This window comes from Fundulus heteroclitus, unplaced genomic scaffold, assembly GCF_011125445.2.
Source record: "Fundulus heteroclitus isolate FHET01 unplaced genomic scaffold, MU-UCD_Fhet_4.1 scaffold_473, whole genome shotgun sequence".
Taxonomy (NCBI): Eukaryota; Metazoa; Chordata; class Actinopteri; order Cyprinodontiformes; family Fundulidae; genus Fundulus; species Fundulus heteroclitus.
The window spans coordinates 1-59926 of record NW_023396894.1 but is presented as its reverse complement, the minus strand read 5'-3'; the positions used below and the strand labels follow the sequence as shown (position 1 = coordinate 59926).

At 41.0% G+C, this 59926-nt stretch overlaps 2 protein-coding genes across 2 annotated transcripts in view; both read right to left on the bottom strand.

Annotated features, from left to right (window-relative positions):
• LOC118560738 (mesoderm induction early response protein 2-like) overlaps positions 1-2761 on the bottom strand; it is a 19252-nt gene extending 16491 nt beyond the window's left edge. Inside the window, exon 1 of the mRNA XM_036132134.1 lies at positions 2723-2761. Within this exon, the coding sequence (XP_035988027.1) occupies positions 2723-2761 (39 nt within the window). The remainder of the gene's footprint in view (positions 1-2722) is intronic.
• Positions 2762-20651: 17890 nt separating this feature from the next.
• Positions 20652-49068, bottom strand: mier2 (mesoderm induction early response 1, family member 2). Its single transcript, XM_036132133.1, has 12 exons — positions 48983-49068; positions 40943-41107; positions 35911-36024; positions 35491-35593; positions 31900-31979; positions 29127-29196; positions 28271-28416; positions 27855-27936; positions 26659-26753; positions 26440-26570; positions 24179-24321; positions 20652-22369 (listed from the first exon to the last, which is right to left on the bottom strand). The coding sequence occupies exons 2-12, from the start codon at positions 40967-40969 to the stop codon at positions 21951-21953; spliced, it is 1410 nt and encodes a 469-aa protein (XP_035988026.1). The 5' UTR covers positions 40970-41107; positions 48983-49068; the 3' UTR covers positions 20652-21950.
• Positions 49069-59926: the final 10858 nt, after the last annotated feature.

The following is a 59926-nucleotide window of genomic DNA, read 5'->3' as shown; positions in this document are numbered from 1 at the left end:
CCTACTGTAGATGAGACAAACAAGTAATATGCTCATTCATCACCTATATCTATGTTTGATAGCTCCCTAATCTTTTAAATAGGCTTGCAGGCAGATTTGGAGCCTTGAGGAACATGCAAAGGAAGGTTTGCGGCGTCACTGATAACACCACTCCACCCTAAATAAAAAACATTTGCAAGCCATAAATTACTGCAAAAACCTACATTATACCTTGCGTACATGAGCCACTGTATTCACCCCAAGAAGCCAACATATACTCTTTTATTTCCCCCTACCAAACACGCGTTCTCTTGCAAAAGCCAGCTTGTTTGACAGCGTCGACCACCTACAACACGAGGGCTGGTACCCGGTTCGCACATTTACCAGCCATGCTGGGATGTGGAACTGAGGGGTAATAAACTTCACATATTTTCCTCCTGGAGCTAGTAAACGCTGTTTGCAACAACCACAGCCAAACGTTCAGTCAAGTCTGCAGTATTTAACTAACATCCTGTTTCAGGCACAGCAGGAGGGCCCCTTGATGTTAATGTGACTGATGTGGCTTTTGAAGGCAGCTCGTGCATCTGAGTCCTGCAGCTGGACGGGGCAGAGCAAGCTGAAGAGAAAAAAAAAAAAAATCACCCCAGTTCTCTGAAAAAGTGAGAAGATTTACATAAGATGTAGATGGGATGTAGTCCAAAAAATATGTTATGACAGGCTCTGTGCATGATGCAATTTTGTTTTAATATAATGGGCAGAGAATACAGCAGCCCCTACATTTGGCACTCTGGGTAAACAACCACCCTTAAAATAAATGGAGGTTTTATTGCAGTATAATGACATCACAGAGGAAAATACACTACAGGTCTTACAGTGAGCTCCAGAGATTGTTTCCTCTCCTTTACCATCTTTTTTTACTGTGGCTGATTGCAAAAATAAACCTGGGTCCTGTCTAGCCCCGATGCTTTAAACTTTGATATTGGCCCGGTCTTGGCTTATAGACCGGGGAAACCACAAATAATTGATCATTAATCCAAACTTCTTAGACATGCTGATCGCCCCAATAGAGTAAAAACGGTAAATAAAGAGTAACTAACTATAACAACTGTTCGCACCCATGAGATGCTTTGCTTTTTCACAGTAAAGTGTCATTAGCACTTATGTTTTAAAATAAATTTGAACTTAAAGTGAATAACATCTCATGCTTTTCCAAATAAAGTGACTTCTTTACACAAATAAATAACCAATTAAATAAACTCAACTTAAGGAGAAGCGAGACCCTAACATCCAAAGAGAAAGTTTGAATGAATCGCAAACCTAGTGCGGAAAATAGCCCCGTCTGCTTTCAATGAGCCGTATAAACCAGCGGAAACATAAAACTACTTTCATTTGTTACATTTCCCAGATTTCACCTTTCTTCTGTTAGAATTGCATGTATTACAATGGAAACGTTTCCTTTAAAACCTCTTGTCACCCATGATGCTGAAAATAGATTTAAAAAAAGAATACCTGCATTTAATTAGATGCTGTCCTTGAACCCTTTGGAGTAAATGAAAAAGCATTGTGTCTTTGTAAAGGTAACACTTTGAATTTTTTTATTTTTTTTACCAGAGCAGTCCAATTTGTTGTACTGGTATCCGGTTTTTAGTTATTGAAGTTGGAACACACATAAATTATGCATTGTTTGTGTTTTTTATTTTTTTTTCTTTGTCATGCAGCTGCAGACTGATGCAAGGAGGTGCTGGCTGAAAAAAAAGGATCCAAAGGAGACAAGTATTTTCTATTACAGGTTCAGAGTTTAAGTCAATACTCAATAGAATAAAAACATTAACATTCTAAACTTGTTTTGCTGTTGTAGGCGTTCTCCAAGAGTTATCCAAATGAATCCAAACTGTGGCAAACACATAGATGCCACCTTCAAACAGCTGTAACTCCTGTTTATGTCCACACAGAGACATCACAGAGGTGGGGAATCCAGGTCCAGGAACTAAAAAGCCAGGCCAGAGATTAGTTCCAACCATTTGCATTTCCAGCTCAACAGCATAGACAGAGACTAAAATCACCTGGTTAAGTGAGGAAAATCAGGCTGATTCCCCACCTCTGGACATCAGTGAGGGCTCTAATGGAAGGTAATTTTCGGAGGAATCATGTTCTACGCACAGATTCACCATCGACATGATTGAAATACAGCAGGGGAAGAATAAACGTCTAACAGAAAAATGGCTTTTACGCAGAAGGACACATGCCGGGCGCAGTGAACAGATTTGCTTTATGCATGCTGCTGCAGTGGGGATTGGAAGTGATACAGGCACACGACGGTCATCTTTTTTATTAGGGCTTATTGTGAAACTACATGGTTCAGAATAAGCGTCTGCACTGACTGGCCCGAGCAATGTGTGTGAAAACAGGAGGAGGGAGAAATGAGCTATGGTGAATAACATCGGCTCTGGACACAGTAGATGGTAACTGGCTTGTACTTGTATAGCGCTTTATCAAATCCAACGACCCCAAAGGTGCTCCACACCCTACAGTCAGTATTCACCCGCTCACTCACACATTCACACCCTGATGTTGATAAGCTACATTGTAGCCACAGCTGCCCTGGGGCAGACTGACAGAAGCGAGGCTGCCATACAACGGCGCCACTGGGCCCTCTGACCACGGCCAGCAGGGTGAAGTGTCTTGCTCAAGGACAAAACAAACAAGACGGTCGGGGCGGAGGACCCAGCTATCCGCTGGTTACAGGCAGGGGCACCACTAGGGGGTGGCCAGGGGTGGCCATGGCCCCCATGCCATGTCCTGGCCACCCTACTGGCCAGTGTAAATTGTAGGCAACCACTCTTCTATTGCGCTTTTATTTGTATCTGCCAGTATCTACTTTTCCCTAGTAACTGTTTTGTTCTCCAATAAATTCATAAATGTGCACCTTATTCTAAATATAATTACACAATAAAAAGGAATTGTTGTTCAACTCAAAATGTTAACTGTACTGTTATTAATCTATGCACATTAGATCATTGGGGACATTAAAATCCCCCCAAAAAACATTAAAAACCAAAAGATATTAGTTGACGTTTACTTAAGTCTTTCTGATAGTTTTCTACGGGCAGCTTTACTACAACAGTAGAATGAAATCCTGAAATTATGGCTTTTAGTTTCAGTGCCACCCCAAGAGTTTGAGGGGCCCCATCTGGCCCCCCCTGTGAAACATTTCTGGAGGCGCCATTGGTTACAGGAAAACTTCCTAACTCCTGCGCCACCGTCACCTGCTCCACTAGATCAATGCAGACGGTCAAAAAAGGGTCAATCAAAGGAGGAAGGCCTAGTGACAACCAGTTTGAGTCTTTAAAATTGAAGCGTCTGGTACAAACTACAGAAATACATTCAGTGGGGAAACCGGAGTCTCTGTGACAGTTAAGAGCTTTTAATCTTAAAAAGGATATGTAATTCACTCAGATCAACTAAAAAACGTCATACATAGGGTTTCATTAAATCCTGACAACCAAATTTTCCATTAATCTCCAAGTATTTTTTTTTTAACTAAAATATTTCAACTGGATTCAAACAAAAGAAATAAATATTCAGTAACAACTCTTCAGATGACGTCGAATTGTTGCATTGCATTTCTCGGTACTACATGACCCGCGTTAGATTTGTTGCCGTATAGACTAACAATCGTTCATTAAATTTTTTTGTCTTCTCTGCTGCAGCAAAGAGTCAACTGTCAACCGGCTATAAAACACACAGCTTATTCGTTTGTTCAATCATTTAACAATTAAGGGCTAAAACGGTAGCAGCATTCCCACAGAAGAAATATCAAATGCTAATTTCGGCTTTTAGGGGGTAGGGAGGGATAATCGGGAATGACGCCTCACCTTTTCTGACTCAGCCACAAAAAGTCTTCTCACTCCTTAGGATCTCTGGTGAGGAAAAAGTTTGCTTTTTCGCCCTCTTTTCTATTTTGATATGACTTGTTGATTTTTTAGCTCATAAATTAATTACCATTTTATTTGATATACTCGAAAAAAATTATAATACTGAGTTTCTTTATTCTATAGACATTGACTTGACGCCTACTGTAAGAACGCTCGGCCCACGCGGAAGCGTACCACAGGCCGATCTGACCCAAGACACCAAAAAAGTGGTGTAGCGGTGATAATGAAGCTCACAGCGTTAACGTGGGCTTGTGGTGAGTCCTTTTAACGGATCATGGCTGACAAAGAATCAACTTATGCAACCAGACGTTGTGAGAGATATATTCAGAACACATAGAACACAACAGAATTAGCATTAAGCATTACCCTTTAGTTTAACCACTAAGCACAAATACTAAGCAAAACTATGTTTTAACTACATTAACTATGTACAAAGGAACTGCTTTTGATTGATAGGCTGAATCACATCCGTTGTTAGGGTTGAGCAAGAAGTGAAACTGCTGATTTTCTTAAAATTAACAAATATAAAAAATAAAGATTACTTTAGTGTGGTATATTTTCACTAATGGATAAATGTACTTAGAAAAAAATGGTGTAAGATTATGCAGCTTCAATAAAAGGTCATTTTGTTTAAAAAGGCCTTTCCACATCTTTTGCAGGAGTACCAACAAAAACACCACAAAATCCTATTTGGGAAATATATTATCTGACAGGGGAGGAAAAAAAAGTTTCTGTTTCGACATACAGCAATACATCAGCCAAAATCAAATGTTTTTATAAAGTGTGGGATGTTTGCGGGGACTTAATAAAAAAAACAAGAAGCTGAAACTTGAAAACAAACCAAAAAGGAAATACCTGTTTGACCAGATATTAACTTACAAAGTTTTAAAGGTTTGTGTAAGAGTGGCCTTCCAAAGCAAATTCAAGATGAGTGTTTCATTAATTCACCACGGTAGATGCCACCACAAACTGAGAGAAAGACAGATATTTTAGGCAGCAAAAAGCAAGCTACTTCGAACTTTAAAAGTTTGCCAGTCCAAAGCCATTTATCACTTTAAGGCACATAAAAAAAGTATGAAGTGAACTGCCTCAAAGAAAAGGAACCCGACGTTACAAAAATAAGCTGCCTTTTCTCCAGAACACCATTACCAGGTTTTAATGAACTTTTGAGTATGTATTTTCCTAGTAAGTCATATGCTAATGCTTGTTATGGTCTCCTTAATGCTTATTAAATCTTCTTAACTAAACATAGATTTTGCCAGTTACCCACACCGTTTGCAGACTGAGTGAAGTCAAGACATCTGGCTTTTAAAAGAGCCTCCCCGGGCTTGTTAAAAAAAAAAAAAAAAAAAAAGATTCATTTTTCAAACTCGCGTTTGTACATTAGGCACCTCCACATCACACTTCGGCTTGTAAGTCATAAATTACAAGTTTGGCTGTAATGAAAAAGCCTGAGCTAAAATGTTGTAAAGGAGTCTGGGACTGCTGGCGTGGGGAGCCCCCCGAAAGGTGCGTATGTGTAGCGCGTCTCAAGACCGCCGGGCCCCTGTGGATAATATCTGCATAAGTACAAACAAGCCAGTCTCTTGAAACGCAGACACACACACAGATCGCAGTCCAAAATAGACCCACCGCCACACAACATAGGCCTCCATCCCACCACGAGACAATCCCACAGCCTGAACGGACATCTCTAAAAGGGCCGCCTCAACTTAAAGAGCAACTCTGTCTGAGTCAGACTAAACTCAGACACCTACTGCTGATTTTCCTGCAGCGCAGACATGGAGGTGCATAGGGTGGAGGCCTTCATCCGGGACACGGGAGAACCCGCTCTCTGAACACCTGCGTTGACAGACTGGACCGTGGCCAGAACGCTGAGCTACAGGATGCCAGTCTGAAAACTTCAGCGAGAGCCTGTTTGATGTGGCTGGACAAAACCTTCTCAGGTTTCTGAAGCCGCCACTTAAAGACTCTGGCTCCTTTTTTGAAAACACCGTGTCTTTTTGTTCAGATTGGCTGCAGATTACAATCCACCCAAAGTGGCCTACTGGCAATGCTTTAAGAGGAACTAGTCCTCCGTTTACCATGAGGATACAAAAAAGGTTCTGCAACTGTAGGCTAAGACGGGCTTAAATGGATAGTTTATGGAGGTTATTACAGGTCACCTGGGAGGTTATTGTCAGGAAAAGTTCCCTTACACGAACATTCAGGATAATATGTTGCCATGTCTGGGGGAAAAGTGAATCCTCATAGCAGTTGGTGGCTAAAATCTCATAAGAAGGGCCTCCTTTTTGCCTGATTAAAAAAAAAAAAACATTAAACTCAAACTGAACACGTTCACATCCATGGGATGCAGAATAGAATATTAGTGGATATTAAACATCTACATGTTACACTGTCCATGTTACTGCACAATGTTACAATGCCAGAGGCTGCCTGCTGTATCAGTCGTCCAGATCACCTGATCATCCCTCCACTGGGACGATTTCCAAACAGAGACGGTAACTGCAACTGCACAGGAACGTTTTGACACAAAGACTGGTCTGCCTGTTCGTTTGCACAGCCAGCAGTTTTCGGGTCGGGGAATAATATCTAACCGTGACATTTGTATGTCTTGTAACCCAGAGGTATCCTTTTTTTTTCTTTCAGCCAGCTAAACTGCAGTGCACAGCAATAGGTTGGGCCGGGGACACTTTGGCACCATCCCCGGCATTTCAACAAAATAAGTTCGAACCATTGAAATGGTATTACAGAAACGCTTCCCATTGTTCAAAAAGTAACTTCCTACCACCAAACGTATTTTCATATGCAATATAACTACAGGGAAGAGAAAAAAAAATTATTCATAACTTTACAGAACCGTGTCCAAACTACCCGTTTAGGATCCCAGTGAGCTGAGCCTCACAGCCGTAAACTGTGGCTGAAACTGACAAAACCTTTAGGAGCTGAAAGTGACCTTGCTTCCTCTCTCATACTTTCAGCAAATGTCAAATTGTGCTTTCTGCTTCTGTCGTCATAAATATAGCGGCCTCGCCGGGTGCTGCTTTATTTAGCAGTAAGATGTGCAATTATACAGGACCGCAGTCGTACGGTGAGCTGAACTTTGAGGCTTCTCGCATCCTCCTCTCTGTTTAGTCAGCCCGTCTTCATGTCTGTCCTTCTCATGTCTACTTTGCTGCCTCCTTGGCCTCTGTTGGAGAGCGCTGCAGAGCGTCCATCTGAAAGTTGCTCCAGCGGTTTATAGCAGCTCACACGTGCTCCTCCGACTTAAGCCAGCACACCTGCGCGGCAGCGTGGATGGACGGTTACTTAACGCATACGGTCTGGGTTTTCATTCTGGCTAGTTTCAATACGTGCATGTTTGTGAAAGGTCTGCTCCCATGCCCCTGGGTTGCCCTGCTTGGTCTAAGGCGTTCCTCCAGGGTCACAGCTGGAACTTTCCCCCCCCCCGATCTGATTCTTTCCCCTCTCATTTCCTGCCCTTCACCACATGAAGGTCACTGATGAGCTTCCTCTTTCTGGATTCTGTTCCCGTCAGCTACTTTTCTTTTGTGTCCCTTTTGTTGACGACCCTTACTTTTTCACACGTTATGAAGCATTTCTGCTGTCTTCACTTCCCTTTTGACCCCCCTCCCCACCCTCCCTCGGACTTGTCAGCATAACTTTTTTTTTTGCTCCCGCAGAGAAGGGACCGGGCGAGGCATTTCTATTCTCCTGCAGCCACATGAGTTTTCTATTTCACTTATTCGTCCGGCAACTTCCTCGCAACTCAAACAAACGGTGAACAGAGCATCGGGTGATGTCGCGGCTCTTTACGAGTCAACCGGCGGTCAGAAAACAACCAAACGCTCCCTCTCTCTATCCGTCCCACTCCAAGCTGGACTGACTCATGTGGAAGGTATGTGCCTGAGTCTAACCACCTCTGTCGGCGTTGGCCTCTGGAATTTGAACGAGGAACGCCCAGCTTCACCAGTCCACACCAAATCCTGCCGCCGCCATGGGCCCATTCTTTGTTTTAATCCCTGTGTGTTGTTTTTTTTTTTTTTTTTTTGCGGCTCCGTCCATCATTTACCGCGTGCTTTGGTGCAAGCCGAGCAGAAGGAGACGGAGCGCGACGGGAAAAGGCGGGGAGTCCGGTGTGAGAGCAGCTAAATCTGGGCCAGCAATCAAAGAGTCTGGCTTTGGAGGGGATCAAAGAAGTAGGCCACACAGGTTGAACCTTAACCAGAAAGGTCGGCAAGAGGAGTTTAGACTCACTCTGATGTGTGGGAGGTATCCTGAAAGGAAAATGACCTCATCTGAAGGTTTTCTGAAAAATACTGCTGACTATCGAGGGATACAGCAGCTTATGGATACGTTAAAGAAAATAACTCAGTTGACTTTTCCCCAGATTTCTGTCATTGTATGACAACATATTTACACCTTATTGAACACTGCCTACAAACTAAAGGGCTGAAGAGATCAACCGTGGACAGGGTTGTATTTTTTTTTTTGCCAAAAATGTTATTAAAAATAAGGGGGGGGGGGGAAATCTGATACTGTTTAGGGATAAGAACAGAAATCTGCTGACATTATTGTCATTAGCAATAAACGTCAACTTTTAGGCAAACTACTAACCCATGATTTTTTATATTCTACCATCATGTTAATCCACCTGAAATAGCAAAAATCTGACACTGCAAGCAACCAGACCCAGAATATTGTTTGCCTAAGCTGCCAGGATAGGAGGCTAAAGATCACACCGGGGCTTCACCAGAACACTAACTGGGTTTCATCTCAAAATGCTTTGAACCTTTTCAGAAACTTTTAGAAAAACAACAGCAAACAAAACAAAAAAAAAAAATCCCACCAGTTGTACACTTTTTGTTTTTTTAAATGGCGGTTTGCAGATTGATGAAGAGCTATTTGACTGAGGAGTAAATGGGGTAAGATAATCCAGCAGCTCTGCAGAAGGAGAGAGTTTAGAGACATTCTCCAGTCACAGCTCAAGGAGAAAGAAAATAAAGGGATAATAGAAAACTGAATCTTGAACAAACGGATGTCTCTCCCTGAATCCAAACACTGAGTGTAGGAAAACCATTTAGACGCAGCCACCACGGTGACACAAACTGACTTTCTGACTCCGGTTTCAAAAGCTTGAGTTCAGCACTTTGAGACTCTTAACCAAGAGCTGGATATAATTAAGAACTGCTGAATTTCTGCAGGCCTGTTTATCAGCTTGTAAACACATAACCCCACTCCTAAAGTATCTTACAGCTTTCAAGAGCACAAGGATCTGTTCCTCGGATAGACCGTGGGCAGACAGAGTCCCAGATAGAGACATTATTTTAGTAAGAAGGGGGAAAAAAAGAAATGGAGAACATAACAAAATAAAAATGAAAACTGGTAAAAACTGCTTTACAGTTTAACGAGCCTCGACAAACCACCCAATGTTTGCCTGCCTCCTGCAGTCAAACACAAACTACAGCAAAAAAAAAAAAAAAAAAAAAAAAACAGCCTTCTCTGTGGGGAAAATTGTGATGATTTTTGTGGTGTGGGGCCGTGAAGGAATGCGTTTCTTCAGGATCTGCAATACTCTTCGGATTTTATGGCTTTTTGCAAACATACTGGCCAGTGAATAATAATAATAGACTGACAGGGAGCTAATCCATGAGGCTGTCTGCTGTAAACGTCTGAGGTTCGCCTAAGTTTAGGTTTGACAAATTAATAACTAGGCGGATTTTGATGATTAGAAACCAAATTGTACACCATTCCAAAAAACGACCAAAAACAACAACAACTTGTCTCTTGATATTTTCCCTGTGACATTTCCTCATTTATGATTTCATTTCTACCCTTTGAGTCTAATAATTGCAATTATTTTGCATTTTGTTTAAATATTACGTGTGACGAGGAACTCTGACCCTTGTCCTTTTTTTTTTTAACCATAAGCAGTAACAAAAAAATACGGTTCTTTCTTTTCCCAGAAGCTCTGCTCGCTCGTCAGAGGTCCAGTTTCCATGACTGCTGCTCCCCCGAGGAAAACTATTCCATCACACAGCCTAGCTGCCTTTTTTTCTCTGAGAACGCAGGACAATCAGTCTTCACAACAAAGCCTCGCTTCCCGGGATATGCAGAAACACGATTTCATTCACCGTCAAACCCTTACCAACAACAACCACCCATACTTGTGCAAACCTGATAACGAAACCTTTAAGCCCAGCCGTTGAAAATTAGCATGCCTGCCTTTGACAAAGGGAAAAACAAGGTTTAGAATTGTTCGATTTTGTGTAAAGGAGGTGTCCAAATGAGAAAAAAAAGAAAAATGTTACCAATTAGTATTAGACGGGATCTCATACTAATTGGAGCGTCTTGTACGACGCTCTTCCCTGCTCTGCTTCTGAACGGCCGGCGAGGCTGAGTCACACAGCAATCAGGGCAGAGACCGCTCTAATTGCTGCGTGACTCCTCCACCTGCAGCGCTGCGCCTATAGGACGATGTGGGCAGGGAGAGGCCTTTAAAGCTCGTCTGTCTTCTCTGTGTGTCCAACGCCCTCTGTGTTTATGTGTGCGGTAGGAAGAAGGGAGGGGGAGAGAACAGGTGAATGACAACCTCGTAGCAAGCCTGTCAACAAAGGAGTCAGCAGGACTAAGCAGCAACATATCAGTGGGAGGGATTCTAGATCGATGTTCTACTTTAACCTTTCGCTGAGTGAGTTATCAGAAGATTAACAGGAAGGCATCAGATAACTTGGTCATGTGTCATCGCTTGTTGTTAGTTTGACCTGGGCAGGGAAGGGAAGGGCGTGAGCATCAAGAGAGCAAGGCAAGAAATCTCTGCTATCAAAGCTGCTGTAATTTGAACTTTAACAAAAAATTAAAAGAGGAGAAGAAAAAAAAAAGATGGAGGTAATGGAGGTCTGGTCAATCGTGGATCGCAGGAAAGTGGAAAAGTCTCCAAGCCCGTCTCAAAACTCGGCTTCTGTTTATGTTAATGGTCGGCCTAATTACAAGCCCTATAGTGCAGTTATTACACGGCAGGGACAACCTCACATGATCCTGAGGTCGACTTGGTGATTGCTTGGGAGGTGATGTGGGGTGGCAAGAGGGAAGCGGGATGAAAAAAAAAATGGGGGGGGGGGGGGGGGGTTGGGATACGATGAGACAGACCGGACCGTTCCGACCCAACCCAGGCGCCAATACCGGACATGTACTTAGAAAATATCTGTGTTCCCAACCACTTAACCTCACACCGGGAAGTTGTTTTAAAAAAGCTGCAGATGTGGAACATCTTCACCCAAAGAAACAGGGAGGGATGAACTCAAAGGAAGATGCAAAAACATTTCTCTGAAATGGGCCTGTGGCTTTAGAGGAATGGTTCAGATTTTCTGAAGTGGAAGTATGTGGAGTCATCAGCAGTCAGTTTAGGATTAGACCTGCAGAAGACAGCAGTCTGGATGGACACGTGTTGAAAGAACTGAGGTTGTTACGAGCCTTACTTGGCCAGGAAAGCTACCTGATGGAAAACTACTGCAGCATAAAGAAACCTTCCCACATGCACGTCAAGTTTAGTTTTTTACGCTGCTTTACTTTGGGTTCAAATAGTTTCTCTGCTACCTTGACCATAACAACCCCACTTTGCAGTAGATTGCAGAACAACACGGTCTTCAGCAAAATAATCAGACTTAAAACACCAAAACCAAACTTCATGTTGGTAACCGACCAAAGAGAAGTTGATGGTGGTGGAAATGGTTCTGGTATAGTGTTTACATGAGCTGCTAAAAATGTTTTGAGACTGAGATTGTTAGAGGATGGCAGAAATCCTCATCAGCAGAGGGATTCAGAGATCCCGGTGCGTTCAATTGGTCCTCGGATACTGGAATTTCCAAGTTTCCATCCAACAGAAAGTCCCAATAAGGCTGAGGTCTTAGAGAAGTGCCGCGTCCCATACTCAATTTGACTGTGATCCAGACAAAAAAAAGGTTAGGATTAGCTTTATTTTCACTCCTGATGGTTTGCATACTAATTGCAGACTAATTTTTCCAGATACATTTAAAAAAAAATGTGTTTCATCCTTTGATCCATTAACAATGAATGCTTGGTATAAATTTGCAGCAATTGCCAGGTCTGAAATATGCAAAATGTGAACGGAATGAATAACCAAACAATTAACTAAACAAATAAATCAACAAGGAACAACATAGCCCTCGCCGTAAGGAGTCTACTGTCTTAAAATCCCATGGCTCACTGTGGATAACCCATCTCAGTACCTGACAAAACTCTTTCCATAAAACATCTAAATCCACTATACCTAAAAGCCTAAGCTTCACCCCTTTGAACAAAACATAAACCCTGTGAGTTAAATGGAAGCCACTGCAGCGTGTGGATTGTCTGGTGAAATAAACGCTAAAATGATGCAAACGTGTGTCCAATGTAAGTTTTAAGTGCTGCCAGGCAAACACTTTACCTGAACGCTAGTCACTAATATGCAAAGTTTTAATGAAACCTGTCTAAAGAAAGGGGCCATCAATGGATACTTACTTTTTGCTTTAATTGCACCCCAGAAGTTGCACTGACTGCCATTTAAATCTGCTTTTGACCACCAAGAGGGGGCATGGATGTCGCACAACAGGCTATGTATAAAGTTGTTTCAATCCTTCCTTGTCCAAGGTGGAAATAAAAAAAACAGCAACCCAGAAGCAATGGGTCCAAAAACATGATTTCGAGCCCTCAGACTTTGAACACACAAATAAATTCCATATTTTTCTTAGACTTTCAAAACAACAAAAGGCACCCAGTCCCTGTATGAATTTCTCTTTCAGTGCTTGAAAAGATAAAATGGAGATAAAACACATTGCTCTCTGATGATATCAACTCCCCGTAGTTAGCACCACAACAACAACCCTGGAATCTGACTAGTGATTAGGACCTGCTCAACTCTGAGGTAATCTTTAGAGGTGCTCAAGAGAAATGAGGGTGTTAGCGACTGCCAAGTGAAAAACCAACACAACTGACCATTATGAGCTGAACTGTGATGTAAAGCTGAAGTCTTTTGTGTGTGGCTTTCTAAAAACAAGTGTCACCAAGGTGAAGTTCCCTGGTTTAGAGTGGCAACAAAAACAAAAACTGACTGCTAATCACAACTCTGGTTAAAACCCCCCAGCAAAAACAATACATCCCTCATCCTGAAATGATCACAGATGAGCAGCTGAGAAATGACTTGTGCCTAATCAGGCTGCTCAGGAATTCACCTTTTGTCCATTTTAAAATGTTTGTTTGTCTTGATCTGTCTGGGGGCTCTTGGGATTCATTTGTCTCAAAGTCACAAGTTAATTTACCTATTATGATTTATTTTCTGTTAATTTTAAAATTTTGCCTTATGTTTTTGGTTTTTTGGTTTATGCTTAGAACGTGGAAGTTATCATTTGAATAACCTGGGTCATTGCTTTAGAGCATTTTAGATCTTTTGGCATCGTTTCCCAAATCTTTAGTTTTGTTAAAAATGAAAAATAAATAAAATGGTAAAAAAAAAAGACATTTCCTGTTTCTATGAAATTGTTTGAAGACGTTTAGATTTTTAGTTATGTATACCTGTAAACCCTGAATTACTATTGGCATCATGTTAAAAATGACTTCTGTTGTTCTTGTCCTTTTAAAAACGACTTCTGCCTGTAGTTTGACCCAAAAACAAACAATCATGTGTGAAGCTCCAGTGTAAGCCAAAAACTCAACAATAATGGGCGCTGGGATTTTTTCTTCTTCTTAACGATTCTTGGCAGACAAAATATTTAGGGAAACAAAAAGGAATATGCGTTACGCGCACATGCATATCAAATTTCCATAAACAAACACTGTAGTTCCTGCGACTCTGTAAAGTCTGGCGGACGTTTTATTACAGCCTGAACAACATTTGCGCACAAATCTGCAAGAATTCCCCCCACATCGTTCATTCGAGTGTCTCCCTGTTCGTTTTTATTTGCCCATTTACCAACAACACCAGTTGGAAACGTTACACGCGTCTCTGCTGCTGCCATGAGGGCAGAACCCAAACACGCCGAGTTATTAGAAAGAATCTGCTGTCAAAGTAAAGGTCTGAGACGCGGCGGGACGCCAGCTGACTGGAACTGGAGAACAAGCTCGGATCAAACCAGTCAAACAGAGGAATGACGCGCTGTTTGTCTCCGTAAACTTACCAACCAGAACGCAGACCACGTCCATCGCCACGTACAGCCTCTTCATCAAATCCGACATCTTCTTTTTGTCAATTCAAAAAACAAAAATCTAAAAAAAAAAAAAAAAAAAAAAATGTCTGCTTGTTCAAAGGAGTAAACAACTAATCATCTGTGTCCTCTCACTTTGTAATAAAATCCATATAAAACAAACTAAACCTGTAGAACCGGTTCTTCCGGGGTCGTCGTCCACACGCACCACTACCTGCGCTGTGACTGGCTCCGGCTGCAGAGGTGCGTAATTCTTCCGAAACTCTCCCAGCGTGTTTGTGAGCGGCAGATACGCAGCGGGCTTTCTGAAATCCCAGCGCTCCAAAGTGCGCATTACTGCACTTTGGAGAGAACAACCAGAGGCAGCAGCCCGGAGTCTGCAAATTCCTCAGCGCTGGAAGCGTCCCGAGTGAAAACTCCAGCCTGGAGTCTGGACTCACACACCGCCAATCTGCTTCTGGTCCCTCCTCCTGACTTCCTCCTTCGGCTCCACTCTGACTGATGTACTGACGGCCACAAGCTTTTTACGCACAGTGACCCAGAGAGCGCATAGGAAACTTCCCAGCGTGTCTCTTCTCTGCGGTTGGGTACGTCGAGAGGGTTTAAAAGGAAAGGGCAAACATTTCTATTAACTATCCGGATTAAAGACGTTGTCAAGAGTGAAAAAGAGTAACTATATCCCGAGGCAAAGGTATGTAGCCTCTCCTGAACTACATTAACTGGATTGAAGTAATACCTTTCCCAGATTCTGACAGAACTAGACTCTCGCTTTAACTGAAGAGTCGCGTTTTATATCACATGCAAAGTTTTCCCAAAAAATTATACAATAAATAAATGTTTTTTTTTTGTGTGCATTTGTAAGCTTATTTACTCTGATCCCTATAAATAAAATTGAATTCAAAAACACCCCATCAGCAAACAGAGCCCACCTGTGTGTTGTGTAACCTCAGCATGAACCCAGAGATGTGGTGGAGAACATAAGTGATCCACCACCATCACGGAGACCAAGGAACACCGCCGGCAGGTAAAGCTTTGGAGACGTTGGATTGGGTTAAAAAAATAACATCCCAACTTTTTGACATCTCACGAAACTCGAAAAATGGAAAGGCTGTGAAACACATGCAGGCCTACCAAGACATCTCTGTCCACCTGACAGGCCAGGCGAGGAGAGCCTTATCTAGAGAGGCAGCCAATAGGGCAATAGTTACTGTGGAGGAGTTGCAGTGGTTCACATCTTAGGTGGATAAGTCTGTTGGCAGCAGGACACTGACTTTATTTTGTGAGGACCCCGATGGCGGCCGCAAGCGAAAACGTGCAGGTCTGTTAACAAAGTTGTATTTTCAGCGCCTGAAGTGTTGCTGGAGTCCTCACACAAACAAAGCTCCACAAATCTGGCCTGTATGGAAGAGTGGCAAGAGGAAAGCCTCTAGTATGTATAACTTTCTGTTTGCTACAAACCATGCAGCGAGTACAGCAGAGGCAGGTGTCCTGTTCAGATGAAAGCAGAACAGAACGTTTCGGACTTTGTGAAAAAACCCATTGTGCAGAAGGGAAATGAAATTTAATATACGTAACTTTAAGCAAATCAGATCGTCAATGAGAATCAGTTCTGCTAAAATGTTCTTACACTCAATGATATTTTCACACATAGACTACTGCATCACAACCTACTCACTCACTGGAGACACAACTTTAAAACAAAGAGAAATATTATAAAAAAAAAATCCTTAAAAATCTTAGATCAAAATCCCCTGTCATTTCATCAGTGTCACATTTTGGAAAAAATATTATATGCTCAAGTTTGAAAATTTTATTCATTTTAAAAATAGTTGTTTAATTTACAAAGTTCTGAATGGATTAGCCCCACCTCCACTTTCTACCTACTTTAGACCTGGCAGACGTATCTGCACCAGAGCCTCTTCCAGAGGAGACCTAGAGATCCCCCACAGAAGAACAACCTTTGGACAAACCGTTCTATCAGTCAGAGGGGGTCACTTCTGGAACAGCCCCCCAACAAACATCAGGGAATGTCCCACTTACTGCACATTTAAAAAGCGCCTTAAACAGTTTCTTAAAAGTTCTCAGTCATGCACTCTCTAATTTTATTTTTTGTAATGTCATTGTTTGAACGTGTGTCTATGTGTTTTGACTGATATTGTATTTTGTGATCCTGTGTTTTTTATTTTTTTATTTTCCCTGCCTTAGGATGACAGATGTTAATTAGCAACTGTGCTATAATCTGGCTCATTTACAATCTGTACAGGAGTATAAGATTGTTCATTAATGCGCACTGTCCTGATTAAATATATAAACACAGTCTATCACCCTGAACACAGCGACCCTACTGCAAAACATGGTGGTGGCAGCATTATGCTGATGGGACGTTTTTTCTTTAGCACACACAGGGAAGCTGGTAAGTTGATTTAAATACAGGTCATTCCTGGTTGGAAACCTGTTAGACCGATGTTACAAAAGACCTGAGACTGGGGACGGAGGTTCACCTTCCCGCAGAACAATGACCCTAAAACATACAGCCAGAACAATGGCCCGTTTTAGGGTGATTGTTCTGGTTGTATGTTTTGATACTGTCAGAGCAACAATGGCTCGACTCATGTGCACGTCTTTGGATGGGCCAAATAAAGACTAAACGCAGGTAAATACCATTGAGAGCCTGTTACAAGACGTGAGGCTGATTATTTCCAGACAACCGATCTGAGCATGAGTAATTTAGTAAGGCTGGGGTGGTGGGGGGGGGGGGGGTTCAATCAGTTATTGCTTGTCGCATAAAATCCTATGAAATACATTGTGAGTTAAGTTTATATCATGACCAAATCATGAGAAACCTCAAGGGGTGTAAATACTTCTGCAAAGCGTCGTAGTTGAGGTTTTGACAAATTAAGAGGGTTTGAAATTAAAAGAACATCTCCATCTCATTAAAAAGGGAATCTTAAAAAGCCTGTGGACCGAGCATCAACTATCTGGACGACTCCAGCCCTCTGTAACCTTTGACCCGGCAGGCATTGACCCCCCCCCCCCCCTCCCCGAACTATATTAGTTCAGCGCTGTGGAGGTAAGCAGATTAACGTCCGCACGCGTCTGCTAGGAATTGCTGCTTTTATTGACTTTTGCCCATATGCAAAGGGAGTGAAATCAGATGAGGTCAGACTGCGTGGAGCGTTGAGTGGCTGCAGGTAACAGGGGAACGGAGCCGGAAAAGATGAGTCTTCTCTGCCCTCTTCTGGTTGTTTCCATCATAGATGCCTGAAATCTACATCACCTTCCAGACGTTTCAACTTCCTTTATGATTAAATGCTACGGTAGCCCCCCGTTGACTGATTAGTATATTGTTCAATAATAGATTCTGATTAGGAATCTATTATTAAGGAAATATCTGTTTACCGTCTAAAGTGCTCAGCTGGGGAATACGTCCAAAACCAAAAGTGACAAACGACCAGATGAATCGAAAACATGAAAAATAAACGTTTCATTTAAATATGCGTTAAGCCCTTTGTTATGTCAGTTCAGGGGAAAATTAGCTTGTCTGCAAAAACACAACAGCAGGCGGGGTCTGTTGCTTTGCTTTCATCAAATCTTTTGAAAAGCAGCTGAACTTGTTGTGAATGCCCCTATGAAAGGTTTTGCTTATAGACTCCCATTTTTTGTGTATTTATAGCTCTTCTGTCGTTTTGTTTCAAATGTACTTGCTCCGCAGGGGATTTCTTTATTTATGTATTCATTTTTTTTACTTCTGTGAAACCTTTTGGGGTTTTTGTTCGTGCATTTAAACACAATTAGCTTAAAGTGCCATTAAAAAAAAAAGCAATAGCCCCTTAAAGGTTTTGTTCCGTTTCTGCTTTTTGTCACATTTAAATGCTTCGGATCATAAAACCAATTTTACTAATCAGATAAACATAGCCTGAGTAAATACAAAAAGTTGTCAAATGATGACCTTATTTATAGAAATAACCATCTAAACCAAACCGGTTAACCGTCACCCTCGGTGGCAACGTCTGCCATAAACACGCTGCAGCAACCGTTAATAAATCGTTGCTATCACTGTGGAAGAATATGACCAACTTTTGGATTTAAGATCTGACTTGGACTGGACCAAATGAGTCATTTAGAGTTGTACTTGTTTTGTATCATTACTTTGCTGCATAACCCAAGTGCGCATCAACTTAAGGTCATTGGCCCGATGGTCAGATATTCTTCAGGATTTTTTGCAGAATTCATGGCAAGTCATTTAGGTCCTAAAGCAGCATAGCATCCCCAGACCACTATACCGCCACCACCATGTTTGAGTGCTGATGTTCCTCCTGAAATGCTGTTAGTACTACAGGAAACAGTGGCTCTATGGGTGGAGTAGTTGTCCTGCAATCAGAAAATTGTGGGATTGATTCCGTCACATGGGCAAGGCACGTAACCCCAATTCGCCTACTGACCTGCATGTGAATGTGAGTGTAATAGGGTGAATGTGGCTATAGTGTGAAACGCCTTGAGTGGTCAGTATGACTGGAAAAGCACAAGTGCCGTACAGCTGTGCCAGGATGCAAACATTTCTAAATGTTCCACTTTTGCCTCGTCAAGCCACAGCATATTTATCCCAAGATTTCCAGGAGAGTCGTGATATTTTATTATAAATATGCGATGGGTCCATGTGGTCTTTTTGGTCAGCAGTGGTTTTGGAATGGGAACTGTCTCATTGATAGCCTTTGTGCCCTGTCTCTGTCCTATTCCTGAGTCATAAACCCTGAAATTGACTGAGGCGCTTAGTGCTTCAGATGATCTGAACTCCTGCATGAGTCGTCAGTTCATTATTTGGAATAAATTACCGTAGGTGGGCAGGTTCACTGCTGTTCAATGTTTTTGCATATGTGGATAATGACATACAAACACTGTTTCGCTAGAGTCCACAGCCTTAGAAAATGCTTTTAAACCTTTACCAGGATGACAGATGTCAATGATTTTGTCATTCATGTTCTTCATTTGATAGGAAGCATGAGGTGTTGCCTCCTTCATGCTGTCACACAGGTTCTATTTAACAGCATTTTGTTAAATATCAAAGTTCATTAAAAACACACATTTTTAAATTGTATACCAAATGTCTATACATTGTGGGTGCTTTAACCAAAGTCAAATTCCTTGAATGTGAAATCATGGCCAAATAAAGCTGATTGTTAATGGTTTAAACTCAGTTTTCCCACCCAAAAAAAATTTCATTTCATGAGCTGACAGCAAACTCTGGTTCACACAGGACCATGTTGGTTTTGATAACTTTTGTCTCCTAATGAGCTAAGGTACAGCAACAAAAACGAAAGGAGTTTATCTGTGTGGCAGCAAGTGCTGTATTTCTCATGTCTTCGCCTGATGAGCAAGAGAAACTTTCTAAAACGGCTTCCGGTTTTTATACCTTTAAAATCAGGTGCAACCTTTTTTAAGTGCCAGTCCTTTTAATCTTTTAGAGTTTACGCTGGTTTGGATATCCAACTGTCTGAGTCTCCCCCACAGGACTGGTTTTCCTTGTTCAGTCTGGTTGAATATCTGGTTTACCAAGAGAGCCGTGTCAGGAAGTGGAGGTGAGATAATCATTAGACGCATAGCCTCCTATTTACATTTTTGAGAAACAAAGCAGTTTTTGTGATAGCAGCCGGCGAGATAGTCTCAAGTATTTTAGCCCCCCCCCCCCCCCCCCCCGAAAAAACAAACAAAAAGTGCTATGAAAAAGGGGAGATTGAACATTCATGTTCAAATGTGGATTTTTAACGAACCCTAGAAATGAACTGTTTTTCTTTCTGTATTTGTGATTAAATAAAATTAAACAACAAACATTAAAAAGACTCAAAACCAGCCCAAATTTGACTAAAACCTTTGCAAAATTACTTAATTTTCAGTCTTTTTAACTTCTCTCTAAAACAATTTTTGACTTTAGGTAAAGGATCCAAATGTCACAAAGATCATTTCAGGTCGACAGGATTCACCACGACGCCCTCAAAGCAACTCAGCACTACAGTTTAATGTTTGCACTGGTGAGTTTAATTTCACATTTTTATTTACAAAATATATTCAAAAAGAAATATGATGAAAGCAATTTAGAATAATTTGAAAATATATATATATATATTTATAAGAACAAAAAGGAATAAACCAAAAGACAGATTTCAGCTAATTTTTTCTGCTTCCAACCATCTGTGTTTAAAAAGACAAAAAATAAAGAGACCGACTCCGATTTGAACAGGGATCACACGAACAGTTAGAACCAGAAACAAGAAATGAGCGAAGACAGACGGAAGCATGAAAGTGGATTGAACTCAGTTCATCTGTGGAACTTCTTAAAAATGCAGCGACATGTAAATACAAACAATACCGACATGACTAAAAGCTCAATTCAACTCTTATTACCATTATTACATAAATAAGCAAATAACGTGTACAGACATTGCTTGCCCCAGTCACACATGAACAACAATATTCATTTTTACTCTACTTTCCTGAGTGCTGCTGCTGCTTTGTTTATTTAAAATAACTGTTTCATTCAAGCTTTTTTTTTTTTTAAATCAAAAAGCAAACCATCTGCAGGGATTTAAAACATGGACTGTATTACTAAGTTATCCAACTAAGATCACGGAGCACTCACACACCTGAAACGTATTGTGATAGGAGACAAAAACACTCCAGATGTCGCTCAGCAAATGTGCATAACTCAGTTGCTTTTATTTTTTATTTTTTTTTAGGAAATAAAACATCAGAGTATCTGGCCAAAAATGAATAGAGCCCCGTTGGAAACAATAAGTAGTTTGGGGTGGGGGTAAAGGTTGGGCCATTCCTCGGCTCAAAGGTGTGACCCCCCCATGGAAACTGAGAAGAGAAGTGACTTTAGTTTCAGTCCACGACATTTGTTCATGGCCTTAGAGCAACAAGCTGCGACAAGGTGCTTCTCTCGCTGGATGTAAACAGAAGCCAGTGAACGGCTCTCATGACCCTCTAAGGTGCACCGCGATCCTGCAGCAGCTGACAAACTGAACAAGGAGACGGGGGAGTCGGTGACCCGCGTCCCTAACCCTTATCCGACCTTCGTTAACCTCAGGATATAGCATCGAAGTGCACGTTGTCAACTGATGCATTTAATGAATACAAGTAAAAAAGGGACAACTTGGCTCCGTTCTCTGGCCGATAGACTGGTGCATGTCAAGTAAAACATTATTCAACTTAGAGTTAGAATTCATTGTTGTGCTCCATGTGCTCCTATATGGCTTCGTGTTTAAAACAAATCTCTTTATAAACTTCAGTTTCAGTTCAGGTTTTAATGTAAATCCGAAAGATTTCTGCCCGAGAACCTTAAGAGGAAAACGGGCAGAAAGGAAGAAAAGGAGGCAGCCGTGAGAACGAAGGGGAACCTCAAATAAACATCGGAAAATAACAGCAGCCATAAAAGGGATAGAAGAGAAGATAATAAAGGTGCTGGCTCTTTTGTTATGTACCTGTCCAACCTTGCCTTTCTAATAGTAAAACAAACAAAAAAAAAAAAAAAACGGAATAAGTTACGGGTTGTGAGATAATGGATGTGATTTAGAAAAAACTGGCCTGCTGCACGCATCCCATACACTGTGCTCTTGTAAGTTTTGTAATTCTCAGATCTACACATCATCGATTCCTGGCAATCAGCAGTTAACAATGGACGGACGCCGTTGATGGCACGGTCTCCTCCGGAGCAAAAGGTCCATCTTTTCCTGACGTAAAGACTTAGATGACCAGTTAAATATCTCTAACGACACCTCATCCGAGATGATAATTTGCCACGTTCCCTACACTCCACCTGAGAGCGAGAACGTTAATAGGGCTAGGGGTGCAGCAGGCTGCCAAACGCCTGGAAGCTTGATGAGAGGACAGCGGACGAGGAAGCCGAGGTGGAAGGAACGCCCAGTTCCACCTGCAGCTTGTGGGAGGCGTGAGTCCCACCGCCCGCCGCGCCGCAGCCAGAGTCGTCAGAGACAAAAGGCCGGCCGTGCATGTGCAGCTGGTAGAAGCAGGAGTTCAGAAAGCCGTGGTCGTCGTCGTCACGGTGGTGTGGCGGGTTTCCACAGGCCCACTCGGAGCACTGATCAGAGGGTGGAGACTGGGGCTGGACCGGAGCCGAGGGACGGGCCGAGTCAGGGCGTCCGAGCTCGTCCATGGATGGGAAAGAGAACGGACAGTCGAAAAGCTGCTGAGGACATTCGTCGGCGCACAGCTCGGATAGACTCATCACCAGCTCACCGTCTGAGCACAGAGAGAGAGATACAGGTGATCAACGAAACAGCCCGGACCAACAGGCACTCAGTGTTTTCATATAATAATAATAATAATAATAATAATAATAATAATAATAATAATAATAATAATAATAATAATAATAATAATAATAATAATAATTATTATTATTATTTAAATAGTTTAATTGAGAAGAAAGTTAATTCCATAAATTCCAATATATTCCATCTAACGTAAATAATAATAAAAAAGTAAAATAATAAAGTGCAAATGTTCTTCAAGAAATGACTGGACCCCGTGTTACCAGTGACAAATGGAAGTCCTGAGTGGGATTAAAAAACTTGATTCGGTGTGCAACAAACAGTCTAATCTAATTTATATTGAGCCTTAATTCAAGTGACACAAACATGAAGGCCAAATTTTTTTCAATGTGTGGAATTAAAGTTACTTTTAGTTTACTAAAACTGTTTTTGCTGGACTTTGTCAGATAATTTCTAATCAGTTAAAAGAAAGGCAAATAGTCAGGCAGGTCATCAGTGTGAAGAAACTCAAGGACCCCAAGAAATAATGAGCAACGAGCAATTTTGGAAAAAAAAACCTTTCACCGAGAACCAACAGTGTTCAGACGGAGCTCTGAGCACAAGCTCATCTAAGATCAAAAATATTTTCTGTGAAAAGATTAGATCAATAAGCATTTCTCCTTATGGTATGAAAGGCATACCGAGCCTCTCGTGTATTCATACCTTTTCATTTTTACACATCTTAATTATTCAAAACCAATTTGAGTTTGGATAATAATAATAATTAAAAAAAACTACACAGATTATAGCATAGAAAAAAAACATAATTTCACACACTTTTGTACATTTATGATGAAAAAAGATCTAAAAATGGTTCAACCTGAGCTTAAAGCTTCAACACAATATTAACCCATGGGAAACTAATGAAATGGATTAACCAACTTTAAGAAATAAAATCATTTGCCGATCTTTCGACAAAGCCTTGAAGCGTTCTTCCCCCCAGTGTTGGAAAAAGTCTGTGATGCAACTAAACGAGTGATGGTGAAGGGTGTTATTACTATCTGGTGACATTGTATGTATCAAGGTAACACTGATGAAAATATTGTCATTTTCTCGTGACAATCTATCTCATAAAGATAAGATTGGAATCGCCTCCAACGGCCAAGTTATTGACTTTCAGTGACCACATTCTTTTACCCCGTTTTCTTTACCTGCAGGCCCAGCCTGCTTTCTGTGGCGTGTGTGGACGGAGGTCATGGGTTTAAGAGAAAGCGGGGAGTTCGTCTGCGCCTGGGGCGGCCTTCCTCTTCTGCAGCCCAACGCCGACGTGAACCGTGCGCAGACAGGCATGCACACCCACCAAACAGAGACATGCATTCGTGCATGCACCAACAGAACGGGACACGTGACAGAAAGGATGGGAGAAAACAAAGGTGGGGAGACATGACAAAACATAATGAAGATGAAGCAAAAACGATGTGATCTTGATGGCAAAAATAAAAACATAACAATTTTGCACAATAAAATCCTAGCAACAGCGTGTATGACTTCTTTAGAGAAGACTTCCAGCTTTAGTGGAAATTAAATTCTAACTTTTTACAAAATAGCTAAGAAAATATGTTTATTTTCCCTGCAGTTTTTTTCAGCATGTCATCACATTAATAGTTAAAAACACAACTGTAACTAATGCATCCATGTGACTTGCATGTTTTCATGACAATCTGTAAGAGAGACTAATTTTTACAGCAGCGTATATTCAGCTCAACAGCCGATTACTTGAACTTTTACTGATTCCTACCTTGTTTGCTCAGATCCAGACTGGTGTTTGCAGTAAACGGGGACTCCATCGGTTTGGAGCCCATGGAGATCTGCGACAGCAACCCCAAAGTGCTGTTGCTTCCCTCGAGATCTCCCGCCTCCCCGTCCTGGTCTCCGTCCTCACTGAAACACAAAAGACACACAATCACTAAAGATGTGAAACTCTAATCTGTTGACACAGATTCAATGTGGTACTGAAACTGTCGCGGTGCCCAGTGCACTCATGGTTAAATGGACTCAGAAGTAACAGGCTCCAGTGGAAAGCAGCAGGTAGGGTTATGCAATGCGTGGATTAGAGGAAACGGTTTAACTATCTCATGTCCTTGATGTAAGGCTTAATTATCAACGATTGTGCCACTAACGACCGGAGAGGTCAAAACAAGCGACACCTTGTGTTTAATCTCTTCAGGATTCGGAGAAGTTATTCAGGTCTTTACCAATCTTTTTCAATAAAGTCATACCGTAATAATCGAAAAAAAGCTTCTCACGTTTTGTTCTGTTTTCTCAACAGGAAAATATCTTTGTTACTTTTAGATTGAACTGGGCGGTGAGAACAGGAAGCTGATGTCTTTCTCTTCCTACTTTTGTGAGAAGCAAAACGTACATTTGCTTAATTTTTTGATCTACTGAACCATAATCCTAAAAGCAACGGACTCACACACTGATTTATGAGAACAGGTACACCCCTGATAAACAGATGTGAAGGAGCTTCAAAGCAGGAACTCAGAAGAGATTATTCTCAGAACAAGAAACTAGAAATAATAATACTTGAAATAATATTTGATAGTGCAAAGCCAGTAGAAGTATACAATTGTGAGACGACATCAACTGTTTTGGAAAGCTCTCAATAGCTCTCAATAGTCTGCTGGTATTTTGGTCCATTCCTCCTGACAGAACCGGGATAACTCATTCAGGTTAGCGGTGTTGTGTCGTTTCTGAGTGATTCTTTCAAAAGAACGACACAGTCGAGTGAATAAACTGAACCGAACCACTTCATTAACTGACTCGTTCGCCTCTCAGTGCAGTTGAGGAGAAGGTCAACGCGCGTCCCGGTCGGTACGAACCTGAACGAAGCACCGACTTCCCTGAGTGATTCCTTCTACCGTTTCCTCTTGCGGGGGATATGCTGTTGTGCCACAGGGAATGGTACCTCTTTCTCCAAGCTAGCTGCCAATCACGAGTCAAGCCACATGAAAACACACACACCTCCTTGTTTAAGATAAAAAGTGAGCTCTGTGCCTTTCTATGGCCTAACCCTGACCCTAGCCCTAACCTTTACCAGTATACACCTAAAGCCAAGCCCAACCTAAGCCTAACAGACACCACAGTCCTAAACCCATCCTAGCTCAGGGTGACGACCCCCTCCTGTCCAGTAGGTGTCTGCAGTCCACTATTTGCTTGTTTTGCTCTTTTCAGGAAGCAGGTAGATGGGCTGATAGATACTGAAATCCCGTCAGTCACCGGCCCAGCTTTGCTTGGCCTCCGGACCAGACCGGAGCAAGCAGCATTGGTCCACGCTTCTCTCTGACTGGCTGAGCAGTTCTCCCAGAGCATATTTTGGATAAAATAAATTATTGTTTCCATGGATCCGCTCGTCTGTCTCCCATTTTTGTCATCGCCTGCGAGTGGGGCGTGACAAACAAAGGGAGGACCAAAGAAAGGTCCTTACTCTCACACACACAGCAATGAAACTGAGGGCAGAGAAGAAGGGACAAGAACGATGAACAGCAGGGGAGACATTCAAGAGAGGTTATATACTCTATATCTGCACTGAGGTAATATCTTATTTGTTTAGTTAACTGATTTTTTAATATTTGTTTTTGTTTTCTTTAAAGGTATAATGGACGATCTTATGGCGGGGGGAATCAGCTTTTCTATTGGCTGTCCCACATGCCAGTCTTGCCGACCTGACACCAATGTGCGCGCTCGTTCCTAGCTAGTTTCCTTGGTTTCAGCCGTTAATTGTAGCTCTGCTGCTCTCCCCGTTTAATTTGAAAATGGCAGAGAGTCAAAAGAAGCAAACTGCCGCTGAGCTAGACACTATAATACATCCAGTCAAATTCACTTTATTTAACACTTTAGACAGTAATAACAACACAAACTGCTTAGCAGAATAAAAACAAAACAAATCTAAAAGACTTTGAATTGAAAGTCATTATTTTCAGATAGTACAAATTGCCATCTTTTAATTACTACTAACATCTTCCATTTACCCCAAAGCATTTCTGCAGAACTACTCACATGTTCCCCGACTGCATGCTGTACTTCTTCCGGCTCATCCTGGTGGCCTGCTGGGTGAAGAACACGTGCCGCTCAGACTTCTTCCACATGTAGTAGTACGCCACACACTCGCCAACGGAGCGCGTTCGTACCTGTGAGGACAGAGACACCAACAGGTCGCACCAGAGCACATATTTAAGGGGATGTTGATGACGAGCGCTTGGAAATGTAATTACTCGCCTTATTAGCCTGAATGAGATGGAAGTTCTTCCCGTAAACACGATAGCCGTTCTCAAAGTTCCTACACTCCTCCTCGCTCCAAGAGCACAGCTCCTCTAAGCGCGGTAGACACACAGAGGTTCATGTAATGGATTACAAGAAAAATCCCTCACTGCGTGCTGAAAATCTACCCGCACAGTCCTCAGCTAGAGCTCCTCCACTGGTCTCCTCCACAGAACAGACATGAAGCCCAGCTTCTGGGATTACTAAAACATGCTTCTACTGCATATAGGCCACAGAAACATAACTGAACAGCTCAAGTACAGTGGAAATTAGGCACTTCACTTAAGATTACCAAAAATGTTTCTACTGGCAAAATACCAGAATGATGAGACCACTCTTTTAGAGAGTTTTGTTTTCTTTAGACTGAGATGTTCAAGATATGTGGAAACAGAAAGCCCAGATCATGCTGTCATGGCTTTGTAAGCTTCTGATAAGTTCATTTACAACACTTCAAACACGTCGCCTCCTCGTGTAATGTCATGAAAAAAAGAGGCTAAACCAGCCAAGATATATCAAAATGAGAAATGTGGACCTCCAGACGTCTGGTTCATCTCCAGATATCTGAAGCTGCCACCTTCCTCTTAAAAAAAAGAACAAATAAATAAAATATGGAAGCATAAACAGGATGGGAACGTCCAGCAATCATACTGTTCAGGAAAGGATGTAGGTTCTGTTTGCAGGGATGAGTTCTGGTGCTAAATGTCTGAGTCAACCCCCAGAACAAAAGCAAAAGACTTTGTGAAGATGCTTGTGAGGCTGGGAGGAGAGTCAGTGTCCATGGTGGAAATTTTGGATAAAAATCTGAAGACATCATCTGGAAAGCTGAGGCTTGGGCACTGGTCGGCATTTCAGATGGACAGTACCCTAAGAATACAGTCTGGCTAGACTTTATTGTTTAAGGACAATAAAGTCATTTACCTGATTTCAAGTGTATATTCAATTGGAGTAGAGCGGGTTGTAGACTTTAAAGTAGTGCGCATTTATCTTTTACATGAGCCCCGTTCTTCCTTAGCAAAACTTTTAGACAAAGGATTATATCCACATGTTCAACAGCACATCTAAATTGGGTTTCTGAAAATCGGACTAAGAGGTGCCAAAAACAGGACCGGTAAAATCAGTTGAACAATCAACCAGGAGAAGAGGAAGAGTCTTACCACTAAATACTTTCACATTGAAACGTAGTCGTCTCAGCGCCTCTTCTGCATTGAAGTTGCATTTTACCAGTTCATACAGTGCCTGAAAGGTCGAGCGAAAGAGAACGCAGACATTAAAACCTTCAACGGGAAGCTTGTCTTCTCTGTGAGCGCTAAATGGAAATGTAGGTAGTTTAATCATGAGGGAGAAGTATAGCTGAACTAGACCAGAAGAATCTGAAGAATCTTTAGAAAATGTTGGCGTTGTTGCAAAAACAACAAACAAAGCAAAAAAGAAACATATAAAGACTCATGCTAAACATTCCTCTGTGCTTTATAGTTATTTAGCAAACAGGAAGTAATGTGTATCTTCATACAGTCACCAGAGTAGTGAATGTCGATGAGAATAGGATCTAACGCCACACTGATTAATGTACCTGTTCATTGTCTTGGACAGTGGCCCCTTGGGTCCATACCGCCCCCTCCTGGCCACAAAGTCTCTGTGCATTCAGCAAAAATTCCTCCACTTCCTGCACAGGCAGAAGGCCGGGCCTCCACAGCAACTGGTCGTCATTGCTGTAGGCTGGAGGAAAGGAATCAGGAAAAAGTGGGATACAAGACAGGAAGGGCAGAGGAAAATGAAGAAAAAGAAAGAGATGATGATGATGATGACAGAAAAGTATGAGCAGTCACTACTTTTGTACTGAGTTAACAAATTTCAGAATCTCTACAGATACATTAAACAGCTGAAACTATTTTCATGAAGTATTTTTGTTCTTGTGCCCTTTTTATTTGAAAGTAGGCTGACAGGAAATGGGGTTGAGAGAGAGAGAGGGGGGAAGACCAGAGCCTGTCCTGACTACAGGCGGTACGGGCAACTGCTGAGGGCGCCGTGGATTCATAGGGGCGCACTGAGGGCAAGTTTTTTTTCTTTAACTTTTTTAATACAATAACTAATATCCTACTACTTTATACACTATTTTGGGATTATACCAAAACCCACCACACCCTATATGAAGCAGTCAAAAAGGTACTCTTTCAGCAGAGTGCAGTCTTCTGCTGACCTGGCAGCACTGAGAGCGCCCGGCGGCATAAAAACTGCTGGCTAGGGCCATCTCTGGGAAAGGCATGCGGCAAAGCTCCACAGGCTGGGAATTGAACCCGGGACCGATGCGTCATCGGTTTAACGCACTACCCCTGTGCCACAGTGGCGCCCCCTCATGAAGTATTTCTTTTTATAAAGTCTACAGCATCTACTCCACAAAACTTGCACCACGAATAATCATCCCTTACCTCTCTCCTCGGATATGTGTGGATTCAGCGGTGGGATTTTTGCTTGATACATGGAGCCGACCATGATCTCCTGCAGAGAAAAACGGTTGAAATCCAAGCATCCGCTTTAAGATGAAACTCTGGTAGTACTAAACTCTAAAGTAAAGCTTACATGACACTCCAAGAGTCTGATAAGACGCACAACTCACATTAACTTATTTAATTCAAAACCAATGAAGGGTTTAGTACCATGGTGACACTACTTTCACTGTAGCAGAATATTTCATGTTACTGGACAGTAATTTCACATGGATCAATTAAGCTCTAATTTCAGTGATGAACAACTGTTCATGCTAATATTTTAAAAAATCTATACTGACCATACATATTATAGGAGTATAAAAGTAATATTTGTATACAATACACAATAGAAGTGAGGACAACTAAATAATACAAAATAAATGTTTTCACTGATATTTTGATCATTTCATTTTAGTGATAAATTCCAAGTCTGAGGTTGGAAGGTCTCATTGCCATCTCCCAAATATTTAACTCCCTCCACAGCTTTTCAATGAGATTCATGTCAAGACTGGCTGGGCCACTTAAAAATGTTCATCTCACTTCTACTCAGAAGAAACACGTTGGTAAAATCAAAGATTAGTTTTAAACCTGAGTTTGTCAGGGCTAACTGTATAAGGTGTTGGCTACAGTTGCAACTGTTAAACGAAAATCTATGGATTTGTCTAAATAAAAAGTGCTCTGTTGGTATTTTTCATGTTTTATTTGCTTTTCAGGATTTTCTAATGTCTATCTATCACACAGAAATCTACCTGATAAAGACCTAGTGCAGGAGTATTGTAAGACTATGACAATAGCTATGATTCCATCTGATCCTCCTGCAAATTTTGAGCGAACTTTTAAAACGTTGCAAAAAAAAAAAAGATAAAGAAAATGCGAATTAGTCATGTTTCAATCCATTAGTCTTAACCAGGCTACATAAAGCACAATTTTGTCAGAAGTGTACGTTATGCATGGTTGTAATACACAGAAAGTAGAATCTAGCATGGAATGAGCATCTGAGAAAAAAAGGTTTTCAGGAATGTGTTGCTGGTACTGGCAGCAGTAAATGCTGTCGGAGAAAGAAATGCCTTTCTACACGCGTTACGGGAATATCCTGGAAGACGGCAACAGCAGAAACAGCCGATCTGTCATGACGTAAATGTTCGCTCCATCAAAACCTGTTTGACAAATGTGCTGCCATCTCCCGTTTTGCATGTTAAAAGACAAAAAAATAAGAAAAAATAAAATAAATCACCTCAAGCAAGCGTAACAACTTTTTGTTACAAAATTAAGGAAGTTATTTAAAATATTGCCGATTACATCACCTTTTTCTAATGTGATACTTCAAACTGGCTTAAGAAAAAATGTTGATGGAAGCACGGCTAAAGATTAGGTCAAATTTTGTGATCAAGAGCAATATAACAGGTTAGGGTTGCTGCGCTTCACCCGTGTCGATGACGTTGGCTTTAAAAATCCCTTGACATCAATAGTTTCAGTCGACACATAATTTTTATGATTTTTTTTATATGCTCAAAAAAATAAATAAATCCAAAAACGATCCCCAAAACTGCCGTGTGTGCGAGTCCCTGTCCTGCAGTAAGTATGTATATGTGTGTGTGTCTGTGCCTCTAACTCAGTGAGGAGTTTGATACCAGTCATTGGCTGCAGTATCCAGTCAAATCTCACACCAACTAACCAATTTGCCCTGCTGACTGACGCCAGCCAGTGCAGACTGCAGCAGACTTACTGACTGATGATCGGGGGTAAAGTCAGCCCCCCCAAAGAAAGTCCCCAGCTTTTATGTATAAACTTTATGCAGAAGCCCAAATTCATTTTACTTTGCAGCCTATTAATCACATTTAATTGCGCTGATAATTTAAATATCCAAATTAATAAAATGCCTAATGAATTCAGTATATACACTTTAGAAATATTAGTCCTTTAAAGTTACAGTCTCTGGTATTTCACTTTAACTAAAATGTGTAACAGAAAGATTTTCTGCCCTTGGAGCTGCTCTCCCGACAGAACTGAGACCTATTTTTGTTTCTTGCCAGTTGAGTCTCATCATATTTGACATGCTGAATATTCAATGTTGTTTATTTGTAAATGCATGAATAATTAGAGCTTACTTTTAATTTCTTACTAATAATGAAGGTGGTGCTCATAACAACCCATACTTTAAAGAGCAAAACCTCGTTTCCATTTTATTTGTGGGATAAAAAGACCAAATTGAAACTCATACAGAAAATAATGAAAAGTAAAAGAAAATGATCAACAGATTAACAAAAAATAAATAAAGCATAGTTGGCAGCCCTAGAAAAATATTGTTTTTCTTCAAAGAGAAGCTGAGGACAATCAGATATTCTGATTGTTGTTCCTCTTTTGAAAAAAATCGAACCTTTTAATTCTGTAACACTATTCAGTGAGGAAAATCTTGAAGAATTGTTTATTTTACAAAACCAATGGTTCAAATATTACTGCCGCCATTTCCCTGGGGTATAAATAGGAAGTGAGAAAGAGATCAATGCCTCTCTTCTATTCGTCAAAACAGGAAGGACAAGACAGCTTGCCAGTCAACTATGGCAGATATGGGCTGACCTTCACACCAGGAAAAAGCTACTAGCATAAGGTTGCCCATATCTACAGTCAAGGCAATGATAGAAAGATTTAAAAACAACTGCAAGTGTGACAAACAAGGCTGGGCGAGGACTCAACGTGATTCTCAGCAGCTAACCTTATGCTCTTCATTGGATGGAATAGATGAATCATCAGTGTCCTCATCTGATGAGCTGACATGTGTGGCTTTGTCTCCATCTGAAAGAGACAAAAACAGCGCAAATAGGATCAGGCCAGTACGTCGAAACACAGCGCATCTTCATACGAGTAAGCCTTTGCAAAGCAGCTGTGGTCTCAGGCAAAACCAGGAAACGCTTTCATTAGAAACATCAGGTGCTCTTGACCAGCAATATGTATACTTGGATTTTTGATGGTAAAGCTTCCTTGTATGTTGGAAATACGGCTAAATCAAGAAAACTGTCCACGGATTAAAGATCAATGCCTTGCAAAAAAGGAAGTGGCGACAACATTATAGAAGCCCTGATTGATCCTGAAGATACAGGATAAAAGTAACGGACCAGTGGCAGCTTCATCTGGATGCTAGAAGAAAAAAGATCATTTAAACATTATGAACAGCATACCTTCCTACATCATTTATATGACTCAACCTTTCTCCCCGTCTCCAATAAGCATGCTCCTATTAAGAAAATTAAGGGGGAGTGGTAGGGACGATCCCTGGCTTTCAGGAAGTCTACTAGAGTTAATTTATTTAGGAAAGAAATATTAGACACAAGATAGATTTTCAAAATCTCCTGCTGATTGGATTCTATTTAAAACCTTATAAAATAAAAATACACTGGTGGCAAAAAAAGTCTGAAGCTGAGATTGATTTAAGGCCAGTTACAGATAATGTAAATAATCCTTAAAAAAAGTTTATTTATCTCTGCAGTACCGAGACTCTCTGAAAAAGCTCAAATGGATGGGAGAATGAAGCCGCTATCGTGAACCAGTTCAACAAACACTTTCAGTGTGGGGTCTCTTTCCTGAGACACACATTTAACACAGGTTCTCCCTTCCCAGGAACTGATACAGGTTTAGAATGATTTGAAACCCATTTCAGTGACTCAAGTTCACAACGCCCTAAAGAAAATGGATCAGAAAAAAAATCTGCAGGCCCATACAACCTGGAGTTTTCCCTTTTAAATATGGCTGCAGTTATCATTAGAGAACATGTTGCACATAGTTCTATTTAAGTATATAAACCAATACAGCACCTGCAGTTGAGAAAGCTGCCTCCCTTACATAAAGTTTGTGAACTTTCTGATTTAAACTACCACCCAACCTCCAAAATTCCAGTATAGGCAAAGATCCTTGAAACTCAGGTTAACTTGCAGCCAAAACACTTTTTATTGGATAACACTTTTTATCGGATTTACCCTCGCCACTCTATTGAAAATCATTCACTGTATTTGGCAACATTGTTGGTTTATGTTAATCTACGAACTGTAAAGCTTTGCTGGGTAAACTCTCACATTATCTCAGCACCATTCTGTCCAACAGCGTTAGCAACTATTTGCATGCTTCTAATTGGTTGCTTTTAAATGTTCCCCAGGTTTCTACAGACTTTGGTAAAACAACATTCTCCCATCCTGCACCCTGTTCATGGAATAATCTACAAAAATTAGTAAAAGACTCGATCACACGGCAGGATATTAAAGTATTCGGTCGATTTTCACCACACGTAACGATAAAACAAATCCTAGATAAAACAGGTTTGTTCGTACAGTGTGTGGAGTGGCGAGCACAAACAGATTTAGCTTAAGATCATTCAGACGTCAGACGGGAATCCTCTCAAGAGCAAACGTGAGTTCAAAGTAAATAAACATGGATGACCAGGAAGAATAATGGTGATAGTCTGTGGACTGATTTTAAGAGAGAAAAACCATAACAAAAAAAAAAAAAAAAGGCGTTGGTCAAACAAGCAGAGACAACATGACCGGGGGCTTTACGTTTGCTGCACTATGATATGGAGGCAAGTTTTTTTCCCCATCTCTGGGAATTCCTGGCCTCCCTTTCTGATTGGCTACACATCACATTCAACAGGCTGTCTGCCTGTTGAATGGGGAAAGACAATCCAACAAGTTAAATATCCCCGATTTGAGGTCGGAGAGGTCCCAACGTTCCACCGAGCGGACCTGACCGTTCTTAACACCCCCCACATGGCAGGAATATCTCTTAAGATTATCTTGAGACACAACGATAATCGACGCCTCTCAGAAGAGGGAGATCGGGGGAAAAAAAAAAAAATCGGGCTAAAAGCGCTGAGGGTGTCTTTTGTTGAGACTCAATTGTAATTTCAACTCTAATGTCTTATTCCCATTTCATGGTGCGATTGTATTGTTTGTGATCACTTATCTGTTTTACATTGGTATTTTTGTAGCTGCTACTTTGGCCAAATCTCCTGTGTAAAATAGATTTCATTCTCAATTTGACTCCCTGGTTAATAGAAGGTAAATAAAACAATAGTATTAAAATATAAAGAACCTTTCAGGTATTTGGACCAGCGGTATGTCTGGAGCACAAAGAATGAAGCAAACACTGAAAAACCCCCCCAGCATGCTCAAATTGAAACATGGCAGTAGCTCAGTGATGCTCTGGGGTAGCTTTTGCTCTCTGTAGCACTGAAAGGCAAGATGATTCAATCAAATAGCATGAGAGAAAAAGTCAGGCCATCTGTGAGGAGGCTGACCACTGACTATCAAACATTTTGGGAATCACAAGCATCTCTCAAAATCCCCCAAAGCTGGATTTCAGAGGACGTCCTCCAAGATAAAACAGTTGCCATCATAGTCACCTGAAATGAGCTCTGTAGAAAACCTCTGGTGGGATTTGAAAACAGCACCTGCAGCATTCAAACCCCAGACTATCGTTTCCCTGAATCTTGAGGAGTGGTCTAGGAGTCATCAGGTATGTTTAGGGGTGGGTAAAAATAGCGATTCATCAATGCATTGCAATCAATTTTTTCTCAACTCAACATCGATTCAGAAAGTACTCTGAATTGATCAGTTCCCCTGGCCACTGGGTTCATGGGCAAAGCTTTGAGTGATTCACGTTGGACGGCCATAAAGCCTGACCAACGAAAACAAAAACCTTCGGTGGCTCTTATAACTCAGCAGTCATGAATGGAAAAGCCTCTTTTCTATTAAACCTCCCAGTTTGGCCCCCGAAATAAAATCACTTATCACATTATCTATGTTCATCTATTTAAATTAACCTTCTTTGACTTGTTTAATGTATACTGTTGCTAAAGTTTATATTGGACCAATAAAGCTGATGAGGAGAAGGGGTGAATAATTTTAGGTGCAAATGTATATAGATAATTTTCCCATTTACAAACTGAGTCAAATTCAGTAAAAGCCAAATAATCGCCTACAGGTGAAAAGTGTTTTGAAACAAAACCTCCAAAATACAAATGTCAAAACTGGTTGTTTAGTTCACTGACACATAGTATCTCAAAAGATAAACGCTAAGACTGTTCTTAAACCTTAGTTTCTACAAATGCATAATCTTCTAAATAATGCTGTGGTGTGAAAAGTTTCTCTTAGCCTTAAGAAATAATAATCTTTTAAATAACTGTTTTTATTTCAGTGCTACACAATATTGTTCAACTGAAAAATTATTAAAGTGATTTTATTTTAATAAAGATGAACAAAAAACAACAACAACAACAAACACAATCTTTAATGGCAATTAATGGCATGTGTGTTACCCTGGAGGCAGCGCAGCAGATCTGGGGTGTTCGAGGAGCTGAGATCATAGGCTGAAGCTTGGTCTTCTTTCTCGCCGTGAAACAGATCCTTAGTTTTCTCATCCTGCTCAGCAGAGAAGGGAAAACAACCAAAATGACCGTAGGACTCAGAAAAAACAATCCTAAATCTTGTCTTTATTTGAAATCGTCATTGAAATAAAACACAATATGAATGAGGAAGTGCAAATCACGTTACATGTTTAGACATCATCGGAAACATGTAACGTGGATCATTTTTGTGCTTTTCGTTCATTTGATTGACTTAATAAAAACTCAGAAATCAGACATATAGTCAAAGTAACGACCAAGACATTTGTGGAGAAAGTTGTATAAAATCTCAATAACTAAACTAGTTGATAAATGCTTTTTGTTGAATCTCACCGTATCCAGGGTCATATCTGGCAGAGTGGTTGTTATAGGACATGTTTCCTTCTGTGGATTGGATACTGGATATCCATACAAAGCCAGCAGCTCATCCAAGGGAAGCTCCCTGACCTATAAGAGGAGCGAAATGAGGGATAAGACAAAAACAATGTGATTTAATTCAATACAGATTTTATAAATTAAACAGAATTTTAAATATCAATTTAGGATCACAATTTCTCAACCACATTCTTGACCTTTTAATATCATTTCTTAAAAAAAGCAATTTTTTTTCTTTTTTTTTTTTTTACACAATATGTGCCACAGAAGATTAATACATCAAGATACCATGAATTTATTTCCAATAGGTTGACGCTCAGCACGAGTGACCAAAGATAAAACTAGCTTTTTCCAAAACAAAAATGATAGGTTGAAATCAAGATCCAACACTATAGGGGGAAAGTTTTTCCCTGCACAAAAAAACTCCCAAAATACAATGACATCATCTGTAATTTCTTAATGTCTAGCATGTCACTTCCTGTATGACTCTGTCAGTCACGCACCTGCTTCTGAGGGAATCCAGGCCGACTCTTCTTGATAAAATTACTTCAGTTCATTTATGTTTGCAGGCAATTATTTCTGCCCTCTTTAGGTCCTGTCACAGCAATCAATCAGGTTGAGGTTTGGACTTTGACTTTAAACTTTGCTTTTTACTCCTTGATTATGGTCTTTTTTTTTTTTTTTTGCCATTCTGTTGTAGACTTGCTGCTTGAGCGTCACATAACCGTCATGTTAATGACCCAGTTTCAGCCAGTTTTAAAATCATAACCCAATTCACCACCATGCTCGACAGCTTTTATGAATTTAAGCCTATTTGTTGGTTTTAGTTTTTGCCGAACATGCTGGTTTGTATTAAGGCCACATATCCACTGCAGGCTATTTTGTCAAGAAAACAATAAATAAAGATTGCAATGTATCTAGTAGTTCATTTGGATACAACTTTTTGCCCATTTTAACTAGAAGACTCTCCCTGAACATCTGGAAATGTTTTTTATTTTCCCTTGTGTAGCTCAGAGCAGGTACATTTCGTCTGACGATGCAAAATCCTTCTGCAGCAGTGTTGACTGACGTCCTTTTCAGATGTGCGCAAGAGAGGCTCTCGTTGTGAAAGTAGATGTAAATTTCACAAAAAACAAAAACTTAACCAATGGTCCTTTGACAGGGAAAACCCCTTATAGCGTTTGCAAATTAACATGCACATGCAGCTGTAACAAATGTTTAAAGAGTAACTCACCCCCAAATACAACTTTTTTTTTTGTTAATAAATTGTCAACATGGTTGTTTTATAGTGCTGTCTACATATCCTGGTGAATTATTGCATATTTTTGAAATCCTGATGTGTCTAAAACTGTCAGTGAGGCGCCCTCCTAAGCTTCGACAGATGTCTTGCATTGAATTTCAAATCAGTATTGCTATTGGTTCAAAGGTTTTTGTGACGTCATTTGGAGAAACTGACAGCAGCTCTGGGGTATAAAAGCATCTCCGTTGTGTCCCTCCATAACGAGTTGGAGTTTGAATAATGAGTTTTGCAGTCTAACTATGGATTTATTAGTTTACCATTCAGTTAGATTATTTAGCATTTATTTAACCTTTCCAAGTAGCTCAGATCACTGCATGTTTCCTGGTCCGCTGGGTACTGCCTCCTCTCAGCACATTTTTCATGTATGAGATCGGAGTAAGGCTCTGGTACGGGGTGAGATCCACTTTGAAGGGATTTAAAAAAAAAAGACAAAAAAAGACTCTGGGTTTGGATTTCAACCTCCCATTCAATGTGAAAACAACGGAACGTGACAAGGTTCTTTCTTAGTAACATCTAATGTCTCTTTTGCCGTTAAATTCACACCAGATGTTCGTAACATTATAAAACAAATAATAACTGTGTGAAGTACTTTAAGATAAGATTAGAGACTTTATTGATCTCACAGTGGAGAAATTCACCTGTCACATCGGCTCAATAATCAAAAGAAGGTGCCAAAAGGAGGAAAAGGTGCATGAGGTATATACAGTGCGTCCACATATATACAGTGGATCGAGAAAATAAATAAATAAATAAATAATTTAGGGTAACAATGGTGGTTTTTAAATAAACCTATATAAACAAAGTGACTTGGTTTGTTTTACTTATACTACTGGTGTTGTTGTTTTTTTTAAAACTTGTTCGTTTGTATTTGTTAATAGTCCATCAGTTGGTATTAGGGCGGCAAAATATTCGGGATACAGGACATTGCTATACTATAATTTAATATTGCCATGACAATACCAATCATAATTAATCTACATTTTCCTCACTGCTCTCCTTTGTGTCCGTCATAACAGATGAATGACCAAAACCCTTTCCCTGATATTTTTGGTCTTGATCACAGCAATCGCTCAGTTGTGAGCATGAAGGACAGTCCAGGTCCATCCGAGTGGGAAACGATGTTTAAGCCATAGCACCGCAGAGATTATACCCAAAAAAAAAACGGCACTCAAGCAATCTTTTACGCTTGTGAAAATGGACACACTGACATTGAAATAATGGTTGCGTGGATATGTTGTGTCGCTCTACTTTGTATAAAATTGTTGTTTCTGCTGGCATCAGCATGTAATGGGCAACTGATAAATTTAGCTCAGAGACAAATTAATTTATCTAATCTAATCTAAGGTATAGAACACAATTTAAACAGCCATACCAACTCAACAAAATAGTGAACAAATATTGAACTTTACAGCTAATTACTTTAGAAATAAAAGGGTTGAGTTTGAATTCAGTGTTTTTGTGTATTTTCCAAAAGCTAGGTCAATAAACAACAGCATAATATGGCCAGAGCTGCTCTTAAAATACATGTTTTGAATTTTTTTTATATCGACATTGATCAATATGATTTCTATTTTATGGATATGCTTTTTTTTCCTATATTGCACGGCCCTATTCTACAGTGCGTAAATTATTGAACAACATGTCTTTTGGACATCTTGTCCAATATCTTTTTGGACAGCTTATGTTTTCTCAAGTCAATCTGGAATGTGAATAAACCTCCAATCTCAGTATTGATGAAAGCAAAGTGGGTTTTGGGTTTCTTTTTTTCCAGATGATTTTTTTTCAGAGAACATTTGTGTGTGCAAAGTTATTGAGAAACGACTAGTGTGGATAATTAGTATGCATCTAAATGGAAAAAAGAGATATTTTACCATTTCACTTGTTTTTTTCTGTTAAAGGGAAAAACAATGAAACAGCTCAAAATGTACGAAATAAAGATTTCTGAGATTTCAAATCCCAGTGCCCATTACAGCCACCCTCCTTTCCTTCACCATATATTTCCTGTTTAGGACAGGCTCACAAGTTCTCTATAGGGTTTAGTTCAGGTAAGGAAGGAGGCCATGTTGGTAGCATTTTATCTTTAAGGCCGTTGGTGGCTAGCCACACAGTGGAGTACTTTGATAGAGGTGTCCTGCATAAAATCATGATGGAAACTGTTTTCTTTGCCATCAGTTCAAGAAAAAGTGTCTTCTAATAACAGGCAGTAGTTCTGCAAGTTGTTTTTGAGGAAAAGGTCCAACTAGCTCATCTTAAATAATACCAGCTCAAACCATTACCCCTTCTTGGTGTCTGAGTGGAAGACCAGATCTGTGGATGTTACTGATCTAGCCATGGCCTCATCCATCTGGTCCAAGAATCACTCTAATCTCATCAGTCCATAAACTCTTTGAAAAAGCCGTTTTCAGCTATTTCTTGGCTAAGACTCAACATTTTAACTTGTTAAGTGGTAGTCGGACTTCAGCTTTCCTTAACTCGACCATGTCTCTGAGCTCTGAAAACTTCTGGGCTCTTTGAATAACTTGCCATTCTAGAATCTGACAGCTTCACATTTGATTCTTCTCAAAATACTTAGATATTAATTTGCTTCTTTTTCCCCTCTGAACAATGTCTCTGACATTTTGTTTGTTTGTTTGCAACAAAACATTCAATGGTTCTTTGTTCACAGCCCAATTTCTTTGCAGCTAAAACAATGTTGCATTCCTCCAAAAGCCTTTTACAGTTTATACATTTCAGAGCATGTTAAAACAATTTTCTCAATTTTACCTTAAAAAAAACAGAAGCTTCCTAACATTATTGCACTTTTATATATGGTGTTGAAATTCTCAGGCTTACCCCTCCTTCATTACCCCTCCTTCATTCATTTGTCAAAACTCTCACTTGTCAGAACATCAAACACTGTGTGAACCGCCATAGAAATTATTTCTAAACATATTTCTGAGTACGCATAGAGTTACAGTCTTCCATAACCTCCCACCTTGCTCCTGCTGATGGTATTTTCAGGCAGAACTGGTTGCTAAGGTGCCAAGTTGATGCTAGCATATTTACTCCCTGTTTTGATGAGACTCTGTAATATAGCTGTAAGAGTATTCAGTTTGGTTCCGTTTAACTACATTTGAACACTATTCTCCAGCTAAAACAAAAACACAAAAACTCTCCTTTCAGTATTGTAAAAACTAATGACATGTTTCAGGTGCTCGGCATAGTTCTCCCCCAAACGGGGATCATCTGAGTGCATCATAGAGCAGTTCCCTTGATATACACATACAGACGGTTGCAGCAGCCAGTACAGTCTCTCCTTCACGGTGAACATCATTGTAGTGAAGCATAAAACCTTTTGTTAGGTAAAACCTAGATTAATCAGCTCAGCAAACGTATAATGAAGGCTTAACACAGTTGTTCATAAATCTGAGTTTTAAGTTTGTTCTAAGAGAGTTAGCTTGTTCAAATTAGAGTCATTACACAAATGACAGGCATCAGGGAGATGAGCTTAGACAGAGACCCCGGTAATAATAATTTCAAAATGCCTTGATTGGGTCTCTTATCTAATACTTGTTACATCATTAATACAAGCAGATAGTTTAACCCCATAAATGTTTATTTCATATTTATACCTTGAGTGAAATGTAGGCTACATTGATTGGAGCGAGCCATAGGCACACATTTTTGTTAAAGACACAAAACTTGACGTACTGTTTGGGATTGTGCTGCCATTTTCATGGAGCGAGAAAGCGTCTGCTCCTCTAAGACTTCTTCCAACTGCTGCTTCTTCTGCTTAAGGCCTTCATTGCTGTACTTTACCCACTCTCCACTAGGCCATAGTGTCTGTGGTGATGTTCATATGCTTTTCGCCCCCACCTGCAAACAAATACAAAACAGACGTTTTACATGGCAAAGACATGTAACAGGGGTTCACAGTGTAGCTAATAGTAAAGGAAGCCTGAGTTCATCTGAGGCCCACAGTGAAAGCCACAGACATCACCGTGTAAATGATCCTGGCACACATTAATAAATCAGCCAGCTGCTGTCATTTCAAGCACAATTTTTAAGAACTGTTGCTCTTAGAGCTCAATATACACTATATCGCCAAAACCTTCGGGTCAACCGTCTTCACAAACATGAACCTAGGTGAAGGCCCATTCTCAATCATCGTAATATGATGGTGGCCAGCACTTTGCTCCCATAACAGATTTAGTTTATCTGGGAAGGCTTTGCTCATGGCTAAGAAGCGTTTATAGGAATATATGAGCATTCTTTCAGGCGTGCTTTTGTGAGGTCAGACACTGATGTTGGACAAGAAGACCTGGCTTGCAATCTCGGCTCAAATTCATCCCAAAGCTGTTTTATCGGGCTGAAGTCGGGCCACCAAACGGGCTCATCAATGTCTTTATGAACCTTGCTTTGTCCACAGCAGTGCAATCATGCTGGAGCAGAAAGGAAACACCGGTGATGTCTCGACTATAAATATGGATCACGTCACGCCTGAGCCTGTAATAAATGTTTTTCTGTTTAAATTAAAGGGCCGATTTCTCAGCCACCGATTTCTAATCAGTGGCCTGAAGTTTTGGTCTTGTCTTGGCTATGTATATCATTATACCGTGTTTGAAAGCAAACAGCTTTCCTTTTGTCTTTGTGTTTTTGGCAGAGTCTTGTCACTGTTTACGCCTGCGTCTTCAAATTATTGGTCAGAGGTACTTACTGTGTAAGTACTCTGTCTTAGATCATGAGCTGGGATTTGTTATTGCAGAAATATCCCCCAGTCTAAAACATTATTTACAATTTTGCAAAAAAACAATGGAGGAAATTTTAATAGGACACATTTAAAGATTATGGCAACGACATTTATGACTCATGCAGTGAGGTTTGACAGAGTCCTGTTAATGACCCAATTATGTGAATCGGGTGTGTTGCTGCAGACGCTTAAAAGTTACAGCGCACAGGCCCTCTAGAACTGGAGTTTGACATCTGTGTCTTAAAGAGACAACCATATTATGTAACATGACAAACCCAAATTTGGGATAGATTATAAAGGCTCGGCTACAGTCCCGAAATTGGTCTCGACTGTCTGCCATCCTGACTTGTCTGAAATGGATAACTGTGGATAAAAATGACAATGTACTATCGCACACTATAAAACTTGTTTCCGTGTGGATGAGGACACAATACCACAGCAAAGGGCTTTTTTTGCAGATTATCCTCTGACAGAAAGATCACGGAAAGTAAAAAGGTTAAATTAATTTGGGTTATTTTTGGTGTGTGCTGCAGTTTATCTTTGGCTGACAAAGGAAAAATACAAATCTGTATGAAGCATCAGTTCATATGAGTAACACAAAGTCAGGGATATTGTACAGTATGTTCAGGTGTAAGATGAAAGCAATTCTAAACAGTCTAATAATCATCAGGTTCACATACAAGTTTAAATCCAGGGTACATCTGAAATAGAAAGTTGCGTATAAGAAGCTTAAAACTGGGTGATCAACAGCCAAAGTCTTCTAGCAGGAGCTTCGTGTCATTGTTCAAACACCACGGCCGGACCGAGCACAGCGGGAAGACCCAGAGTAGTTCCACTGGAGCAGCAATGCGTCTCCCTAAGCAAGATTTCAAAGCGGACGGAGGTTTCCAGACGTGCTGTTAAAGCTGTTTGGAAGAAGCACAAAGAAACTGGCCAGGGTCAGAAGAAGGCACAGCGAGTGGCCAAAGAACCTTTTGGTGCCGCAGTAGAAAAATAGATCAAGCTTATTTTCATTTGAAAATTCTGAGAGCTCCAGCAGTGCCATCACCTCACAACTGATAGAGTCCAGCAGAACCCGGGAACACCCATCGACTGTCCGGGGAAGTCTGACCAACAAGTCTTTATGGAGTTGCAGCTAAAAAAAGACCCATACTTTCTTCAAAGCAACACAGCGTCAGAAATATGGTCATTTACAGAAGACATACAGCATGTGTTCTGGTTTGATGAATCCAAACGTCAAATATTTAGCTCTAGCAGAAGACAGTTTTTCCCGCTGAAGGGCAAAACTGAATGCCCGTTTGCAGCAAGACTCCACGCAAATTTGGATTTATCAAGACAGCGCATGCGGTGACCCGTCTACGCACCGTTTCGTACATCTGAATTTTTTTGTGCGCCAGAAGTTTCAGGATATTTCCCCATCGCCAGCCTTTAGCATAAGAGCTGCTCACTCTTTCGTACACGAGGCCCCTGGTTGGCATTGCGTGGCCTTTACAATTACATCTACATCATTGGGGATGATATGAAGAAAAATTAAAGACTTGTAGGAGACCCATATCAACAAAAGATCCACTATTAGTTCTCGAAGATGTTTATTTTTAAGAAAAGTTGTACCTAAGGGTACTTAATGGTAAAATCTCTCTGAACTTTAAAAAGGCGTGGGTTGTGTGATTTGGAAAATGACACCAAGATCGATCATTTCAGACATTTTTCCACCGTTTATGCGACCCACACCACTCAATTGAAATCCTTCAGCGGGCAAAAATCAGAAAGTAAAACATAGTTGTTGCTAAGAGTATCCACTGGGGATGTGGCTGTGTTCAGAATAAACCTACACATTCAAATTCGTGCTAAACAGGAGTCAGTACACACCGTGCAGCATTTAAGGCAGGGCAACCCATCCCTAGTCCTCGAGAGCTGCTACCTTACAGCTTTGAGATAAAATAAATGGCTCATTACTAGGCCTCCGCAGAGCTGAATGACATGTTGAAGAGAGAATTTAGCCATTTGATTCAGTCTTTTGGAGCAGGTCTCCATCCAGCAGTAGCTGTGGAGGACTGGACTCGGGCACCCCGGATTTAAGGTGTCTCTGATGAACCCTAAACAAGATTCTGCCATTGTTGTAGGCTTTTAGTGACATTTTCTTACGATAGGAGTAGGGCTGGGCGATAAATCGATTTAAAAGATTAATTTGAATTTACAATTTATTATTTAAATTCACTTTCTGGAAAAATAGGGATTTTATTTTGCAAACTGACTTATTGGGCTCTCATGAAGAGAATAGCATGCAATGCTGAATGTGTGTTTAGGAAAATATATTGTCAAAATATTGTAAAGTGGAAACTAGGCAAGGCAAGGCAAGGCAAATTTATTTATATACCACAATTCAGTACAAAGACAATGCAAAGTGCTTTACATGATTAAAATATAGCAAAATAAAACAGAATAAAAGGAAGTAGGAATAAAATATAGATAGAAAATAGAACAAAAAAGGTGTGATTCAGTTAACTAGGACAGTTGAAGGCAATTTTAAACAAATGTGTTTTTAATCTTGATTTAAAAGAACTCAGGCTTTCCGCTCTTTTACAGTTTTCTGGAAGTTTGTATCAGATAATTGGAGCATAGGAACTAAACGCTGCTTCTCCATGTCTGGTTCTGGTTCTAGGTATGTAGAGCAGGCTGGAGCCAGAAGACCTGAGTGGTCTGGAGGGTTGATACACTGATAACAAGTCTGTGATGTATTTAGGTGCTAAGCCATTTAAGGATTTATAGACTAACAGAAGTATTTTAAAGTCTATTCTCTGAGATACAGGGAGCCAGTGTAAGGACTTTAGAACTGGTGTTATGTGCTCTACTTTCTTAGTCTTAGTGAGGACGCGGGCAGCAGCGTTCTGGATCAGCTGCAGCTGTCTGATCCACTTTTTAGGCAGACCTGTGAAGACACCGTTGCAGTAATCAATTCGACTAAAAATAAACGCATGGATTAGTTTTTCTAGATCCTGCTGAGACATCAGTCCTTTAATCCTAGAAATGTTCTTCAGGTGATAGAAAGCCGACCTTGTAACTGTCTTTAGATGCTTTTGGAGGTTCAGGTCTGAGTCCATCACTACTCCCAGATTTCGGGCCTGATTAGTGGTTTTTAGCTGAAGCGACTGAAGCTGTGTGCTAACTTTTGATCTTTCCTCTATTGGTCCAAATATTATTACTTCAGTTTTGTTTTTATTCAATTGGAGAAAATTTTGGCACATCCACGTATTGATTTCTTCCATGCATTTACTCAGTGCCTGAACTGGTCCATAGTCACCTGGTGACATGGTGATGTAGAGCTGTGTGTCGTCTGCATAGTTATGGTAGCTGATGTTGTTATTTTTTATTATCTGAGCTAGAGGGAGCATGTAGATATTGAAAAGGAGGGGACCCAGAATGGACCCTTGGGGAACCCCAAATGGGATTTCTGTCATCTCTGATGTAAAGTTACCTACTGATACAAAAAAGTCCCTGTCCTTTAAGTAGGATTTAAACCAGTGGAGAGCTGTACCAGAGAGGCCGACCCAGTTCTCCAGGCGTTCTAACAGAATGGAGTGATCGACAGTATCAAATGCTGCACTAAGGTCCAATAGAACCAGCACGGTGGTTCTTCCACAGTCTGTATTTATATGGATGTCATTAAACACCTTGATCAGGGCGGTCTCTGTACTGTGGTGAGCGCGGAAACCTGACTGGAAAACGTCAAAGCGGCTACCATAAGACGAGGCACATTAATTTACTCATTTACTTCTAAGGTTAATTTGAAGTTACACAAGTGAAGTGAAACCTGTTCTTAGATCATTGTGTAATATCACTACCTGCAAACATTTTGTTATATTTTCATTGTTTGCAATAAGAGTGCCGCTATCTTGTTTAACCAACATGTTTCACAGCTTGTATTTAGTTGCACTTTAAATCCAACTTCCAGACGAATGCTTGAAATAAAAGCAAGGTTTTAAAATAATTTCTTCAAATTCTGTTGTGAAACGAAAAGGAGGGACAAAAAAAAGATTAATCGGATTTGGTATAATAAAATCTGAGATTTTATTTTTAAAAGCTGCATAGCCACGTTATTTGAGGTTTTTTTATTTATACGTCAGGAGATTACTCTGGTTGCACAAAGTTTTTATGAAAGACGATCATGTCCTGGCGACGTATTAATTATTTTAGCATTTTACACTTTTTACACTTTTTTTGCTCAATTTGTTGAGTAAATAAAGCCGTTTGTGTCTATTAAGAAGAACAATGGAAGTACGACACTGGGCGTGCGCAGCAGGGATAAACCAGGAAGCAGCTAAAGGCTATTAGCATCTTCCAGTGAGGTAATGGAAACAATGGTCCAAGATCCACTGGGAAAAAAATAATAATGTAAAAAATATATGATTTCAAGAGGGAATAGACTGGAATGTCGCTGGGAATACAGTATGAACGTTGGTGTTCACTGAAGCGGACGCTAAAGCTACGCTGCCAGGATGTGACTGCTGAGTTGATTGACGTGAGTAAATGTTCTGATTTATACTGTGATAATAGTAATAGCAATGTTCCTCTTAGCCTCTACAGTCTGAAGTAAAAACAACATTATAAATAGATGGTTCTTACCTTGATGCCGTGTCTCTGTTTGCGTTTATGAACAGGAAATTAATTTCTGCTATGAGGCTCTTAAGAGTTGCTGATAGATCCGTTTATTTAATTAATAACAGATGGTCTACAACAAGACTGAGCTGCCGCTTTATCGCAAGGCATTTCAGAGGGCCAGGCTCGCTTCGGCATTATTATTAACAGTGATTTATTAGTTTTATTTATTATAACGCTTTCTGACAGTTCTGCGGTAGATGGCGCCACGTCTGTTTATATCTGCTCATCGCGCCCGGTACTGGGGTTATTTTTAGGCTCAAAAAGGACCATCAAAACACTATCAGGATGGACGCTTGGTGTATATAACCTTATTTTATCATGATCAAATGGTATATAGGCATATAATGTGGCTATATACCTTTAAGCAATATCACCCAGCCCTAAATGAGAGTAGAGATTCTCAACTCTCACAGATGTTGAACAGCTTAGGAGTTCATGCCAACAGCCTGGTTTTAGAAGATTTTGTTTCACAGTCTAAAGATATGACATATATGAACATATGAACTACAGGTTTTGACAGACCAAGTAAAGCCAACTGACCACATCAAACTCTTGAGATAGCGGGGATAGGTGCAGTATAGGGAGTGGCGTACTTCACAAAATAAAGGGCATCATCTTCATGGTATCATGATGCACCATCTCAAGAAATCCCCCAGCATGTTAGGATTAGGACACAAACGAGTCTTTCAAATGGACAATGACCCTAAAACGGGGATTAGGGAAACAAAGTCAGGGTTTGGAGTGGACTTCACGAGACCCTGATCTCCAACCCAGAGAAAACTGGTGAACAGAAGTGAGATTTATCCAGCAAACTATTGTGAGCAGCTTGCAGCAGGACCCAAGTCATTCAGTTTAAAAGACAATTCTCACAAATTATGATACCAATACTTGTGAAAATTGTCTAAAAAAAAATCTCTCACAAACTGTTCTGGCATTTAACCTACAGAAACAAGAATATTAATCCAAACCAACATAAAGCAGAAACAGTCTGATTTAATGTCAGGAAGAGTAAATGTAATAAAATCAAAAAGGTGCCTCGGCAAAGCATTAGTTTAAGAGTGTAACTTGGCGGCCCTACAACTACCTATAGATACCCCACAAAGAATTTTGGTTAATTTCTTTACCGAGTTGCATGAAGTAAAAGTGAAATGATTCAATTCTTTAACGTCGCAAGAAAACGGGGCATTTCGACAGCGATATGCAGACTTTTTATACCCAGTGTAGAAGAACTGATGTGGTTTTTGAATTCAAGAGGTTGCAGTTTTCTCTTGATCATATTACAGCATTTCATCATTTAACTTCTGTTTCTAAAGGTTTCTAAATGTCTTACTTTACAGGATTTTGATTGCAGCAACTTAACATTTCTACACGTTAAATTGAAAATCATGTAGTATTCCCCAAATAGCACAAAAGTCGGAGTTAGAATTTCATTTGTTCAACAAAAAAGCGTGGGGGAAAAATTACTTAAGATTGTGAGAACCCTCTCAATGTAAGTTTATGATGTTTTCCTGCTAAGGGGAATGTTTTTTTTTTTTTATCCCCCCACCGAACAGTCAGTTGTAGGCCTGTGTTACACTTTATTTCGTAAATAACTAAAAAAAAAAAAAAAAAAAAAGTAAAGAAAAGCTTTAGGTAATAGCGACCAAAGGGGGTTGTACAAGGGACCCTAACACCACCATCCTTAAGATCAGATAAAGTTCCAGCAGTCACTAAATGGCACAGCCGACTTTAAAACGACACAAAAGGTCGAGTTTTTTTTTTTTGTTTTTTTCTTCTTCGTGCCAGCCCCGTCGGGCGCTGTCTGTCTGACCAGGGGCGCTTTCCTGCGACTTGGTGCTGAACGTCTCCGCTCCTCCACCCGGCTCGCTGCGAGAAGGAAACTAGTTTTCAAGGTCTCCGAGAGACGCGGTGGAAGTTCGCCGCCGCCGAGTCGTGTCATGCCTCCAAAACTTTTCAACTCGACCCACCCGCCTGCCGAGAGGACGCACCTGAAAACAGCTCAGCGGCAGCGCCTTGAACCCGGCCCCGGGATCCCCCCCCCCCCCCTCCTCTATTGTTTTCTAGTGCCGTACTATCAAGGCAGCGGAGAGGGGAGGGGGGAATGGCTCTTTAACGCCAAGAACGCGGAGAGAGACGATCTACGGCGGAGAGGCTCTCCGTTTCTCCCCCACCTCAGCTTCCCGGTGCTAAAAAATGCCTCCGTAGCTCTCTTTCAGCCGCCGCTCGGCAGCCGGACAGACCCTCGGTCACACCGGGAGCCCCGGGGCTGGACACGGGACCTAAATTCGGCTCAGTTTCTCTAACATTGTGGCTCATTAGATTCCTCGTTTTCGCTCACTTACCTCCGCCATTCCGTTTCTGCGCAAGCTTACTGTTGCCCGGATGTTGTATGTCTGCTCCTCTGCACAGCTCGGTTTATTGCCGCAACGATTCAGCAGGAGCTGCTCTGCCTCAACTTTGCTCAGACTTACCTATACTTTTTCTAAGACTATTGATTTTTATTTTTTTATTTCCATGTGACAATTTATGTTTTTTTTTAAAAAAAATACTTTTGTGTAATCATTTGATAAAACTCCCACGACGACCGCTATACTTTCCTTTCGAACTAGATAAAGTTATCTTGTGAAGCACTCGAAACATTGTGCTTAAAGCCATCCCATTAATGAAGGTTAATAATTAAAAGCTGTTTTGCATATTTGGAGCAAAAAAAGCAGATATGAAAATATTTAAAAACCCTTGTTTCTGCTGTTTCTGTCAAGTTTGAATTAAATAAACCCGACTAAATGTAAACTTAATGGGATATAAATCTAGGACAATTTACATTTAGGCTTTCAGTTCATGTAGTGTTACATGTTAAAGAGCATAGTCCCACTATACACTTAACAAATAAGTGAACAAAGTTAGTTTTCTACATAAAAAAAAAATATTTGTTGGGTTAAAAAAAAGAAACAAACAATTGTGTAATTTTTGCTAGAAAAAAACAAATCTTTTTACGTTTTAATTGTAAATAAATTTTTAATATAAAGTGGACATTTGCCCAGGCTCTCTTTTTATATTGATTATATGTATGAAGAGTAGGGCTAGACATGGTCAGAGCAGATAAAGATGATGCATTGTCCTTCATAGTGAACATTTAGTTCACCCCACAGTACTTTATAAAGGACACCCTGGCCTTTCCAGTCATGTGTTATGTAAATTACATGCTGGAAAGTCACTTTTTTTTTACCCAGTCCAACCAGCCAGCTAACAGTAAGCTCATTTTATGAGAAGATTAGAGGAGAGTTAAATATTATTTATCTTTTGCTATTTACTTCTGCTTTTACCATGATGATTTATGTTTATATTTTGTTTATCAACATGGCAATAAAAAACATTTTGACCTCAGAAAACAGTTAACAGTTAAGACCTGTTTGAAAAGTTACAAACAGGCTTCTGAGCTCATTGTAGGAGTGAGACAACGCTGGTGAAAATCACAAATGACTGTCTCGTGACCTCAGATAATGGACTTTTGTCTGTACTTGTCCTGTTAGATCGCAGTGTTGCATTTGATACGATATTCTCTGAGAAAGTCTCAAACATGCTGCAGCGATCAAGCGAGCCACTGTAGGTTGGCTTAAATCTTGTTGTTCGACAGATTCCTGTTTGTTCACAATGATGAATAATCTTTCATCAAGAAAAACCTGTACCATCATCAAAACCTGTACAATCATTGTTCGGTCGGATTGCCCTTCTGAACACTCACTCCGTCGCCAACGAGTCCTTCTCCTTTGGTGAGCTTTTCACAGGAGAAAGCTTGGATATTTTTTTTGTGTCTCGGACAGAAACATGGCAGAGGGATGGCGAGCTCATTCACCTAAACAAACCTTCCTGCTGGGTGCTCCTGGGTGTCCCCTGTTTAGTGTGCCACAGTTGAGGACTTGCTACTGTGTTTAAGAAAGGACACTCATGCAGAGGTATGCAAACTGAAAACTATTTCTCCTTATATCTCAGAGAATAGACTTTAAAATACTTCTGTTAGTCTATAAATCACTGAATGGCTTAGCACCTAAATACATCACAGACTTGTTATCGGTGTATCAACCCTCCAGTCTACTCTGCATACCTAGAACCAGAACCAAACACGGAGAAGCAGCATTTAGTTCCTATGCTCCACTTATCTGGAACAAACTTCCAGAAAACTGTAAAAGTGGGGAAAGTTCCTTTAAATCAAGATTAAAGACACATTTGTTTAGGATTGCCTTTGACTATTCCAGTTAAACGTTTTTACTGAAACATCATTAGGTTAAGTTTGTAGTCCAACTGTATTTAATGTTTGCTTTTAGTTTCTATTTTTCCAAGTTCTATTTTGTTTCTACATTTTATTCCTACTTGCTTTTATTCTGTTTTATTTTCCTATATTTTAATCATGTAAAGCACTTTGCATTGTCTCTGTCCTGAAATGTGCTATACAAATAAATTTGCCTTGCCTTGCCTTTGAGTCGATTGAGGTTGGCACAACAAACATGTTTATTGTGTGTTCATTTATTGCCCACCTGGTTCTTTTGCTGTATTTGCTAAAGGATTTTGCTGAATTTTTGCCTTCAATTATTTAAGGTAGAGAAAGTTTCAGCTACTGTGGATTTTAACATTCACATTGATTGTGCCTCATCAAATTTAGAAGCTGAACATATTTCAGGACCCGGCGCACATAAAAGAGGACTTTACCAATGTGTCTGCACCATGTACAACTGTGTGATTATAATTGTGTCCTTGTTGACCTAAACTTTTGCACTCAACCAATGTTGTTGAAATCAAAAAACACAAATTAGGAGGCGGCAATGCTGTTGCGACTTGAGACTAAATATATCTCAATAAAAAGGGCCTTTTCTTAAGCACTCTGAAGCATAGCGAGGAAGATATAGAGCATGAAGAATTACACTGACAAGTGCTTTGAAATGATCATCATGAGGAAAGCTAAACAAATTCCTGCCTCCAATAAAACATCCTCAAGCTCCAAGAGAAACGATGACAAAGATTCGCCAGGAGCGACTTCTCCAACAGGGAATAATTCGACAGACATCCTGACGTCTATCGCTCAAGAACCGTCCAGCTTCCATGCCTGTCTGTCCCTGGTAGAGATTCGACACAGGGTGTCTCCAGGCCTTATGGGGAGTCATCGGATTCAAAAACAACTGAAACTACGAGAGGATACCATGAGGAGCGCCACCTTTCACAGAGTTCACCGCCTGGGAGCAGAGACCCGATGTCCGCGGACCAACACCCATTGTGGCTAAACTCACATTTTAAGCAGAAGGCTCAGGTGAAGACCCGCAGCAGGCTGCTGAGGGAAATGTACTTCAGCATTAACAAAGAAGCAAGGTCCTGTTACCAGTCCAATTAAAGTTAATTGAAGGAGGATCCCACGTTGTCATCTCAGTAGATAAGCTATTCATCAACAGACAGCCATGACCAGAAAACCACTCCTTGGGTGTTTTAACCCCAGCTGAACCACTTTTGTTTTTTTTTTTGTTTTTTTTGGGGGGGGGGGGGGGGGTATATGATCTGTGTCTGTCTAGGGTTTTTGAACTATTTTTATTCTCCTTCACATTTCAACAACTAGCCGCAATTTCACTTGAACACAGTATAACATCAATTTACACGGTCCGTGTAGTCGTTTGCACACAGCCACCATTACATCTTAACACGTGCACATTAAACACACGCATAATGCATGATACTCACAACACAGATACGTAATCATACAGGGGGCCTATCCACACACTCACCTGCAGCAAAGCCACACGTCAAGCACTGACTTGCAGATGCATGTATATGCAGAGGCAAATATATTGTTAGTCAGCTTTCAACAGAGACTGTTAACGTCAACGTCCCAACATTACAGCATGAACAGGTCGTGGTGTTGGATTCTCTTCCTTAAATAGGTGAACTCCATTAAGCCCTTTGACACGTGTCTAATAATAAAGCATTACCAGACGGTTTTCCCGGTGAGTTCTTCAAAGAATTTTGGAATATACTGGCATCAACATTTAATAAGATGCTATCATAAATTGTAGAGAACAAATTACCTTCAAACATGAACTCTGCTAATATCATCTTGCTCCAGAAACCAGGAGAAGACCCCATTCTGCCATCCAGCTGACGCCCAATAGCTCTAATAAATAAATGTCAACCTTCTCTGTCAACAGAGTCGATAATAACTCGTCTCCTAATACATCTGTTTTGTTTGGTGAGGTGGTAACTGGACCAAAGCGCAGACAGGAACTTGCAAGCCACATGGTGAGTTTGCTTATTTAATGACAAAAAACAGACTTGCAAGAACAATGGGAGGGCAAGGCAGAGACAACAGAGGATGAGCTGGAGACCATATGGGAGGGTGCATTCCGGAAGATCCGACAAACGGAAGGTATGACCAGACGGCTTAAATACAGGCAAAGTCAGGAGAGATAGGCATGGAGACCAGGTGAAAGAAATCTGATGATTATGGGTGACAGCTGAGAGCAACGAAGGCAGGAAGTTGTGGGAGAGGGAGAATGACAGAGCAGAGAGGAAGGAAACAGAAATCTAACAGAAACAAGATACCTAAATAATACAGGGTGATTGAACTGAATCCACAAACTAAATCACAAGGTAAAAGTAAACAAACACAAACAAAAGGATGATAAACTGCAAAAAGGTACAATCCCAGGAATTGAAGAATCAGTCCAACACAAGCACAATTTCTGGAAATTGTGACCAAATCAGGATCAAACAGGTGTCCTGAGCGGAAGATAACACACACACAGGTTGATGAATCTCATAGACTATTCTATCATCAACAACCTGGAAACTACAGTTGTTTCTTTAGATGCAGAAAAAGCACTTCATTGGGTCAACTAGAAATTCCTGTTTGCAATCTTAAACAAATATGGGATTGGCTCATGTTTCATAAACTGGCAGACAATTTTATACAGTTCTCAGAGTGCAAGACTAATGATCACACTTCTCCAAACCTCAGTCGACAGAGAGACACCAGACAAGGGTGACCACTTTCTGAAATAGTTATTGAATCTCTAGCAACTGCCATCAAACAAAGCAGATGCATTAAATGCATCAAATCCAAAAATGTTGAGCATAAGGTATACCTTTATGCTGATGAGATTTTACTCTTACTCCAGAACTCACAGGTTATCAGCACTTTCTGATTTCACCATTAGGTCTAAGCAAACAGATTTGCAAATCAACTGTAGTCCATAAAATACACCTACTGCAATGCTACAGTCAAAAAACATTAGATACTTAAGCATAAAATACTCCCCCAGGCTTTCAGATATAACACAGCTAAATTACAATCAGCTTTCAAAGACAATTGCAGATGATTTTACAGAGTGGAAGTCCTAAAAATAAAATGATGGTCTTTCCCAAAGTAAACTACCTGTTTTCAATTATCCCCAGAAAACCATATTCCACTTGGTATAAGTTATTATTTGTTTATTCATTATAACGTCATTATACTGTTGTAAACATGTCTGTGAGCTCCATTGCTTGTCCTTGTTTCCTCATTGTGGACATGTGCAATATCGTACTTCCGGTCACATCTTGTTACGGTGAATATACACTAAAGTTACTTAATTAAACACAAATAAAGCAAAACCACAGTGTTAAACACATAAATAAAATATCCAGGGTGACTTATAGTCCGAAGCATGCGGTAACTTGAGTAACTTGAATAATGAATAAATGAGTCTGTTCTAAACCTAAGGAGAATGTGTTGTAAAGTTGAATGATCATGGAAGTAAACTAAACTCTAAGTACACACACTATGCGATTTTCAGCTGTTGCAGGTGAAAGACAAGGACTGTAGAAAAATTGTGGAGAAATCTTTCGTCATGCTCTAAATCTGCGGTTTTTGGTCACACAGTGAGACAGGTTCTAGGACGGCCTTTTTTTTTACCATCTTGCAACCAAACCTGCGATCAATATTTGACTGTGTCAGATATTTTGAAATAATATCCCACATTGTGCCAGCTTCTATGACCTGCGTCTACTCAGAGCTGTTACAATGTGAGAGACTCCACAGGTTCTTTTTTTTTTCCCAGTGTCCTGTCTAGCAATGTGGCAATAAGAATTCATGTCTTAATGCCAAATAGAGCTCGACATATTTTGCTTTCACAAGTGGAGCAAACAGCTTTCGCCATAATGCTCCGCTTGATTTGTGCATGTAAATAGCTTTATTGTGATTCCTGCAGGGAGAATTTCAAATTATATGGACACTACAATGGGAAAGTAGGAGAGTAAAGGAAGAACAAGAAGAGAAAAAAAAAGAAAGAGAAGAGGTGAAAGAAAAGAAGAGATAAAGGAAGAGAATGAATAAACGTCCTCTGTCTGCTCCATCGCCTGGAAGAGACGCAAAAACAACAGCACAACCAACAGACATAAGCAACAGATATAATCGAGTAACACCTTGATACCATTGCTAAATCATATGTATTATTATTTAAGCTGACATGTGTAATGGGGTACCTGAAAAAAGAAAGTGAAAAGAAAATAAATAAATAAATGAAAGGCTTTCTGTATATAAGTGAACATTTAATACCTGGGACCCAGCACCTTGGGAGTTCGTGAGAGTGCACTATTAGGTTAGTGAAAATTATAACAGAAGGAAATAGCTCGATAGTGGTTGTGGAGAACCGAAGACCCCGCCTTCCCCGAGCACAGAGGGCAAGGGGTCAGGGGACCCTTAACCCCGGACTCCAAAGGGGCCCCCAAAGCAGTGGCGCCCGAGAGGGGCCATCACAGAAAATCTGCAAACCCCCCCCCCCCCCCCCCCCCCCCCCCCGAGAGGAAAGAGTAGAGACGACCCCCGAGGAAATCCCCCAGCCACCGCAATGCCGGCGCCCCCAAGAGCCACAGGGACGAGCCCGTGGGCTCCGCCAGCAGCCAGCCGCGCTGAAGTGGTCCTGGCCATGGGCCCTGGGGGCCAGAGGCCCCAGGGGCGCCCCGCCCCCGCGGCAGGGGGCCCCGCAAAGCCGCCGCCGGGAATGGGCCGGCGCCCACCCGGGAACCCGCCCCAAACCCGAGGACCGTCAATGCGGCAGGACGTGGGGGGATGGGCTCCGCACCTATCGGAGACTTGAGATGTTCTTGGGAGACGGAGCGGACCGGGCCCGTACCTGGAAAAAAAAAAAAAAAACACTCATTCACACCATCCCTCCCTAGTGCCCCACTCGCCACGCACAGACAAAAAAAAGGACACTGTACACACATTCCCACATAACATTCACATCCAAAAATCCCAAGTGGGGGGGGGGGTCACCACAGTTCAACAATACGACTGCCTGTGCCCGACCCCCGGCCCCGCCCCCGGACCAGACGCCCCCCGGATCAGGCCCCCCAAAGAGGGGGGTCCAACACGACCCGTACGGGCCATCCGACCAGAGCCCCCCCTCACCCTCTATATACCTATATAAAACCCCCTCCCACCCCGACCTTACCCTAGCCACCCCTGCCCCCCATCCCTTCCTGGGGAGAGCAGAGGCGTCAGCCCCAGACCCGGCAAAGCCGCTGGCTACCCGCAGCAGCCCCCCGCCAAGACCCCGGACCCAGTGACCCGCACCTCCTCCAGGCCCCAGACTCCGTGCCGCGATCAGAGATCGGGGGGTGTGCAAAAGACCCCCGATCCTCCCTACACCCGCTCAGATATTGTCTTGTTGCATGTTGATCTCAGGTGTGTTTAAAACTGGGAGCACCGAAGGGGGTGCACGGCACAGCCCACCCCCCCTCCGGAAGGAAGCTGGTGCCAGCGCCCCCCCCTCCAAGCAACTACTCAGAACCCTCAATGTCTAAATGCGAGAGGGGGTGAAGGGAGCCATCCGAGGCGAGGCTCACTACAACATAAGCCCCCTCCAGACGTATTCCCCCCACCCCCCATATCGTGGCCTACATGAATGTGCGTTGTGAAAATGTTTGAAGTGAAGTGTCTAAATGCATGATAAAATTGGGCAGAGGGACGTCACCAGAAGGTGGCAAACCTCCAGTAACGCCCCCTCCCCAAGGACCTACAATTGTGGCGGCATGATGGAGCAGGCAGAGGGAGGAGTCTGGGGATGGGGAGCAAAGGACTGGGGAGCCAACCCAGGGAGCCAGCTCCCCTACTGACTCCAATAGGCACCCCCGCTCCCGAAGGCCCCACCCAGAGAAGGGGCCCCTCCAGCGGCAACCACCATAAGCCCGCTGGGGCCGGGAGAGGGCCGCTGGGCCCGCCAGCCCAACCACCACCAGGACCAACACCTCCACCTTCCCCAGCCCACCCACCCAAGCCTACTGGCCCTTAACCCCCCCCCCCCAAAAAAAAAATAAAAAATTAATAATAATAATAATAATAGTAATATATATATATAAATAAAAAAATAAATAAATAAACAAATCAATTAATAAGACGGGGAACCCTGGCCAGCCAGCCCGCATGAGCCATCCCAAACCCCACCCCCCAGGCGAAACCCGCACCGGGAGACTACTCCACGGACCAGGCGGGGGCAGGGGGCCGGGACACAAGTCACCAGAACGTCCCCCCCACCCCCCCCACCCATAGATTTAACCCCTCCCCAACACTAACATTCAAACATCTCACCATACATTCGACAGTAGACATCCAGGCTGTGTAAGTCACTATTCCCCCTCCCCCCACTAGCAGAGTGCCAGCCCAGCATCTGCCCTGAGATGTTAATGACCATGCCCCCCTACCAGCTCAACAGGCCCCGAGGCCCCCAAGCGCACCGGAGGCCCCGTGCAGGGGCAGACACCCCTGCACGGCCCAGACCCCTGCACGGCACACCCCCCGGAACCGGAACCCCAGAGGCCCCGCCGGGGCCCCTGCCCGAGGGCGGCGCACCCCAGGGACCCCAGGCCCCCAGACCCACCCAGGACCCACCCAACGACAGCACAGCTACCAGGTCAGTAACCCACGTCCGTCACCGCGTAGCTCCCTTGGGGAGCGGTTCTGAACGGTACTGACCTGCAAATAATGAATAAAATGAATGCGTTTTTGATTTCTGAATCAATTCCTGTCAAGGATAACTTGCCCTGTTTGTTCTGATCAGTTTGTTTAATCGGAGCAAACACATCGCCACATGAAGCATCAAGGGCTGTGAACAGGTGCATCTCCATCAGCTGTGTGCATGTTGGATTGCATGCCAGGCAAAAGCAATGAGAGCTTTCATATAAAAAATGTAGACCCCAAATATTTTTTTTTCTTCTTGTTGAATTTTTATTCTTGCATTTTACCAAACTATATTGCAAAAAATTACACTGACATTTTCATCAAAACAGAACTCTTTAATTTATATCTGGACCATTATTTATTAAACTTATTCGATTGTGGTTTTGGCAAAACAACTGATTATTTTTAAATATTAAACACAGCCGGTGCTGTTGGCAGACGCTAATGAAGTTGCTTGTTGTAAGTCATAAGTAATTTATCAGTAAACGGTGATCGTACAATGTGCACACATCAAACTTGACGTCGTACCACGGATGATTAAATCCAGGTCGCACAGTGTGACATGGAGTTGTCTTATAAGATTGCTAAAATTGCACAGTTTAAGAAGACCAGTAGAGAATGTAATGGTGAAAAAGGTCTGAATATTTTTTAGGCTCAGAATTAAAAAAAAACAATAGAAATCCTAAAGTTTTGTTTACAAAATCAATGTTGATTTATCTCCTGCTTTTTGACCCATTAATATGCACTCTAATGCAGAAAGAAACAACTTTCCTTGTATTTTCCTGCTGATAAAATGGCACCTTCTACCTACTCTTGTACTACTTTACACCTGTGACATGTAATGACATGGTGACAATTGTGAATAAAATAAAGGCTTCTTTAAGCCCTGAGTTGTTGTCTCCACCAAGCTCTTTATCAAACTCTGGGATCTTATTATTATTATTATATTATAAAAACCTGGATGACTAAAGTTTTTCATTTTAAATTCAGAGAATATAAGTTACCATCTTTGGACCAGAGTCTTTGAAAAAGAAACTGCTTGATTAGCTACTTAATTCTGGGATGACATTAATATAGCCTGTGGTCATAAATAATGATCCTTGGTGTTATCTTTGTACCAGGACATGTCATTTATATCCCATATCTAACAGGTTTTCAGGTTTTTCTGCTTTTATTATATTTGTTACTTCAAAGCTGGACTTTTGTAATTATTTACCATCAGAAAGTTCTCACAATGAAGTTAAAATCTTTAGTTACTCAGAATTCTGCAGCAAGAGTTGTGGTGTAAGTTGAAAAGAAGAAATCATGTTTCTTCTATTTTAGCTCCCTTATCTGGCTCCCTGTTAAATAATAAATAGAATTTAAAATTCTCCTTCTCACAAGCCCTTAATAATCAAACTCCACCATACAGCAGAGATCTGATCTACGCTCTTTCAGGAGGAATGAATGCTGCTTGTCAAGACTTGATGTAATCTACTGGGTTTCCTTAGATAGGAAGCTTTTTGACCAAACCGTATAATCTGATTGAACTTGACTTTGGAACGTACCTTGTGATGACATGTATCATGAATTGGCGCTATATAAATAAAATTGAATTGAACTGAAATTGAATTGAGTTGTATACACCGACAATATTATATATGAACATTATACCACAACGTACATATAGTATGGCAGGTATGAACACATGACATAACACATTTTGCAGGCTTTACTCAGCTAAATATAATACAAAAGGGGACACTATCATGCAAAATCCACTTTTTAGCCCTTAAATACTTTTGATTGTGTACTTGGACTCTAGGAGTACAGAAAAGTTTAATTTACTCTCTCTAGGTATTGCATAAAAATCTTTAGATACTGTTTAGGTCATATTTTCAATCCATTCAGTTTTCTTTATTCCCTATTACATTTTGTTTACAGTAACGTCACAGCATTTGCTGGGAACTGCTAAACAAGGTCATGGACTTCCAGCCAACCAATTTTGTGAAGCCGCCATTTCTATTTTTTGCTGCAATTTTGTAGCCGAAGCTCAAGGATGCTGAAGTTACAAGTGGATAAGACGCACATCAGATCAGGGATAAAAAGGGGGGCTGTGGGGGAAACAATAATGAGGAATTCAGGCCAAAACCTTGCAGTTCCACTTTATAAAGTCCACACCTGAATGATATAAAATAAAAATTATAATATATATAGGTTTTTAAAAGTTTTTAAAGTTCCCTTTAAATCATCTTTTGAACTGGGTGATGCTTGGACATCTGGTGTGATCCACATTGTGACTTTTATTTCCCCAGTTTTCTCCACAAACAGA

Excerpts from the sequence above, each read along its gene's own strand:
- mier2 (XM_036132133.1), bottom strand. The coding sequence starts at position 40,969 with ATGAAAATGGCAGCACAATCCCAAACA. Across the intron at positions 35,594-35,910 it reads CAGATATGACCCTGGATACG|GATGAGAAAACTAAGGATCT; the intron begins GTGAGATTCAAC and ends TCTGCTGAGCAG. Across the intron at positions 31,980-35,490 it reads TCTGCTGCGCTGCCTCCAGG|ATGGAGACAAAGCCACACAT; the intron begins GTAACACACATG and ends TGTCTCTTTCAG.